The 72,089-nt window shown below is 36.6% G+C and overlaps 3 protein-coding genes and 1 long non-coding RNA gene across 4 annotated transcripts; 3 read left to right on the top strand and 1 right to left on the bottom strand.

The window, feature by feature from the left end:
- The first annotated feature begins 6,177 nt into the window (after window positions 1-6,177).
- On the top strand, window positions 6,178-13,814 carry LOC123721722. Its single transcript, XR_006756295.1, has 3 exons — window positions 6,178-6,212; window positions 13,308-13,527; window positions 13,776-13,814. It is a non-coding gene; the product is annotated as an uncharacterized LOC123721722 (long non-coding RNA).
- A 19-nt stretch (window positions 13,815-13,833) lies between these two features.
- On the top strand, window positions 13,834-20,005 carry LOC106720963 (monocarboxylate transporter 2). Its single transcript, XM_045681287.1, has 10 exons — window positions 13,834-13,966; window positions 14,185-14,335; window positions 15,437-15,555; window positions 17,623-17,790; window positions 17,963-18,122; window positions 18,343-18,484; window positions 18,693-18,824; window positions 18,892-19,066; window positions 19,142-19,294; window positions 19,367-20,005. Exons 1-10 carry the CDS (start codon window positions 13,834-13,836, stop codon window positions 19,891-19,893), a joined length of 1,860 nt encoding a protein of 619 aa, XP_045537243.1. The 3' UTR covers window positions 19,894-20,005.
- Window positions 20,006-52,953: 32,948 nt separating this feature from the next.
- LOC123721737 lies at window positions 52,954-58,096 on the top strand. The gene is made up of 2 exons (XM_045681370.1): window positions 52,954-54,339; window positions 54,452-58,096. Exons 1-2 carry the CDS (start codon window positions 52,954-52,956, stop codon window positions 58,094-58,096), a joined length of 5,031 nt encoding a protein of 1,676 aa, XP_045537326.1.
- A 2,581-nt stretch (window positions 58,097-60,677) lies between these two features.
- Window positions 60,678-62,173, bottom strand: LOC123721736. The gene is made up of 3 exons (XM_045681369.1): window positions 62,126-62,173; window positions 61,220-61,370; window positions 60,678-60,856 (listed from the first exon to the last, which is right to left on the bottom strand). The coding sequence occupies exons 1-3, from the start codon at window positions 62,171-62,173 to the stop codon at window positions 60,678-60,680; spliced, it is 378 nt and encodes a 125-aa protein (XP_045537325.1).
- Between the last annotated feature and the right edge of the window lie 9,916 nt (window positions 62,174-72,089).

Raw genomic sequence — 72,089 nt, 5'->3', positions numbered from 1 at the left:
TGTTATTACGTTGATTAAATGCAGTTAACTCAAATTTAAAAAGATATAAAAAAATTCTTATCTACATAAATATTTTCGCACATTAAGCTAACAACTGAATAAACGTTAAATCATCGTTAAATTTATAAATGAACGCTATTTCAGTTCCCTCCCATTGTATAATTCTAAGCGTGTTTTCATCACTCGAATCTTTTGTTACTGGATCACGTTCCACGACGTCCCTTTTGATTTGATTTGATAGAACGTGAGCAATTATATTTTTACATTTAGGTGTCAGGCAGTAGAAACTGATATCATTTATCATCGTACATTATTTGTACATTTTTTTCATTCATGTTTTATCTCCGGGTAGTGAAAGTTGGAACTGACAAGGTATATTTCTGTTGTGGATCTTTTTACCCTTTTTTCTAATACTTAATTGATTTTTGTCCTTGAGTTTAAATTAGTTACTTAGTTAAAATGTTTCATGTTATATATCACTATGTTAATGCTTTCAAAGTCGAGTTCACAGTTGAAATAACTTTTCGACGGTTCATACGCATCGGAAGATTACCTCTCTCATTGAAAAGCCTCGAAATATATTCATCAATGGCATTCGTTCAAAGCGTGTTCACGTTGCCTGTGCCGCAAATTCTAAATGTAATAACTTATTTTGTTGTAATTTAACTTTCATAGAATAGCCTTCTGCTCTTCCCAGTAAGTAAAATATCGAAAAATAAAACAATAATAAGCAAAAACAAAAATCGTCACAATTAAATGCGCGTTAAATAAAAAAACTTCCATTTCGTCTATGCTCTATTTATCTTAACAATTTTAACAAGCATTTTTGCACAAATATGTGTGATACAGGACCTTAAATTGTATGTTTAAATATAAATTTAAATGAATATAAAATTAGTGTATTCGCGTTATGATACATTAAAATAACCTCTAATAAATCTATGAAGTAAGTAGTTACTATTATTACACATAAAGCTGTTCATTGCAACTGTTCATCTAAATTATTCATTTCTTTTAATAAAATTGTCCTAACATTTGCCAAATAAAGATGGAAATTTTCAAGCCATCAGCTACATTTCATTAGCATTTTTACTCCCGGGGCTCGTTTTACCTCATCCAATTGAGGACTGGAATACTTTGAGTTATGCCATCTTTGAACATTTTCTTACTCACTGCTATCCTTGAAACTTTACCATCGAGAAAGGCCTTAAAAGAATTTTAATTAGTGACTGAAATCTTATTTGAATTTTTCTTACGTCATCGTTATATCGTTGTTCTGCTTATTATATATTAAAAAAAATCGTATACAAATAACATTATATTGTTCTTTTAAATACGTAATGCTATTTTTTCACATTACCAAACTCTGGATGAAGTTTCCAGTAAAATTAATTGAAATCTTAAAATAAGATTTGAAACTTCTATAAAGGCCGGGTCGCTTGCAGGAACTGTAATAGAAAGATAGCATCGCTACTGGCTTCTTATCGACCTTATTGCGTATAAAATGAGAATGGAAAACATACACTCGACTGTTATTGTACCAAGTAATTATTAAACGATAAGATTACATTATAATGGACTTATATATAAACACTCATTAAATATACATCAAATACGAAAGAGCACTTTGTACGGAGTCAGCAACAGTTAACTTTGATTGTATCCATGCACAGGCTTTGCTGTCGCTAGAAAAATGCTGCCATCGGCACGAAAACAGCTGCCGCTGCCGATTGTTTAAAGCTCTCCATGTACAGCTGTCCTTAAATATTCAGTGTTTGGTTTAGTGTCATATAACATTCCTTTGTTAGTTTCTACCTTGATTTAAATGTATAACATTACGTTTGTTTTGCTTCTGTTAATGTCTAATTGATATTAATGAGTCCTTTTTCTATGTTTTTGTTTATTTATAAATTAAAAGATAATTAAACCATCTCTTACTTTTTTAATTAAATGAGAATAATATAGATAACAAGGATATTCGAGATATCGATAAAAATAAGTGCCTTAATAAAATTCTATAAAAAAACCTTTGAATTTAATTCCACTCGACTTGGACAAAGCTTTGTCTTTGACATTTAATATAATTGGAATTTCAACGAGTCTTAACTGATGTTGATTCTTTTGTATTTTTCATTTTATTGTAACTAGAAGACAACGTGAATAAGAATCTTTATAAACCAACTGAGTCAAGAGGTTAATATTTTTCGCGCGTATGTAAGGTACATCTTACCAATATTGTAACTGCGAAATTTTGGATTCATGTATGGCAGTTTAGTGAAAGTATCTGTAGAACAAGTGAACGGATTTGAATGATGTTCTGTTCTGTTCTGTTCTCTGTCCTGTTCTCTGTCCTGTTCTCTGTCCTGTTCTCTGTTCTGTTCTCTGTTCTGTTCTCTGTTCTGTTCTCTGTTCTGTTCTCTGTTCTGTTCTCTGTTCTGTTCTGTGTTCTGTTCTCTGTTCTGTTCTCTGTTCTCTGTTCTCTGTTCTGTTCTCTGTTCTGTTCTGTTCTCTGTTCTGTTCTCTGTTCTGTTCTCTGTTCTGTTCTCTGTTCTGTTCTCTGTTCTGTTCTCTGTTCTGTTCTCTGTTCTGTTCTGTTCTGTTCTCTGTCCTGTTTTCTGTTCTGTTCTCTGTTCTGTTCTCTGTTCTGTTCTCTGTTCTGTTCTGTTCTCTGTTCTGTTCTGTTCTCTGTTCTGTTCTGTTCTCTGTTCTGTTCTCTGTTCTGTTCTGTTCTGTTCTCTGTCCTGTTCTCTGTTGTGTTCTCTGTTCTGTTCTCTGTTCTGTTCTCTGTTCTGTTCTCTGTTCTGTTCTCTGTTCTGTTCTCTGTTCTGTTCTCTGTTCTGTTCTCTGTTCTGTTCTCTGTTCTGTTCTCTGTTCTGTTCTCTGTTCTGTTCTCTGTTCTGTTCTCTGTTCTGTTCTGTTCTGTTCTCTGTTCTGTTCTCTGTTCTGTTCTCTGTTCTGTTCTCTGTTCTGTTCTCTGTTCTGTTCTCTGTTCTGTTCTCTGTTCTGTTCTCTGTTCTGTTCTCTGTTCTGTTCTGTTCTCTGTTCTGTTCTCCGTTCTGTTCTGTTTTGTTCTGTTCTGTTCTGTTTGTTTGAAGGTTTCTCAAGAACAGCTTAACGGATCTTGATGAAATTTGGCACAGACGTAGAACATAGTTTGGCAGAACACATATGCTACTACTTATAAATTTGTTTTTTTTTTTAATTCGCTGGCGACATCTAGTCTTTTATTAATGCAGGTTTTATGTATCTTCCACTGTGACATGCAGCAGCCTAAACGACTGAACCCATTTTGATGAGTTAGGTGTGATTCAATTAGTAAGTCAGTCATTCAGTTTGTCTTCACAACGAGCCTTACAGTTTGTCTTCACAACGAGTTTACAGTACAGACAAAAAAATGCGTTTTTCTCAAACCGTGTTAGAAAAACTTTGTTCGAAGATAATGTAATAAAACAACAGATTCACGTCACGAATTTCGTTTTTTTTACTTTAGGTGTTTACTCTCGCGAAAGAACATGTGTCTACATAGTAATCCATCAACTGGCCTCGAAGGCGATTTACACTGACAGATGATTGACTTAACAAGAAAAATCCCTTTTTATGTAACAGACTTGTGCAAATCTTCTTTGTAACCTGATTGGTGCTTACACCTGGTAATTAGTTTAATGAATTGGTTAACGAAAGTTTTAATAGCTTTATTTATGAATAGTTTTTCTTTATAAATAACGCAAATACATCATGTATATGATTTATTTTAATTTTCATATAGACACGGCAATTTTGTTAACAGTCCAGAGTCTTATGACACGGAACATATAAATTTATAAACAGTTTTTCTATAAGGCTTTTACACACAAAAAATATTAGCGCATTAAAGCTAATACTAGCTTCAATTTAATTAAGCTTTCACAGCTTTAACCAATTGTCAATACAACCTATAAATTATTTGAACAGTCGTCTTAATCTATTGTACCTATAATTATTCATGCTGCCGCAAACCTTGTATTGCACACATTTAGAGGTTTGCTTTACGGAAATAGAAAGACGATGGGAAATTGTTAATATAGTTTAATATAGTATAGATAAATAAAAATCAACGTAATAAATGCGAAATAGCAGTTTATGATCATATCAAAGATGATATTGATAATAGAACTGTTAATAAACAAATGATTAACACAATTATATTAATAACTTTCGATTCAACAACAACAACAGAGTGTAATGCATTTAAAGTGTTAATCTAAGTAGATTAAATGACAAAACATTTTTATAATTATAATAAAAAAAAAACAATATACTATCTGTGGAAATTTACCATTCTGTTCTCAATTTTCAACTTAATACGCATAATCACATTTATACCAATTTGCGCTGTTGTTGTAACTGATATTAATTCGGCATACATTATTCAGCAATACAGCATATTGTATTACCAAACGTGTCTTTTTTGACACATTTGAACTTTGCATAACTTCAGAACTATGCTTTTGTTACGAGTATGAGCACAGACCGAAAGTGCTATCAATATTACGAGGACGAATTGAAATTAAGTATGTAATTTTAGTAAATGGGGTAATTCCAATTTGAATGTCTTAACGTCGAAATTGTCACGGTGATATGTGGCAAATTACTGTCTTAAATCTGATAATAATATATCTTCTTCCATTTTCAATGTCATTTCTGTCTTTGTTTGCTTTGGTGCAGTGATCGTTAAAAAACAAATTGCAATTAAAAATGTTTTAAGGCGCGGTGGCCGGGAAAGCAATTTACAAATACGCTCAACGATGATCCTCGGTATAATATTGTTTAATGATATTAAGTAATTGAATTAGACTAAAATTTAAGAAACACACTGATAATTTTTAAAATTATTTGTATTTTTTACCTATAAAGTACAAAGCATAGGAATTGTGGATGCACTGCTAATGAGAGTGAAGTGTTGATAAGTATTGTAAGTGGTTAGCGTATGTTGGAGTCTTAAGTCTAGCGAAATTAAGTGACTTGGAATCTAACCAATAATTTAGTAAAGTACCATAAAGTTTTATATTTCTGTCTTAAATTCTAAAGGCTTTACCATAAAAAACAGACAGTGTTTCAAACACATTTTATGACTCTAGTGGTCTGGTGATTGTTGACAAATCATGGTTTATCATTTATAGAAATATTATTAGCATAGGCTTGCGAAATGCAATGTCCAACTAAATTTTTGGGGTAATACTTTTGATTTCTAAGTTGTAATCGTAAGCGTATCTTTTAAGACTTGAAGTGTAATAAACATTTTAATGTTACGGTAGCGATTTAGTGTATTCATAATTTTCCGACGCATAGAGCAAACTACAATAATTTATTTGTCTTGTTTATAGTGGGGTTGCCAAAAAGTACTGACTCAAACTGAATGTACGAGCTCAGCGTTTTCCTTAACGAGATTTAAATGTTCTATTGTTTCGACACATAAGAACTCCGAGGGATTTTCAACATTAAATTATCAATTATCAAGTTTAAAAGTTATAATTCAGATATTGAAATGATAAACTCTTCGATAGCGGAGCTTAAGATGGTCATTTGTCAAAGTAAATCGCTCAGGTAAGTACAGTTTTATCAACGAACGTGAGAAATAGTGTTCAAATGCTCCCAACGGACTGAATTTACACTGAACATAAAACATTACTACCTCCTCTACCAGTTTATACAAGTAGTTTTACGTTTATCTGAACAGAATTGTTAAATATCCAAATAATGTATTTTAAATATACTTTAGTATTAGGTATTTAATCTGTAGCTTGTTAGAAAAAAAAGAATTTCTAAACTAAGACTAAAGCTCAGAGAAATGAGAATGAATTTAAAGATTAAATGAAGAGGATGTGACACGGATTCGAGCTTCAAGCGAATGGTTTCACACTTCGTAGGCTGACAGGTTGCCAACGGGCGCGGCGCGGCCAGGGGCGACGCGTGCCCGGGTCGCACAGCGCGGCAGTATCGCGTCGGACGTCGCGCGGCTCCCTCACTATTTCCGACATGATAGCGAGGCAACTTTTCCGCTAGTACTCATACGTGTTGACCGCCCGCTACGCTTTTCAATTTCGACACCCCGGTGAAATCTGCTCGTAATTTTTTTTTGTATAAAATAGTCAAGTATATAGTGAACTCAGTGAATGTTTTTTTTTATTACTTTGTGATATTAATTTAATTTGTTAAAATTCGTGTTGGATTAAGTAAGTATTATAACATTTTTTTTAAACCGCAAATTTGAATATTTATAAATATGGTTATAATTGTTTTATATTTTATTTTAATGTTGTTATAAAAGAAGGAATAAAATAAAAGTGATCCGGAAGAAAAAAAATTCTTTCCAAATTCCGGCCTGAAGTTCAATGTCGCAGTTGGGTTATTGGGAAAATACTTCCTTTTATGATAGTTAATTTACCATAATATTACAGCAAATAACTACGTAATTTTTCACGAATTTGGTATATGTATGTATAGCACAATACGCAAAAATGCATTATTCAAAACGTACGTTTAATTAATATTCAATTTTATAATCAAAATAAGCTAATAATACTTGAATAAGGAGAATAAAAATATGTTTAATGTATCTCTTTAGACATTTTAATATAATTAATGAACTTAATTTAATTAATGAATAATTACATAGCTGTACGTTTACAAAGATTAAAATGACAACCAACAAAAATGTAAAATACTTGTAACGTAGGATTGTGGACTTAACACGCACAATTTAGACATCATAGCCATGAGTTTTCACTGCCCAAAAACTTGTACAAAAACATATTATCATCTCACGAATTTTTGTGGAAAGAAAAAAATAAAAACATATTTTGTACAGGTGTTATATTTCTACAAGTATTCACTCCAGCTCTATGTATCTTTTTCATTAAAATTACTATTAACTTAATTCCATTAGATATATATCGTAATATATTCTTCCAGTTGATTTCAATTCAAGTACAGTAATAAAGCTTCAAATCAGATATGAACTGCAGTTGAACGGCAGCCCAATAAAATTTATTATAGGCACCATAAATTAAGAAGAATATTCATAAAGCATAATGAACAGCGATATTAAGGCACAAGAATACTTGTAACTGAGCATGTATTCAAAGAAATGTTTAAAAGGGAAACTACAAGCATAGTGCGATCTGAGGTGTATTTTATCTTTAATACGCGAACCGAGTTAGCTCCAGTACAGTCAATATAACTTACTCTTACTAATATTATAAATACGAAAGTTTAGATAGATGTATGGATATTTGTTAGCAGGTAACTTCAACGCGGTTAAATAGATTTGGATAAAATTTGGCATAAAGATAGATTTCTGTTTATGATGGCTATGATATGATGGCTACTTATTGAGTTTGCTCTTTTAATTCCTCGCCGACAAAGTCTTGGTTAGAAACAAGTGATTGAAAAAATAATTATCACATTTTATAAGTTATGTGTGATTAAATTCAATAAACGCCTATGCAAAAAATTATTGTTATAACTGTTTTTTTTGACAGTGTACACAGTGTAGTTATGTCGTAACGTCGTCGACACATGACAGGCTTCACGTTGAATAACATTGACAATACGAAAATGGGCCAATGTTTTAGAAACGCAACAAACAAAAAGAGCACGAAGTCAGACCTTTTTAAGACAGCACTTGTTAAATGAGAACTTTAGAAATGAACTCTTCGTCAGTTGGCTATTCATAAAATACGTAGTCATCCTTAACACAAGGAACTCATCAACAATAGAAGTTTCAGAAACAATTTGTTACTTTTTCTGAAACAATCACTTTCAGTATTCAATAGGTATTGTTTAATTTTCAAAGAATAACAAATTATAACAATGCTTTTAATTTTCTATGCATTATTTATAAAACATTTTAAATAAATATAACATATAGATCGGTGTGAAGAATAACGGATGTTAATTCAGTACAGATAGATCCGTTTTTATATTTTTTTAAACGGTTGCGACTTAAACGTTTGGGCATATATATGTCGTATAACCAACAAATTGTTATTATATACGTGGTAAGGTTAAATGACAATGTCGTCTAAATCAAATGTAAGTGGCCTTTGTATCTATCGGATGCCCACGCAAACTTTATTTAGAGTTTACTTAATACAGGGGTTATGTATGTTGATTGAATAGAGGGAATAGGGATATCACCCGTTTTTTTAAATGTTATGTTAAACATAATCATGATCATAATAAGTCCGTTTTCTATTATTATTCAAAGAACCTTCTGTCCTTGGAAATAAATTACAATTTTCATAACCACCCCCAGGATCGGGAGGGTCAGTATCCATTTTGGACTAGTTTTAACTTAAACTAAAGGAACTTAGACAATGACAAAACCAATAACCAAACAAATAACACAAAAAGCAAATCAATAGATTGTCTGAGATAACGCAAATCTTAATAAAATAACCGCAGCTAAAAAAAAACCACTTGTACTACGCACTTAACCAGAAAGCAGTCCCGACTATACCTTAGACCTCCCTAAATTGGGTGGACCCCGAGCCCTTCGGTGGGGACTATTATTATTGCTGTTATTAATTTGAAACCCCAACGAGACTTATTAATGTTAAAATGCTTACAATTCCCTTCACTTTCAAAACTTGGAGTCATTAATTGTCATTAAGGACTAGTAGATGGAATTATTCGTATAAAATTATTAAAATCCTATTGGAAATTTGTTATAACTATGTAAATTCCTATTTATTAAACAACTAAATAGCAAAAAATGTATATGTAATATGTTTGACGATAAATAATTTTATTTTTGTATATTTTTTTTTACGTCAATGATTTTGTATTTCGGTTCATTGATTTTAATAATCAATTCGACTCTTTTGTTTTTTGTTTCAATACAATATGAAAATTGCGGTTTAAGTATAATCTTCTCAATGGTTATACTGACATTAACCAGATGGAGAAAATGGAACAGAGAAGAAAATAATTAGAAATAAAGTAACCTTTTTTCAATTCACTTTAATCTTTTTGTCCATTGATTGTTTCTAAAACGAAAATAAACGGCGTCGTTTTAATTTATGTATCGATTATAGATAAGAAGTTTCCGAATTCAATATGTACATAAATTAATTTTCAAAAGCTGCTTATTACGCTTGTAGATTGATAAATGATTTTAGACAATAGCGCGAATATATTTTACAATGAAAATTGACAACAATTACGACGAAGGCGATCACAAACATGGAGAAAGAAAGACTCGATCAATTCCATCAACACATTTGTGTCTTGCACTTTAAGTAGTGAACCTTTATTTTTCAAAGCATTAGTAAAGGACATCTCAATAAAATACTTTTTTAAGCTATCTAGCTCCGATGAAATTTTATTTTATTTAAAAAGTAATTTATTTGCAAGCACAGATCGCCACGTTGAAATAATAATGGAGATTGCTTGCATTGAATAAAGGCATTGTGTAAGTCTTTACTATGACCGGCTTCGCTATAAACTGTTGTATCTAAATACTGCCGCTGCAAATGAATATATGTACTGCATGTTCAATTTAATGCGAGATACAACGCAAATAGGTCGAGCTATTTCCTATTCATACCATTGTGCAATTTACTTTAAGAGTTACGATTAAATTATTGTATCTTACATTATAAAGAAGAAAAACTTTTAATAAAATACATGTACTTATTTATTAGTGACCCGCGTCTTCACGCTCGTGGAATAAAAAAAAACATTTATTCGTCTATGCGTTATTCCAGAGTGTTAATCTATCTCTGCCCCATAACAATGTTAATTTTGACTCTATTGAAGTTATAGATGGATTTGTTCTGACAAGCTTTGATAAAAGACACGGGTACGGATTTTCCATTTCTAAATCCAGTTTCTAGTTCAGGTAAAATAGACTTATGTAGCTCTTTGACTAGAAAAATACACGTTCCGGTTGGATGCGACGGATTTTTCTAGTCAAGAGTCACGGTCGCCGCTTCAACGTGAGCGTGCATTTATCTTCTTTTGCCTTTTATATCTATTTTTTAAATAAAATCTAGACTAGAATATTACAATGATGAAAATCACTACGTTCATGGATTATAGCAGTCGGAATTCGTCCATGCGGAATTAAAAAAAAAACTAGTAATAAACATAGCCTATATCATCCGAGAATATTGTAGCTTCCCAACATCGAAAGAATTTTTCAAATCGGTTCAAACAACAAACAATCAAATATTTCCTTTATAATATTACATACCAATGTTTATCGTATTGTTTATTGTGTTACAGCAATAAAATACGTAACAAAATAAAATGTTGTTCAAGGAGTAAATCTAAATTTAACTTCTAATTTTAACATGAACCTTACAGATACAATAAAATTACTATTTTATCATATAGCTTTGGATTCTTGCCCAATGTATACAATAAACATAATATTTAATCATAACTCTAATCACTTGCTGCTAGATTTATTATCTGGCAGTACGAATATACCTTTAACAATAATACCATTGCTACTATTACTTCTTTAATATCGTTGGCAGTAAGTTATGAATATACATAGTTCACTAAAAAAAATTATCTCCTCGACAGTGATATAAGAGTATATTCTAATTGAAACGGAAAATTATTGAATTAAATTTATTAAATTGTTTAAACTTTCGTGAGACATCATAATTAATTAATTAAGAAAGATAGATAGAAGATTTCGCGGTCGCGTCGCGTTTCGCACTCGCCGCGAAGTCTTCGGATTAAACACTCGCCCTGAAGATGGACCCCCGATGGGTCCGAAACTAGTCGGTGCCGTCACCGGACGATCAAACGTGAGTTAAGCCGTTTCTTAATTAATTAGTTAATGAATTAAATCTGTGATTAATAATCATGTATTAATGCATTTTAAATTTTTAATATCTGCAAAACCTCCTATTTACAGGTATGAGTGCCTATGTGAGTTATTTGTCTGTTTTTGGTGTATGTTAACTCATTAGTTAACGTAAACTGTTACAATCTGTCTTCTACGATTATAGTAAATATTCAAAAGTTTTTTCCAACATTTCCATTAATTTATTTCAGATGTTCGCAAAAATTTTTGTCGTTGAATTGTTCTGTTCGTGTTGTTATTGTTTTACTTACGGAGAGTTTTGTATAATTTTTCTTTGAGTTTGTAAAACTTTTTTTTACTTTTCGAATACACAATGATTTAATGTATTGTCTATAGAAGTTTTTCTTTTGTTTTTGTGACAATGATGAAAATATTTTTATAGCATAAGTTAGTCGGGATCAAAGAAATTTTGTTTCGTTTATTTCATCTCGCGTTAAAATATTATTGTTTTCAAAATTTTCGTTTTTATATACTTAACATTCTACAAAGTTATATGTTAAGATTTCAGAACAAATTTGTTTTTTATCCTCTAGATAATTTTTGATCTTAATCCTACAGTTTATTTGATTTTGAAGAATAAGTTGCTTTCCAGTTCGTATTATTCGCTGCACAAGTCAGTCGGTTGCATAATTTTTGGACACTTACTATGTCTACATGTTCCTTAATCTAGAATTAACGCTGTCTTATTTTAATTCGAATATGTTTTGAAATATGCCTTTGTTAGACAGGTGCGTGGGTTTGCATTGTAAAGCACCGCCATTGTTCAATCCGAGGCGGGCCTGACCACACCTACCATTCACACGCCTTTTGTAAACTCTCCGTTAGAATTAAATGTGGACTAATTTACGTTTTGATAGACGTGTACAAACCAGACAATTTGTAATGGCCAACGTGCAAACATACCTTTTGCAGGCTCTTTGATGATGCTTATTAAATATTTATACTTTGGAATTTTAAATATTTTTCTGTCTTTTTTTGTCACAAAGTGGTGTCACTTTGTGTATTTTCTAAAACAACTTCCTGAATTTATAACTTTGATCTTTTTAGGTGAATTTATTGTAAAATATAAAATTACAGGAATATCACTGATTAATAAAAATAATTTATACAGTCCCGAAATCGATGTAAGATCTAAATTACAGATACTGCTTGGAATCAGCATGTAAAAACCATTATTGGACTAAAGGTTTTCACTAAAGCGATTTTCGGTCTGATTAGAATCTTAAAAACGATTGATTAATAATCCCTTTTCATGAAAAAAGCTGTATATAAAAGTTAATTTATGCTGAAAATAAAACATGGTTTAAATATTCTATATTAAACCCTCTAGTTCGAATCCTCACCACCGTTACCATCCACAATCGTCAGCGCCAAAATGATGAAAATCAAATAGGTACAAAATACCACATTTTATGGCTTGTCCATGTATCAATGTTTCCGCGGCTATTTAACTTTCATTTTAAAATTACTTCCATGTTGTAATCAACGATTGTAGTAACTTTCCATTACATTCTTTTTCAAGACATAAAACGTTCTAGTGAAACTTTTTAAATTTTAAAGTTTAACATTATTTACTTTTTATACCTTTCCTTTCCATCGCTAACAACTTTTACCTTTTCAAAGTTCATCCTTACCTTCATTAAAACAGTAAAAGTCAATAGAATAAATTGTTGCTCATTTTATAACCATTTAGGATAGATAAAAATCGCAGCCTTTTGTTTGTGATGTTCTGTTTCCTATTGTAAACAAAACATACGTATTTATTCATACACAATTAACAATAATTAAGTAAATAAGTTAAACAAAAAGGAATCGCTGATGATGACTGGTTCTAGCTTCTGTTAATAAATTATCGAATTGATTTGTCACGTAGCATAATATATCAGGGAAGTGTGGTTTGAAGAATTTACCTTATAACTTACTTAATACTCTTAGCCTACTGATGATATCTTTGATCATATATCCAATAACCAGCCGACGATTTACAAATAAGTTGCGTTGCCTTTTCGTTTCTCCTCTGAGTTTTAAACGTACTTATTTTTTTATTCAGTTGTCTTTACTTCCTACCGCCCCTTAGTGTGTGGCAAAGAAATATTGTTTATTTTTTTAACAAAAAGTGCGCTGTCATCACGCAGTGCTAGCGAGAGAATGTCTCGTTTTCGCCGAACCGTCTTCCTGTCGCCGACCCGGATTTTTGTTGTCGAACTCTAGTTTTTTTTCTTGCTTGTTATTTAATATAACAAATATTTATTAAGCTATGAGAATATACAATAATAAAAATTGGATATATCGTGTTAAACGTTTCAAAAGAATTAATTTTCTTTTTATTCTAAAAACATTACTAAACAATTAAAATGCAACAACCAAACGAAAAAACCATGTATGTATTATTTTTAAAATTTAATAGCAATAACCTTTTACATAGAAAATTTTTCTTTAATAGAGTTCTGCGGCAAAATGCGAACACTGTTGGTGTTAAAGGAAAAACTTCTAAGCATGCAGTGTCAGGTACAGCGCGCATGAGACGAGGAGCAGGTAAATGAAGCAACGAATAGAAAGGATGTGGACGTCAGGAGTTTGACAAGTCGCAGGGAAGAGGCACGAATGAGACGCGGCAGTGTTTACAGTGTGAGCGAGGGCGTGGAGCGGTGCGGTTGTGCTAGGTAACACTTATTAAGATTATCACTCATTATACTTATCAGGCAATGTCTTTCCACAGGTGGTCCAAGGCACCACTGTCGGAACGACAGCGCGGGAATTTCAGAAAAGCGGCATCTAACTAAACTGTAACAAATTTATCTCTCATGCTCACAGTCCACGAGTAGTAGAGGGCGCAGTAACAAGACGCTGCCTAATTGACCATTGCGGTTTTTGTAATAGGTTATCACTAATGGTGTCAATGGTTGCGCAGGTAGCGCGGGTGGGGGCGCGGGTGCGAGTGCGAGTGCGGGTGCGGGCGGGCGCCGCTGATGGCCGGCTGGTGGTCGCCACCGCCGCCGCCGCGCTCGTCCTCGCCACCGCCCCGTGCCCCACCGCCGCCGCCCCGCGCCTGCCGCTGTCCCCACCTCCTTTCCAACAGCTACCACTGCCTACCGCACTATGGCAAGTATAGCATTACTCTCATTAAACGATAGGAGTGAATGCTCCTCATAGTCTTCTGATATCAAATGCATTATATCCTATGCGAGCATCGTATACACTGACATAGCTCCAGTCCTTTGCATAAATAGATTTGATTGCTACTAGTTCAATGTTGAAAAACATTCTTAACTTCTACACATTAATATTTATAATAAGAAAAATAATAGTTATTGCTTTAGAAGGTTACCACGAGGGTGAGGAGGAGTCTAGCGGTGGGGCACTACGTGAGAGGGAACTGCGGTCTTTGCATCGCACCGTGCCCGCGCTGCGCCGTCGCGAGCTCGACACCAGGCCCATCAAGCATCACTTTTACCCTGAAGGGGGTTGGGGGTAAATCTATAATTCATTTAGTTGCAAACAAGTAAGCTGTTTAAAACAAGTAAGATGTTTATTGACCATGGTTTCCGCGAAAGGTGAATTCCTTTCAAACCTTTTTCTTGTTTAAATTTCCTTTTGTAAAGAGTTGTCTTTATAAAGAATATACTGAAATCAAAACAAATATTATAAACATAATTATTAGAAAATGACATGAAAAATAAATCGGATTTAACAACTTCTTTACTCTTTTTTTTCTTTTTATTGTTGGTATCGGACAAAATTTTAAAGACATAGTTAAGTATAGTTCAAAAATTATCAGACCGCAAAAGTCTACATACCGGCAAAATCCTTTATATTCCTAGTTCCTGCGGCTGAGTATTTTATGGTCGGCTTCATTCGAATGCTAAAGATACATAGTATTTTTAAGATAAGAAATAGCAGGAATAAAATTCGTAGACGGATATATGTTGCTGACATAGTTCGTAGAATTAGCCAAGCGATTTGACATTAGATGGGTCAAAGTACCAATAACATTGTAGAGAGAAAGATCCTTGAGTAGAGACCGCCAAATGTACTCAACGCTCCAAACAGATCAAGCGGTGAAACCTTTTGGAGACGCACGGCATTGGATAATCGAGAATTAGAAAATCAAAGAAACAATCGTAACAATTTTGTTGCATTAAAATAAAATGTTAAATTCTAAGAAAACGATATTCAAAACTAAAATCTCTGAAATTATTACTCAATAAAAAAAAGAAAGATATTTAGAAATGTTATTTGTTTTTACATTTTTTTTTTATTTGAACTAGAAAAAAAAGCATTTATTGGAAAAGATCTTAGCATTTCCGATGGCCACTTACAATAGGTTGTGAGTTATCTTTGAAAACGCCCGTTGTAATTTCCCGTCCAAAAATATACACGAATACAAACTTCCGTAAAATTTCCTGTCGGGATTCTTACAAAATTTTAACATGATTTTATGAATTTTCTTTAATTCACTTCCAATATTTAAGTTAACTTGGTGATCTATGTTGATTTCTTCTTCTTCTTCTATTATTCTTAGTTTTCTGGTTTTGTGAATAACTTGAACTCAAATATAGTTTTTTTCCGCAGTTGGATAGTTTGTGGTGCAGCATTTTTAGCTCACTTGCTATCGACAGGATTACAGCTAGCTTACGGAGCTCTACATGTTTATGCGTTGAGACATCTTGGTCCGACAGCCGATCACGCTGGTAAGTAAATCTCCATGAAAATAATAACAAATATTATTAAGAAGTAGCTGCTTCATTCGCATTAAAAATTACCTTCTTAAGTCCAGTTCCCATCTTTTCCTTATAAGAATTTGAGGGACGTGGGAAAGTACTAGAATTTGACATCCAGCACACGCATCCATCAGACGAAATGAGGAATTACTTCCATTTCACGTCTATTTTATTTGTGATCGTGGTATGGCAGTGGTCGAGCCAGGTATTCGTGTAGCAGCTAATGCTGGTGCGGACACTACTACTAGCCTTATAGTATTAAAAATAATATAATAACACCTAGATATTATCATGACCAAACCGCAGTACGGTATTAGATAAAGTCTTTCTCGGAGATATACCTTGCATTTCGTTCAGTCACGTATTCAATTGATTTCCGTCTCGTATCTTATATAAAATCGAGTTTTCAATTGTATCTAAAGAAACAAAAATAACTGTCGATGAAATTTTATTTCTTAAATTTGTAATACTACTATTTCATCATTTTAACAATTTCTATATTTTAAAATGTTGCTTGTTTTAAAACACATATATCAATCGCAAAACTTATTAAAACATCACATTTTTGATTGAAAAGTGTGATATATTTCTATGTCCATAATAGTCGCAAAAGCCACAACAACAAACTCACGTGAAATTAATGATCCTATTAAGTACCAACTTTCGCTAAGAGAGGATAAGACATATACGGAAAGCGAACGGACAAATGTTCATTTCATTAAAACAACGTCATCTTACGTCTGCGTCCCTATGTTATCTTTTAATTCCAATACCAAATTCAATTACCTTAACATTTTAATTTTTGATCTGTTACTTTCGTGCTGTAACAAGTACATATATGTGCGACCGAACTTCGCTCAACGTTGTCTTTTGAAATAAGAAGTAGTTTTTTACGAAAAATACATTTGTATAACCGTTAAAAATCATGCAAAAAGCATCTCCATAGTGTTACAAAAATATCTAAATATATAGTTTCCGAAATAAGCGATATATCGTTTAAGAATTCATAAAAAGAATTCGATATTAGACGCTAAAAAAGAGATTATTAAATCTTAAACGTAGTGACAATCTTATTTTATTTCAATTGATTTTTCGTATAAATAATTTCACATTTTCTTACAAATTAAATTTATTAAATTAATGTTTGTGTACTTACTTGTAGCTCATGGTGAAATAGACAGTAAAAGTAATTTCAATTATTAACAAGGCCTTTGTTTGTTGTTAGGGCGGGGCATAAGACTATATTTCTGTCAGATCCGGTTTTCAAGTCATAATTCAGGCATGGCGTAGGAAAATTTAATTTTAGCGACAGAAACTGTACATAGATATAAGTTAGTTTTTAAACGTCTTTATTTTCCGTAATGGTAAATTCATCGTTTCAATTCGAATATGAAATATCTTTTACGTTGTTGCTATTTTTGTATCAAGTTTAAGTATAATAATGTTTTTACGCTTTCTTTGATTGTAAAATTGTTTCATTAGCCATTCCTTAATTATGTCCGCTAACGACGAAATATTTGGCGAACTGTTGAGACATAAAGTATTAATTTTTATTATTAGTTAGTAACGAGGTAGATTTAAATTAATGTTCATATATCAGGAACGTTGCAATTATCATTAAGAAAATTGGAATTCAGTTTCGATATGTGCACACACGCAATGTCCACAGACCTTGATTGCATTTCAATATTTATACATAAATGAATAAATTCAACCATGTAAAATAAAATTTATACGAGGATGTTTAATTTCTTCATATGTATTCTTACAATAAAAATTATTTCGTTTTAAATACTAGTTACGATAGTGTAATGTTAACCTCTTAAATTAGATATTTAAAAGTTATAACTCGGAAATTATCAACTGGATTTTTTTTTGTCAGCGTAGGGACAGCACCTTTTATAGCGGCAACTGCTAAGGTTATTCGTGTATGGCGGACGCCAACTGCTTATCTCTCATCGCCGAACCCTTAAAGCTTTCGATTCCTAGTGTTTGAAACACTTCACCCATGTTACCCTAAATGTTTTTATCTGACAGTTTGGGCTGGTGCTATTTGTGTGGGCGTGTCGCGGGCTGCCGGCGCTCTGGTGGCGGGTCGCAAACGATCACCAAGACTGGCTGCCTTACTGGGCGGTCTACTGTTACCACTAGCCTGTCTCTTCACATCTTTTGCTACACAACTTCATCAAACTTTACTCAGCTATGGTAACTTTTTTTAACATAGTCATTAAGAACTGGAGACAACACATTTTTTAAACTCAGTTTCTATTCAGGAGCATCATCGTCATTATCATTTAATTTTTGAGATTAAAGACAACGCTACTAAGTTACAAATAAGAATATTAGTATAATACAAGAAGAAAACACGACTATTCAGGAATCGTTCTGGGCGTGGGCTGCGGACTAGTGCGCGAGGCGGCAGGTCTGGTGCTGGGCGCGTACTTCCGCAGGCGTCGGCAGTTCGTGGAGCTGGTGGCTCACGCCGGAGGTGGCGTCGGCATCGCGCTCTTCAGCGTCGCGTATAAAGAGGCAGTAGGGTAAATCATTGCATGAATTTTACTGTATGTTAGTAATATTATTCAAATTGTTCGTTAATTGCGCAAAGGTGCCACTGCGAGGAATTGTGAATGTAAGTAATGAGTGAGTAAAAGGAAAGGAGTAATTTGTCAAAGAGTAGACGCCTAATGACGCAGAAAAAGATAGATGTGTAGATTTTATGTTAACTATGCTTAAATGATGTTGAATAAATTCTCACAGTAAACTGGGATGGCGCTTAGGTCTACAAGCGGTGACAGTTGTACTAGTCCTGGCTTTCTTTCTAAGCGCCGTGTACCGCAGCGCATCGCTATATCATCCGCAACGAAGGGCGATACAGCATTTAAAAAATCAACGAAGAAAGGTAAACTATAAATTAATTAAGAACGGCTTAAATCACGTATGATCGTCCGGTGACGGCGCCGACTAGTTTCGAACCCGTCGGGGGTCCATCTTCAGGACGCGTGTTTATTTTAGTTTGTCATTCAGAACATTTTTAGTAAACTTAAAAAATAATTAAATATGTCCACATATGCATATGCATATATAAATCACCAATTATTTCATTACAGGTTAAAGAAAAGAAGGGATTAAAAAGTTCGCCATTTATTGATTTAAGCTCGCTCCGCTCACGACCCGCAAAAGTTTTGTCGTTATCTACAGGCTTGGCAGCTTTCGGCCTTTACACTCCGGTCTTTTTTTTGGTAAGAGCGTCCTAACGTGTTCAGATTTATTTAATCAATAAACTATTAACATTCGTTACTTTTTCAGGCATTACAAGGCTTTCAGGAGGGCTTGGAGGAGAGTGCACTTGTGTTATTGCAAACATTTCTAGGCTTTGCCGCTGTGCTTGGTTGCGCCGGATTTGGACTGGTGCTCGTCCGCCCATCGGCTCAGTGTCTAGTATCAAAACAATATCTCTGCCAAACTGCTATGCTAGGTATAGGTACGTACTATGAGTATCAATTAAGTATTTACTGGTAAGCCGGTTAAATTATTGATTTTCTTTTTTTCCTTTTAGGAATTTCTATGCTTGCCTTAAGCAGCGTAGAAGGTTATCATGGCTACGTACTTTTCGCGTGGATGTATGGTTTATGCCTCGGGGGATTTCTCTATTCAATAAAAATGCTGACAATGGAACGCGTTCGAGGTCGTCACTTCACTAAAGTTTGGAGTACGTATTTCATTCGAAATTTTTAATATCTATTTCATAATCGTTGAAATTAATTTTAAATTTTTTATGTAGGTTTTGTGCAAGGAGCCGAAGCGTTGCCAGTTATCGTGGGAGTCCCAATGACGGGGTATATCAATCAGCAAGCACCGCGCGCCGGGTTTTACTTCTCGACAGCTGCTACCTTAGCCGGAGCGCTGATGCTTTTCTTCGTTGGCTTTTCCAAGCGTGAGCCGGAAGCTCCGCCGCCAGCGCCCGCGCCGACTATCGCCGACCCCTGTGCTTGTATGACGCCGCCTAGATGCGAGCCTGCGTGGTGCGCATGCAGTGCCGGCGGGGCGACCGCGTATTGTGCTTGGCCAACCACCACCTGCACAACTCGACTGCCCAAATCTTTGTCTTACGCCGCACCACTAAACCGCACGTGCTGTTCTGCTGCGAGTTACCCAGAATGCTGTCGTTCCGCACTTCTACGACCATCGCGCAGCGTCCCAGAGGGTCTTGGTAAATGTCCGAGCACGTGGAACCGCGCAAGCTCCTGCAGGACTTCCTGTAATCGTCGTGATGTTCATCTAATCGAGCAAATCACTACCTCCGTATGATATCAACTTGTGACAAATTTAACAGAACAATTGACTAAAAAATTAATCAAGTGTTTAATCCTTTTTTATTTATGTGAGGTAAATTGTGAAGTGATTGTGTAAATAATTTATGTAGCGAATTTTTTACTTAAGGTTTCTAACAAATAGCAAAAACTAATTAAATGAACTCTTTCTCTGAAATTAACTTCCATAAAAGACTTCAGAATGAAATAAACATGTTTAAAATCATTTGTTGAAACAAATCTTTTCAATCGCCTATAAAGACTTCATCGTCAAAATTTAAAATAGGAAATTTTTAGGACATTTTACTGTATTGTAATTAGAGTTGGATATCTTCTATCAAACTATACTATTGTTGTTACATTGAAATTAATAAATGTAGAATTTGTTAGTGTCTCAAATTAGAACCTCTTTTCTAATCCTTGAAATAAATACTACGGGACCTATATTAGGTTAGATAAGTAGCTAATACATCGTTGAAACATCCCATAAGACAATTTTTTATATGAATTTCTAAATGTTTTTTTTATTCCCATGTTATTATCTAAATAATTATGATTACTAATAAAGAGGATTGCTCATACTGACAAAGTTTATTAGGAATATTTGAAAATTTACATTAAAGACAAAGAACTAAAATGTATTTGTTTCTTACGGTGTAAACTAAATTTGCTTTACATTCTATTTAATGAATTTTAAGTAAATAAAACCTGACTTGTCAGTTGCTACTATTAGAGAATGTCAATTTAATCGGAATGTTATACTGTACAGATAGTGTACTTGTATATAATAAATATCATTATTATACAAATTTTTATGTATTTAAATTCTAACCTAGATTATCCAATACCTGTTTTCCTTTTACTTAGAAGCAAAAACAATATTTTAAAAAAAGCGAAGTGTTACGGTCTATTCAGACAGACACGACGGAGACCATAGCTGATTTATGTACACAAAAAAAATTGAGCATTGCACGATTGAAACAAGGTTTAAATTTACTTATCAAGGCAAGCATTAAAAAGACGTGAAAAGTAAAATTAAACCTTGTTTCATTCGTATAAAGCTCAGTTTCATATGCTATTAAAATCTGCTCTGCTCTCCGCCCCAGTCTGTGTGAACGGAATCTTACTGTTCATTTTCGTTGTCGAATCACCTGTACGAACTCATATGCTATGTTTTGTGCTTGCATTTTAAGGAAAATTGGGAAGTGGAAATCTACAGTCAGATAGCTCAAAAACAAATGTTATGAAAATAGTTTGAGTTTTACAGAATATTTTCTTCAACAAACAACCTTCCCTAATCATTAAAAACGCATCGCATTGTGAACATTAAAGTACTACATAATTATACTGTTATATTTTCTTATATCTGAAACGTATCATCTTTTATCATTTTCAATTTATAATTCCATTGTTTCTGTTTCGTAAATGCGTATTTACTGAGATATAATCCTGTAAAGAGGCTTTGAATACATCCCTTTGTGAGAACAAATCTAATATCATCTGATAATTTCCGCTTTATATCAGTATGTAATTTATATAAAATTTATGTACGTTCTAGCTATTGCCCGTGACTCCATCCACGCGGGATTAAAAAAAACATAACAAAACAAACAAACATTCGCATTTATAATATTAGTAAGATTGTTACTTCAAATCAAGCTTTATAAAATGTCAAATTTCAAAAAAATTGTACGTTCATAAATAGTTTCAATTTATAAATTACAATACAACTTGTGTAAAATTTAAATTGAGAGCATTTACACTGTATACAAAATTTCATTTGTATGCAGAGCGATTATGGATCGCTTTAGCTTTGTTTCCAAAAGAGTTACAAATATTGTGTGCATATAAAGTGAAAAGACCCAGTTCTATAACCGTTATATCTTTGCCTGCATAAAACTGCAATCTTTCGAAACCAACGATTCATTATTTACAATTTTTTATGCAATATTTTATATACTCCAGAAACTATTTTTTAGAATAATAGTTACATATTTTATTTACGGAGGCCTCAATGGCGTTTCTATACTATAATAATCACGGCCTACTCTTACGTCAATGGTATTTCAAGGTTAGAAATAACAACAATAAATTTGGTTGGTCTAGATCAAATTGATAGTAATGTCTGACTGAGTTATTTTAAATATTCGATACAAAGGTTAACCATCTTTAAATAAACTTTTGAATTTTCAAGAGCATCCCGTGTTCTCGATATTATGATTCATTTATCCGACAGAATATTTCAGTTGTTATTTTTTTTGTATCCTATACCAGCGTTAGTGTAGGGCACGATTAGGCTACCGGTCAGGGCACTAGACAGAGAGAGGCTTCATAGGTCTACGAATTTCACAGTCTGACGTTACCCTTTTACCCCACCATCCGAAGATATGGTTAAAAAAGGAGCAGGGTTATATCATTATTTTTATGGTCAAAAGCGTGAAATTTTAGATTCTCTATGATTAGGTTAAATTAGGCTGTGAAGGTACCAACATGTAAACTAAAAAATATCTAACCCTGGACAAAATATAACAATATCTTTTTTAAGTTTTTTAATCTTTTGTAAGACTGGCTGAAATAATCCTCGTGTCTTTTTAGTAAAAAAAAAACGTATAAGTCAAAATAATATTATATCATTAACCACAAAGGTTTCATACAGTAATGCGTTTCCAGATAATTATGAGGTATACTTATAATAACTGTAAGTGGACGAAGAAAATTGTTGCCAGATGGATTATTTCCCTGCCTTTTATTATCACCGAAAAAAAGAAAAAGATAATTCCACATATTATGTCGGCTACATATTATATTATCGTTGTCCAATTATTTTGCTGTTAGAATTCTTAACAAGATTATTACTTGTCCATTATTATATTTTTGTCCATCTTCAAAACAAAGGAAGAAAATATAATCAAATGTGTGCTAATCCAAAGTTATTGGTTGCGTTTTCATAATATAAATTAAAAAAATATTCATGTAAAAATGTAAAAATAACTAGAAAGTACATAAGACACGAAAAAAAAACAATAAACGCTAAATAACAATTATCAACAGTTTTTTTTTCTAGATACATTTTTGTCGCTCGCAGTATGTGTCTAAAATTAGGTCTATTGAGGAACATCGTGTCGACCCACAGTCTTTTTATACTTGACATTCAAAGACTCTATTCAGAGTAACTTCTATAGAATATCAAATTCTTAAAATAGCTGCTTTGAGGTCGTTGAGCGGTAAAAAACAAGAAAATCTTTAAGTTTTGTTAAAAACATTTTTTTATCTAGACACAGAACATAAATTAATTTTTTTTTTTTGTTTTTGTTTTTTTTTCTCATTGATATTTTTTTAAATTCAAATTACATTTAATTGACACAAATCACATATTTTTAAACCTCAAAACGCAACTGGTAACTCATAATACATTTCTTCCACATAGTTATTAGTAGATTATAAATATAACTCTATAGTAATATTATAATATTTTTTGGGATTGAGCTTTCGATAACTATGATAAAGTGTTCTGTTATAACTCGTGATATTAATCTTGGCAATTTACCAAATAATGATCCGGTGAAATCATAAGATAGTGTGTGAAGCTTGTTATTATTATGTATACACATATAAATATAATTAATAAAATTGGAATGTCTGTATGTAATATCGAAAAAAAAAACATATTTCGCGTAAATAATATATTTACTTAAAAATAAAACACAATTTTTCAAATTTTCGTCTCTGTTGTTTGTTCCGGGTAATCTCCGAATCTGCTGAACCAATTTTGACGGGACTTAGACTGGAAGGTAGCTGATGGATGCGGGAATAACTTAGGATATTTTTTTTAATCCGAAGTTAGTAGTAAATACTCAGAGATGGATAAAAATAGATATTAATAAATTAATTTTATGAAAATTATCATTATTTAATAAATGGGTGAATAAAATAGACTTAATGAAACGATGCAAGCAATAATAAATTTAGATTTTTATTTTTGCACATTTATAATTTGACAGTTACCAGAAACGGCAGAACGAGTGAAAAGACCTAATGAATACGTCCGCGAGAACCACTTGACCTCTTCACGCTGCTGGACAGTTTATCTAAATGCAGACAGTTAACTCGGTGGATGACTCTTGCATTAGTTTTTAAAAACTACGTATAAAATAGTTTAGATACAATTATGTGACTTTTACACCATTTAGCTTGTAAGGATTTTTGGATATATTTTCAATGTAATAATAGACATCTTGGACTATCGTGGTGTTTTAGTGGTTGCAGCACCAAATTAACTTGTCTATACCCTTATAAAGATGCCTATAGCATTTCCCAATGAAAATAAGACTAAATCAATCAGATTTTGCTACGAACTACACTTTTTGAAGAATCAACAATCACTAAAGAAATTTTCCATCTTATTCATTTGTTAAATATAAGTAAATTCTTATCTTTTGGATAACTCTATCTCTATTATTCAAAAAAAGCAGATCGTTTAACAATTTAGTCACGAAGTACTGGTTCTGTCTAAAACGATAACGAATTTCTGATCGTTTTGTGTCACAAATACCACTAAGATGTCCGGTAACGGAGTGCGCAATAGCTTTCCGATATTCCTAAAGACAGCACGTGATTGGATTTCAAAATAACTACACGTGAACGAAATTCTAAATATCGCAACAAAGAAAATCATTTGCATTTTAACAAATATTATAATTTAACATTCCGAACGTATATCGAGCAATCCGTTACAATACGGTCCATTACACATTTATTCAAATTATCGCCTTTATTTTTCTTTGTAATGGAATATATCCTTTATTTAAACCAGCTATAAGGACTATTTTATTGAAACAAATGAACTATAAAGACTAACTTCTAACTTCGTTTAAAGAGAACAAATAATTATAAAATACAACTAAAAATTGTTTGTAATGCTTACGGCATGATCATTCATATTAATTAGTCAACAAACTTTGCTCACAAGATACATCCATCCCATAATATTCTCATGTACTTCTGGGGCGAGCTGTACTTCGCTCTTGTTTAGAGTATAAACAATCTAATGTACAAACAATAACTTAGTTATCACGGATCTAAAGCAGATGCAAGCTTTACTTGTAGATGTTTAGCGAGTGATCAATATTGTCTTTGGCATTAGTCAATGGAATATTACCGTTAGTTTTCACTGTTTAAACACTTGTATAAAAATAAACTATTACCTCCATGTTTTTAATGGGAGTGGGAGAGGTCGCAGTATATTTGTTACTCGTATTTCGTAGTGTAAGATCACACTAATGCGTAAACGTTTGAAAAAATGTAGAGTAGTATACCTAACAACCTATTTTTACCTTCACTTCAACTTTTCAATGATCCCATCTCTTTAATATTTTCCCTGAAACGTTTCACATTTTATATAACGACATATGCCCCGAAGAAATACAAATTTATATTTAGCGAATATTGATTTTATGTTTATTATGTTTGGGAACGCTTCATGTGAAATCGGTTCATGTTTATCATAAACGTGCTTTTATTTATGTTACATAATATTTTGATTTGTTATTTATAATTAGTAACGAATGCGTGTATACCTATACATGAACTTGCATGTAGGCAATATGAAAGACGCTAAAAGGTAACTCACCGTGGGTTTCTGAGAACAAAATATCTGTTTAAAACATCCCTGTCATTATCTTTGACAAAACTGGGATAACAATATGTTATACAGAGATTTTGGTTTTAGAAACCCACGGTTAAAAGAGGTTTGATTTTAATGAAGACTTAACCTACACTTAACATTAATGATTCCGAAAGTGATTCAAAACCTACTGAGGTTCACAGAAGGCCGTGCTTGGGTGTTCGATTTTGGGAATTAAAGTGAATAGTTTACACGTTGAAAAAGAATTGTAGCAATAAGGGGTTCAATGAAACCAGTACAATTTTCAATGTGGAAATATTTAGGAATTTCCGCGCTACATCAAGTATAATATGCCTCAATAGAATTAAATTTCAAGAAACAAAATATTTTACAGAACTGTTAAAACCGCGAGACTGTAACTGCACAGTTTTAAAACTTTGATGAAATAAATTACAAAAAAGTTTCTTATACAAGTAATTAACTCTATACCATTTGTTGCGCTAAATAAGTTTTTTTTACTAATTCTTACACCAAGAAAATTATGTACTTTATGGTGAGTTTTCACCGCCAAAAATCACGTACAAAAACATATTTCTTTCCCTCTATATACATCAATTTCGGACGTAAAATTCAGAGTATATTGCACATTTATCTTAAAAGATGAACGAACCAAGGTTTAAAAAGATAATAAGGATAATCCTTTTCACCCTACACAAAAAAGGAAAAGGTAAATTAACAGAAACGGTTCAATAGAACATGTGCCAAAGGTATCATATATCTTATCGTTCAATGGCACACGTTTCCTAACATAATACAGGTTAACCGGCGATCGATGCCTACGAGTGATATTGTGGGTACCCTTTCCTTTGAGGTCTGTTTTCCATTGTTCGTGGTAGCTGGAATATATATCATTTAGATTCGTGTATAAAAAACCTATTTAAATCGTGTTCCATTTACCGCTTTTAATCCATTTACATCCACTCGTATCCATTTACAGCTTTTAAATAATACATTTACTATATTCTGCATTCTTCATAGAATTGATACAAGGTTGATTTAATTAAAAAAAACAACGATTTTTGGCTGCCTAATCCAGTGACTGACGAGAGATTTAACTTCTGCATTAAACATACATAAAGAGGATTTTAGAAAGCTTTTGCCGTGTGCTCTTTGTTTCTTATATTTGGTACATTATTAAATGTTATTTTAAATTGCTTTTAATCTTGTGTGTATAATAATGAAATTTGTATCAAATATACAGTTCATATGATATTTTAGTAGCCATTTGTTATAAAGAAAGCAATATTACAATCTCTGGAGATTACACTGTAATAAATACAAGCATATAACTTCCGATATATTAAACATTAATCCATTTGACATTTATGTTTATAGCTGTGCGGTCGTCTTTCAATATTAATGTAGTGTATGAGAGATAAATATTGTTACAATATTGTTGTACAATTATAGTTATATTAACTTACTAGCTGTCGCCAGCGACTCCATCCGCGCGCAGTTAAAAAAAAACTAAATGGGTGAGTTATGAAAAATAGATGTTGGCCGATTCTCAGACCTACTGAATATGCTCACAAAATTTCATGAGAATCGGACAAGCCGTTTCGGAGGTGTTCAAGTTCGAACCCCGTGACACGAGAATTTTATATATTAGATAATAATAGTTGAAAAAAATCAATAGTATGAATGTTTTTACAAGAATTATTTAAAATGACACAAATTAACCTTTAATAAAATACTTATAAATTTTAACAATTACGCCCTTAATAAAATCGCAAACTTAATGAACAGAAAACAACCATATTAAAATTAAACAAAGGACAATGCTAGCTTTTTTGTAATACCTTCTTTACGATCGTACTGATATGTTTGGAACTGCTTTAAAATAAAAAATGTAGAGTTACGCTTAAAATATTTGTTTGGCAAATGTCCGCAAGTTTAACATTCTATTATAATTTTAGTTGAGTCATCTTCTTGTCAATTCCAGAATCCCTACGTATGTTTTATTTTATGTAACTGCGAAAAAGATTATTTACACGTACATTTATCTTCCTAGAACTTTACCGGGCGAATGTTTAACACATTTCTCATTTCGATGACCGTGATAGATATTTTTCTTTCCCCTTTGTTTTTCCTTGTTGATATTTCATTCTGTTATATTTTTTCAGAAACCTTGATTTTATACGTTTGTGTATCAAATGTTTAAACAATTATCTCAAATTAAAACGTATGTATTTGCAAAAATTTACAGATAATATTTTGGTATAATATTTGTCGAAGTAACAAAAAAAAACAATAAAGTATTTCGACATTTACATATAAATCATTATTAAAAAAAATTACATCTAAATGAAAAAGCTACAAAACATTTTCGACTCCAGTCAATATTCAAAATTGTGAGAGTTTATTTCAGTACTATATAACAACGTAGTTTACATAGAATTTATATGAAAGAGAAACAAATAAAAATTTGCTCGAGCATCCTGCGAGCATAAAAACCGATAGAAGGGTTTACTACATATTTCTGCTCGTAAAACGTAGACAATTGATCCCAGTTTAATTATGCCCACTCACTGTATGGACTTTTAATAAATCTTAGTGCATCTACACAAAACATGAATTACTATTTTCATGATTACTATATACATATAACACCTCTAGTGTGTGTGTTTCGCACAAGTTTGATGTTTAACCGTAAGACGATTTTCGAAATGTCATCATTATGCATGAGGTAAAAGAGTATACCAAATAAGCAGAATTCGAAAAAATTAACTGTATAAAAATCATACTAATATTTTAAATGCTAAATTTAGATAGATGGATGGATGGATGGATGTTTGTTTGAAGGTATCTCCGGAACGGAATAACGGATCTTGATGAAATTCGGCACAGATATAGAACACAGTCTGGAAGAATACATTTGCTATTTATTACGTTTTTTTTTATTCCGCGCGGACGGAGTTACGGGCGACAGCTAGTTTTATATAAATTAAACCTTAATTATTTTTATTTTATTTTATCTAAAGCAAATTAAAATTACAACCTAAAAAACAAACTCAATATGCGTGTTTTATTGTTAAAAAGTATTAATGAGTGTTTTAAAAATAACACGACTAATTGTATTATTAAACTTTACTGACAACTAAGAAATAAACAATAAACAAAAGAGGTTATGAGAATTTATTAAAAAGAGGTCACGTGGTACTCGAGACTATATTCCATATCTGTGTCATATTTCAATAAGATGTGTTGAACCGTTGAAGAGCTATCAAGTAAATATGTAAATCAGTTTCCCAAGGGAACTGTACACTTTTCCGGTATCATAAGTAGCTTATTGTGTTTCTTTACTTCGATTTCTTTCCCAGTTATATTACCTGTTTGTTATCTTTATGTACAGTTCAAGAATCTGATATTATTAAAGGTAAGCACATTTATAAAAATATACCTTGTATATTTTGTTAGCGACGCACAACAAAAAGTAATAAAAATGGTAAAATCTCGTTTCATGGCCCATCCCTCTGTTTCGTGTCGCGTAAAATATTCAGTTATGATGATACCTCGCGGAAACATAACTCAATTTTAAGCAGCTATTACGAAAAACTGTAATAAAAAAATAACACAAGCATCTCCCTAATGGGTTGTTGAATTAAATTGCCAAAGGCTTTAATACCTATTCAAAGAATCTATTATCTCCACATACTAAAGACTGGTGAAAAAGCTTAGTTAAGTTTTTGATCTTTCACACCTAACTCGGGTATGATATTATGATACTTACTGCGATGATACAACTAATACATTTGATACAAACTCAATCAGGTCTATACCTATACTATAGTGGGAAACTAGGAAATACATACTCTATCAGTAACTGGCAAAAATCAACATTCCGTAATAATAGACCAAATACAAAAATGATTCAAATCTTTTTAGAGTTCATGAAAATAAACTATTATGCTACTACTTGGCGAAATTTTATTTACAGAAAATTTCTGACTTTAAAATTATAAGTTAAAATTTTAAGCTGGTAGAGAGCTTCGCCAAGCAATTGAAAATTAAACCCTCAGGAATACACATTGAAAAATAAATACACAATGTAAGCAGCTTATCATTTTTCTGGTTAGACTATGAACTTTTCAAACGCCCCACGTAGGTTTATTATATGTTTTCTACTTCGTTCTAACATCATTTAATAACTAAATATAATAAACCTTAATCATCCAGTACCAAGTTTGCACGTTTATCACAGCTTTCCAGGTCGTCTTTGTTGTCAGCTTCGTAACTTTCTAACTATTTATCCAATTAAAGTAATTATTAAGTAACATTTAAGTCATTACGAGTTTCCAGTTGAGATTCAAAATGTATTTTAAAGTTATTAGGAGATTTTTGTTATTTTTTTTATATTTATTACGACTATTCCGAATAAGCTCAATCTTTCATGGTTCACGATAATAGACAAACGGAACACTACCGGAACATCGGTAATCCGTACCCTCATTACCGTTCAAATAGTACCTTCAGAGCCGGCGTTAGGGTGAAGCAGTGTGACTGCGCATGGTGCTGGACAGTAAGGGGCGCCACAGGTCTGCGAATTGCAGTCTCACGTAACTCTGTTAACACCACTCCCCAAAGGCATGGTAAAAAAAGAGAGCGCCGTAGGAATCTCGCTCAGAGCAGTAGTAGAGTAAAACCGTTATGTTAACACTAGTGTAAGCTGGTAAAATGTTTATAGCATACAGAGCAGATAATATAAAACGTAACAAGCAATAAGACCTCAAAGGAGTACCCTCGAGGCTGTGTTACACGAGGACGTGCTCCAATAATATCCCGCACCAAATAAATGTAAAACGTAAAATATCAAACAGAATTCGCGGGTTTGCTTTGATATCTTTTCTTTACGACTTTCTTGTGTAAAGTGATAAGATGCAATACAGCTCGCTTTGACGACTTTACATTTTTTTAGTTTTACAAGCTGCTTACATTTAATAGCTTGGATAAGAAAATAAAAGAAATAAGAAAGAACACCGTTTTATGGTTAACTAGCTTTTACCCGCGACTCCGTCCGCGCGGAATGAAAAATGGAAAACGGGGTAAAAATTATCCTATGTCCTTTTCCTGGTTCTAAGCTACCTGCCCACCAATTTTCAGTCTAATCGATTCAGCCGTTCTTGAGTTATAAATAAATAGTGTAACCAACACGACCTTATTTTATATAAATAGATTATCAATTTTGCGGAATGTTGATCAAAAAGTGTTAAACTTATCTAGAAAATGACGTATACCACACGTACACCAGCTTCTTTACAATAATCACATGATTCTGAATTAAAGGATTAGAAATAGAATATTTAAAAATAATTCTTTCAAGCAAACCTATGCTTCATAGGTCATTCAAGTTCCTTAAAGTACAAGTTCATAAGTATATTAGAATCAAAAATCCATAAAGCGCAAGACAGAAAAGATCCATGCATAATAAATGTGGAAACTGTAATAACAATTCTAGTTTTATAGACGCAATGCTACTCCTTTCACGTTATATGTACAGTAATATTAGGTCCTTACATATGAAATTGGCGTTTTGTATGGGAGGAACAAAAAGTCGAATATTTTTTAATACAATATATTTAATTAATCAAAGTATGAACCATTATTTTCTATGCACTTTTGCCATCTCATAGGTAGTTCATTGATCCCTTTACTAAAAAAACCAGTCGGACGGGAATCAATAAAATCTTTGAAGGCGATTTGGACTGCCCTATCGGAGTTGAATTTTTTCCCTTGCAAGAAGTTATCCAAATTTCGAAAAAAATGGTAATCTGTTGGAGCAAGGTCCGGGGAGTATTGAGGATGTCTTAGACTTTCCAATTGAAGCTCTTCTAATTAAGTAGCTGTCTGTTGCGCAGTGTGTGGTCTAGCGTTGTCGTGAAGCAGCAGTGGCGTGGAGCGATTGACCAGCCTAGGTTGTTTAGCCGCTAGCTTTTCCATCATGGTTTGCAATTGCTGACAATAGACATCAGCCGTAATAGTCTGGGCAGATTTGAGAAAACTGTAATGAACAATACCGGCACTAGTCCACCAAACGCTTACAAGTAACTTTTTTGGGGTTAATTTTCGCTTGGGGCAGGATTTGGCTGGCTGGCCAGGATCCAACCATTGCGCTGAGCGCTTCCGATTATCGTAAAGAACCCATTTTCCATCACAGGTAATGATTCGGTTTAAAATACCTACATTATTGTGCCGGTTTAGTAATGTAACGCAACAGTCGACGCGCGTTTGCCGGTTTGCTTCAGTCAATTCGTGAGGTACCCACCTTTCAAGCTTTTTAATCTTCCCAATTTGCTTCAAGTGAATTAAAACAGTTTTATCACTAACATCGCAGCCTGCAGCTAACTCGGACGTGGTTTGCGATGGATCCGCTTCCACAATAGCCTTCAACTCTTCATTATCAACTTGAGTCTCAGGCCGTCCACGGGGCTTGTTCTGCAGATCGAAATTTCCAGAACGAAAACGTTGGAACCAAAAACGAACTGTGTTTTCTTTTGCAACACGACCGCCATACACATCATTCACCCTTCGAGTCGTTTCCGCAGCACTAGTGCCACGGCGGAACTCGTACTCGTAAATAATGCGATATTTTAAGTTTTCCATTTTGTAAAATTAGTGACGCAAACAGAAAAAAACAGAAGAAAAAAAAAACAAATGAATGACGGTCATCGAACCACAAATACATGAGTCTATAGCTGCACAAATTTGAATTTGGAATTCCTTACCAAAGAGGAGAAATTCGTGATTAAAGTGGCCAGTACGAAAAACGCCAATTTCATATGTAAGGACCTAATATAAAAAGTTACGATTAATACTGAAGGCTCCTCTATTCATTCCTGTTTAGTCAGCTTCTTAACTTTGTATAAAAGAAGCCTAAATTGATGACAGATATTCTATCAACGTCATCACTGTAAGTCCTCATAAATGCAGCTAAGAGCCTTAATTGGGATGACTAGGCTATAGTCAAATACACTAGCCCACTGCGTGTTATTTGACTTCACACACAGCTTTGAATTTCTTCTCCGATAATGTATGCCTTTCACTTATTTTGTGATAAGTGATAAATAAATCATCATAATGTAAAAACCTGTATAACTTAACCGTTGATTTCCATTGACCGCTTCCGCATTTTTTTATCCCGTTATTCCTGGTCACAAAACACAGATAACAAAATGTTTTCTACGTGTGTAGAAACCAAAGGTTATTAAGTAAGAATCTAAAGGTTATAGGATAGAAGGTTATAGGATTACCTTTGGTTTTTATTAAGTGTTATTGCACAGTAAAAAATACATCCATACGATTCTACTATAAATTTGTATTACTACAATTTGCATTTAGAATTAGGTAAACATATAACTTTATAGTGAAACTACTATGTTAGTATAACATAAATTGTTATTAATTTAAGCCAAGGTCCGGTCAGCACTTATGATGCGGTATAAGCATTCAAATGGTTCCATTTTTAATAGTAACTTTTAAGACATTTTTGATTTTTTACCAAAGCTTTATGTACTGAATAATACCATAATTCGATCCCATTGTATATCCGTCTGGGTAAAGTACTCTGGCGATTTTTAGAAACGACTACGCCGTTTTTAGAAGAAAGCATTATGATGGCGACTTCAATACGATTTTCGTGTGCCTTATTGATTTTTTATTATTGGAAGATCGTTTTAGAAATTGGCTACGAAATTAGGCCAAGGTACCAAAGTAAAAGTATTTTAAATGGCTTCAAATTTGAATAAAATCAATACCTTACCCTTGAAGTCAACTTTATTTCACAAGACATTGTTGCATTGTATAGGTCTGAGACCCACAGCTCATCATCATCGTTGACATAAATAACTCGCAAACTGACCTCTTTCCAAGCTTCTGGCTGTTTGCCAGGCCTAGGTAGGTTTTTGCTACAGCTTTCTTTCACTACCATTTAGTAAAAACATTAATTAACTCTATTCTATTTTGTATATCTCATAATTTTTGCATTTGAAATGTGGCCTTTCAGTACAAAGTTCTCTTAAGATTATTTCCTTGTACTTACATTACGTAATTTACAGTTTTGAAACTTAGTATTCTTATTTTTATATTTAAATAGTTTACTTTAAAAATTAGGGAGGTTATGTAATTTGCTTTCTATAACTGATGTTACAAGTGAAAGAATAAATTAAATAAAAAATTAACTAAATTGACTCCTTTTAAAGGTATGTTTTAGTTTTTATATTTTATATTTTTTAAGGTTTTTAGTTTTAGATCTTAAAACAATTCGCATTTGGCAACGAAGAAGACATATCATTGGTTAAGTGCTTATCCGTTGAAAGGATAAAATAACGATTTCGAGGCATTAGTGTGGAAATAAATCCTTTACTCTTTAATGGACTTTGAAAACTAAGTAGTACGAAACCGTCAGACCGTACACGGGATTTAGAAATAAAACTTTTTTTGGTTAACGTTCTGATACATGTATATACAAAAAAGTTTAAGTAACAAGAAAATTTTTACTGTTTTCATGAAAACATTTTAGAAAAAGCATTTTAAAAAAAAAATATTGGAAAGATATGATATACTTATATTAAATCGGTTTAAGTTATTACCTACTTAAATTCAATACCTTAATTATTTATGACAATAAAGGAGAACAAGTAATTATAAATTTCTTCCACACTGCTTCAGACTTTACAATAATCTAAACTAAAATCTCTGATTATTTTTAAATGTCTTCATTTATTTACTTCACTAACATATCCGAAGAAACAAAGTTATACTAAAAGAAATGTTTGTTTTTGTTTATTTTGTCTTAATTATAATTCGAGAGATAACTACGTTGCTTAAATTAATTATAACGTTATTTATACAGTAATTAATCTGAGGAGTAATGTCTACAGCCGGAAACTTTTGGCTCCTAATGAGTTTTGTGCAATAAAAACTTAGGTAGGGAACGAGATTATCTCACCCCGAAGTGCTTTGTGTGAATACTGATTCCTAGCTTTGTATTTACATTCAAATTTATACTAAGAGAAAGTAATTTAAATAAAATTTGAATTATGAATCAGTTTAAAGCTTTTAATACTAGACAACCATTTGCTATTGTAAAACGTTTTTATCTTTATGGACACTGTATTTGTCAATTGAACATATGATTATAATAGATATGTTAGGAAAAAAGAGGTAAAGGTGTCCGAGAAAGTCTCGCTAGCTGTCAAACCTGGAATCATTAAAGCGTAACAGACTACCCAAATGTAGATTTATTGAGAGAAACTACTATATGGCAATCTTTTTTACTCAAAGGCACTACATCAGTGTGGCAGTAAGACTCTCTTTCTCTGTCTTGTTTTCTCATTCATAGAGTCGTGACCTCTCTTCTTGACCAATCTCTCGTAAGGTGTTTCTTCACTCTGTTATCTCAACGATTAGACAGTAACACTACCACATTACATTTGGGCTGAAATATATATTTACTTTTACTTATACAATGAATTTAATCTATTTATTTTACGTAATGCAATTGAGGTCAAATAATTCCACAATATATTTTAATTTTTTTAATCCAATAACATACTACAAAGCATTGTTTTACTTTACAATACAATGTTGAAATAACAGCACAAAAATGCTGTTCACGACACAATGTAATCCTTTTAATTTTTTTCCATTCCCTTATCTGATGCTCGCGTATGTTCACGTTTTATAAAAAAGATTAACTATCGAATGTAGGTAACAAAGAAAATTAAAAAGTGCGGTACGAAAAGGATTTGCATTTTTTAGTATACTGTGAATTTAATTAGACTTGCTTACGTTGAATAATATACTGTTCAAAATGTTCGTAGAACAGATTGGAGGGAAAACGAATAGGTTGAAAAATGTTTTAGAATGGCGGCCAAGTACCGTAAAACGGAATGAATAGAAGGACGTGGTGAATAGAAAACTTGAAATAGTTTTTACACCATTATATTTACTACAATTATTTAATTACACAAATACAATCATTGATTTTTAATCTAAAATCATGATATATTTCTACTTTCGTTTCTATTTACTACGTTTTACAAGTTGTTTTATGTAGCAGGTCTACATAAAGCAACTCGGAAAGCTCCTTCGATTATTACTCATTAATATAGAAAAAAAAAAAATAATAATATCCCAAACTCTTCAATAACTACAATAATTTTACAGCAATAAACGTTTTTATGTACATTTTATAAACGAACGATGATTAAAGTTTTCAATTGTTTTTCTAACGATATTCGTTGAATTTTAAATACAAATATTGAAAGTTTGTTAAAGTCAAGGGCACTCCTGCAGTGCGAGTGGTTCCAAGGATCAGCAAAAGTGCTCAGTGTCCACTTGACTCTCAGTTGACGGGGATGTAAATTAAAAAAAAGTATAGTTTAGTATTTGATACTTTTTACCTTCAACTTTTTGAATATTTTAAAACCAATAGCAACTTTAACGTTACTTAACGGTGACTTCATATACATATTGTCATCCTTGTCATTTTCCATGAAAAACTGAGATAGCAATAATGTTTTAATATGGTTGTTCCCATGAAAACTGGTGATTTATAAGTATACATTATCTCCCTGGCCTTTTCCCACTCACGTGGGGTCGGCACACAAATTTTAAAGTTTTGGCTTTAGTTTTTACGGCCGGCCGCTTGCCTGTCGCCAACCCTACTTGGGTCTTGATTTTTAAGTATACATAAAATGAATAAATCCAACTTTCCGAAGTCGATACGAATACGTACCTTAAATCATGCGCGATTAATTAAAGTGATAAAAATTAAAGGATGTGTTTTCTATGTTTATGTACAATGTGATATCATTGTATAATGTGATGCTCGTTAAAATTTCATCTCGATAATGTGTGCGGAGCTCTTGTGACGCGTCACATGTCACATGACGCGTGTTTGCGCGATTCATTACCTACGTACGTGTTGCATGAACCGTAATGCAAAATAAACCTTTCATTTCTGTATACTTTAACATTAAAATTAATCAACATTTTAAATGAAATTATAATATGAGTGCAAAAAGATTAGAAATTTTTAAAATTGAATTTTTTTTTGTTCTTAGTATGTATTCTTTTTTTCTTTCATTACCTACACAAGCAAAATTTAAAAATATCATCGTTTATTCTGGTTATTGAGTACGTTTACGTGACAGATAGAATACATTATCACTAACAAAATAGTAACAAATTTTTTTTTTTGCTAATGTAAATTAAGTTAAAAGTTTTAAAAAAGCAATTAGCCGCGAGAAGGCATGTTGACAAGGTTCATGTCATGTTGCAATGGAACAGTTTTCAGGGAATTCAATTAGCATTGTAATGAAACGCCGTCTCGTATCTGTGTTTAATTAATTCGAATGACATTAATGTTGGTATTGTTTGAATAACTCAAAAGCTTATATTTAAAGATCACACTTACACGTATAAAGGATATAGTAATACATATTTAACACATTATTTGAGTTTAAGGACCGTTTATTGGCTATGAATATTTGATAATGTAACTACTAACTACAATTTTTTTAACCTCCGTTGTAGTTATATCGCGTAGTCATAACGCGTTCTCTTCGTTATAAATTATACAGCAAAAATTATATTTTTTGCAGCTTCAAGCAATATGTAAATCTGTTACTAATGTTTAGAAGAATTCAACTTACAAAATTACTAACTTTTTCAGAAATTAAAACATATTTGGAGAAAATAATGAGATACAGCTACTGAATTGTGTTAAATTAGGACTAGAAAAATTAAGAAACGAGTTTTAGTTTTGATAAAAACTTTAAAATATACTACTAAATAAGCAAATTCCGATATAAATCAGCATGAAACGAAATTCCATACAAAAGAAATTATTAAAGGTATAAAAAATACAGTACTTTATACGAGCACAATAAAACTTGTCTCCAAATGACCCACATTATCTTGCTTAAGACTGCTTATATTTTGTTGTCACTGCCTAATGGACACAGTTATAACTACCGAGTATGAAAAATGACGAGCTTAGTGAATACTCTGGGGATCCGCTGAATATAGCTCGCCACTTAACAAACAGAACATTAAATGAAAATTCGACTCTTAGGCAAAATAAAAGACCAAGATATAAATAAATTAAAATCATTTAAGGACATAGACTTTGAAGAGAAAATAGTTTGAAAACCATTTTTACAGTTATTTGTTCAATCTAATTTTCTATATATATAAAAGAAAGTCGTGTTTGTTACACTATTTATAACTCAAGATCGGTCGAACTGATTTAGCTGAAAATTGATGGGGAGGTAGCTTAGAACTAGGAGACGGACATAGGAACTTTTTTATCTTGTGTGCATTTTTTATATTCCGCGCGGACGGAGTCGCGGGTAAAAGCTAGTTTAGAATAATGACAAAGCAGCAAACCGCGTGATTATTGGAAAATTCAAACGTTATCCATTAGGTACACCTTTCACTGCATTGCAGAACGGTACGCCGATTCCAAAATGTTAAATAATTTATCACCTGTGCCACAGATTATAAATTATTTTCCCCAACAACTGCTGCAACATTTCAACTTAAATTAAAATAATAAGTAACAGATGCGTTCGTAATTATGAAACTAATTTCAAATGTTAGTTCCTGTTAAATTATATAATAATAAAACCATTTTCATTTAAATCACTATGAAAAAAATTGAAGAACGTAAATGAAAAAAATGAGAACGGCACGCAATTAATTCCCCACCACTTTCAAGCCTACTCGCCTTTCAAACAGCTTTTTAAATTCACAACTTCACTTCGCATTTAATTATAAACTTCTATATTAAGATCATTAAATGGACAATACTTTGTATTAATAAAAAAAATATTTAGAATTTTAAAACAAAACATTTATATTGTAACAACACGCCAATAGATGTCGCCAGTTGCAAGCCTAAGTGTAACAACACACCAATAGATGTCGCCAGTTGCAAGCCTACGTCATCCTCCCACCGCCAATGACACCTGCCATGCCTGGAGGGGGAAGCGTAGCCAGCCTATATAAGCCAATGCGCAGCTCATTTAGATTACACTCCGCTACAGACTGTTGAGGTGAACGGACGTGTTCGCTCGCCGCACATCTGTCGCTCCGCCCGACATTACGTTGAGCAATCCGCACCTGCGTGCGCCATAAAAGGTGCCGCCGTCCTTTGTTCGCGAGCCGATTGTGTCGGCGCAATTTTTATTGCGCCCGCATTCTGGTAAGCGCTAATCCTAGTTTCTAGGTAGAACGTCGAAACGTCTATTGTTCCACTAAGGAACTATTATTGCTCTGCCATCTGGCAAGCCATCTGGTTTCTTGGGATAGCGACGTCATTGTTTCCGACTTCGGGAACTGCGTGAAAGAAATTGTGAAGTGCAGTTTTCACTGCGCTGAGCAATATCTTAATAACCGCAATTTTGAGAAAGGCTAGCGGATACCTAACGGTGATAACGAAGCTAGTCAGGCAGCCCCGTTCGCCTGCGTTTCCCCTTCAGGGAACCGCGTAATTCGGAAGGGACCTCCATAATTGGCCTTGGGTAGTGCCCTAGTCAACGTTGATCCACGCTTGGCCCTTTAGAGCCCACGGGTAGCTTTAGTTAGACCTAAGTACACACCCGAGTGCACAATAAGATCGGCACTCGGACACACTAGGGCTACACGTAGTAGGCACACATCCTCCCTGCTAAACCCAGCAGGGAGGGAGCTAGGGATACACACCCCGGCATACCACCGGGAAACTACATATAAATTAGATTTGGTCCACCATAAGTCCAAATGGCGGACCAGAGTTTAGTAGGCGTTCTTGACTTCCTCAGGGCTAAGTTCCCTGATGCGTTCAAGGCTTTAACCGCCTCTTTATAGGAATCGGAATCCGGGGCCCCCGCAGTGCCTCCTAAATCGCTCGATTCGACGCCATCAACCACCGACACTGAGGAGATGGAGTTGGACTCCACCTTGTCCCCCGACAACCCCGAAAATGCAGGCGGCTTGTTCACGGAGGTGAGGAACAAGAAGAAGCGCAAGAAGCGCTCTTCCCCCGCTCCCTCGTCGGCGTCATCATCGTCCCCATATCCCGTGCCTCAGAAGGCGCCGCGCCCATGTCCCCAGCTCGAACCCGGATCTTCCCAGCCGGTTCAAATCCCATCACTCATGACCATCCCCGTCGCGCCGCCCAAAACTACGCCCGCTACTCAGCCACCGTCGGCTGTCCGTTCGGCTCCCCCAGCAGCCCGCGCGCTGCTAGACAAAAAACCTCCGCCCATTTATATACAAGCCCAGGACAAGTGGCCGATGATACAATCGGCCATGTCCAACAAGTTCAAGGTCGTCGCTTCAGCGACAGCCCAGGGGATCAGAATGCAGCTGGAGACCGCCGAGGCCTTCAGATTCGTAACCCGATTCCTCCAAGAAAAGGAGGTTTATTATCACACGTACACGCTCGCCGACGAGCGTATCCTTAGAGTGGTGATCAAACGCATCCCTAAGGAAATCCCCGTCGAAGATATCGTCAGGTCTCTTAAAGAACAAAAATTTCCGGTCATTAGCGTCTTCTGCATGACCAACAGGCGCACTAAATCGCCCATTGACCTGGTGCAGGTCCACTTAGACCTGTCGCCCGAAGGGAAGGCCATTTTTGACGTTAAGTCAATCTGTGGCCTAAGCGGGCTACTAGTTGAACCGCCACGTAAGAATGGCCTACCCGGTCAGTGTCATAAATGCCAGTTGTATGGGCATTCGGCCCGCAACTGTTTCGCCCGCCCTAGGTGCGTTAAGTGCTTAGGCGATCATGGAACGTCGGATTGTACAAGACCGAAAGATAAATCGTTATTAGAGGCTTTCGGGAAGCCTGCATGCGTCCTTTGCCGCGGTGATCATACCGCTAACTACCACGGGTGCCCCAAGGCACCTAAGCGAATTCAATCGCAACCCCAGCGACCGTCGCGACGTCAACCGCTTCTGCTTCCGCCGTCAATCAACGAATTCCCACCTCTCCAACCATCGTGGAAAACGAACGCACAAAACACGCCAATAGATGTCGCCAGTTGCAAGCCTAAGTGTAACAACACACCAATAGATGTCGCCAGTTGCAAGCCTACGTCATCCTCCCACCGCCAATGACACCTGCCATGCCTGGAGGGGGAAGCGTAGCCAGCCTATATAAGCCAATGCGCAGCTCATTTAGATTATCCTAATCCGCTAGTTGTAGGTGCCGCCACCTACAATCCAATCGCGCTCGGTAAGTTTCGTCGGGATTATCGTAGACCTAGGCACGTTCTTGACTTTCAAGACGATGCAATTACTATAGCCCAGGCTAAACTCAAAAATCACACACAGATTACACGCCGCAGTCGATGTCGGCTGCGGCAATCATTCTCGCGACACGGCCTCATAGCAGGCAGGTTTTCTCCTATTAATAGTAGAAGCGTTGCTGGAGTTTCTTCCGCCACTTCTTCTCCGAGCGCTAACGCTTTCCGAAGTGGTAGTAATGTTAATTGTATTAGTATTAATAATAGCAATCAGATAATAGCAACCGATCAAGCCGAGGTTCGGCCCTCTCGGGCACCCTTGAATCGGAATGCTAAACGCGTAATGAGTGACAGCCCAAGCCGAGGTCCCCTCTCGGGGGCTCTTGCGCCCAGTCACTCCATGGAGCGTCCACCGAAGCGACCTAAGAGCTCGGTGACCTCCCAATCCGGTAATAATAACGAAGTAACAGCCCGAGCCGAGGCTCCTGAGGGAGCCCTCGAGCCTAGTTACTCTTAAACGAGGTTTAGGCTAAGCGCCATCTGCGCCCGGCCACCTCAAGCCCGGTGAAACTGTAAATGCCTCCTCAAGGCAAACAGTGACTACTCAGTCACAAAAAAAAAATCATTTAGATTAGATTACGTTTACCGTAAAATTAATTAAGGCGAATTACTGCCCTCATTTACTGTTTTATAATATTGTTAGGACTGTTGAGGGTAGCCACACAAAAAAAAGGTTTTATAAGGAAGCGTGCGCTGCTGCTCGAGGCAGTCTCTTTCCATCTGTCATTGCGGAACGTCTGACATTTTTGTTTATTTACGTTCGGTTAGAGTTTATACTACAGCGAGGATTATTATGAAGTAGAGTTAAATTCATTATTTCGCTGTTAGTTTAATTCTTTTAAAATACTTTTGCATCAAATATCTTACATCAGAAGTGGGATAGGATCCACGTGATTCTATCCACTTTGCTCACTCTGTGTTTGTGTTTGCATTTTCGTGAAAATAAATGCAAAGAGAAAAATGTCAGATCGTTACCGTGTTAATTGTTATAGTCGTAGCAAGTTGAGTCGATATCAAAGTCGTACCAGTGTTCGCGAAACAAGGGTAGCGTGGACCAAGCCGTGTATTCTGCATGGGAATATGTGAGTAGTGAGGCTTACCCGCTGTCTGTGTATTTCACAGCAGAAAGGATTGTGGACGCGATCTATTCAATTTGTACTGCGGTAAGATCGAACCAATATTTTTATATTTCAAGTTTTGATGCCAAATAAGTCAACATCAGACTTTTCAATTAATTTAAAGATGTGTTCTTTACTAAATACTGAATTTGAATACCTCGATCAGTTTATTAATGAGGGTCAGGTAAAGCCGAGTCGTGGCAAGATTTAACACGTTACATGCCAACATGATTTTTTCATTTTAAAGTGAACTTGTAAGGCTAGTCGGTTGCGCTGAGCGTGTTAAGCCATTACCTGAGTCAGACGTATGTCATTATGTCGTAATAGTCATCGATGCCCTTTATTAGTTCAGTTTGCTTTGTCCATGTATTGTCGAGATGCTCTGCGTTGCGTAGACTGCGGGATACCCAACTGCAGATGTGCGATTGTGACGGAATATGAGACGCTCTGTATCAGGAGATGCTTCTAGGGTATCTTCACGACTGACAAACTGCCGTTTGCCATTAATATCATGTAGAGGACGGACTGCGGGACGCTCCTATCGGCAACGGACTGCGGGACGCTTGCCCTACATGGTCTTTTGAACTAAAGTATTGAACGGACTGCGGGACGTTCAGCATCTGGCATACTGCGGGCTGCCATTAATATCATGTAGAGGACGGACTGCGGGACGCTCCTATCGGCAACGGACTGCGGGACGCTTGCCCTACATGATCTTGTGAATAAAGGCATTGAACGGACTGCGGGACGTTCAGTATCTGGCATACTGCGGGCTGCCACTGATGTCATGTAGAGGACGTACTGCAGGACGCTTGCTGTACATGGTCATGTGTCGAATGTTTTAGAACCATAAAGAGATATGATCAAATTATCGAGGTCATCATTATTGATATAGATGCGGATTTGGTCGGATCTTGTGTCCTACTGTGTAGCTGTGTTGTGCACCGCGCCTGTCTGCAATCAGCGCGCCACAGCCGCGCGTGCCAACAAGCAGCGCGCCACAGCCGCGCCTGCCTACAAGCAGCGCGCCACAGCCGCGCCTGTCAACTATCAGCGCGCCACAGCCGCGCCTGTCAACTATCAGCGCGCCACAGCCGCGCCTGCCTACGAGCAGCGCGCCACAGCCGCGCCTGTCAACTATCAGCGCGCCACAGCCGCGCCTGTCAACTATCAGCGCGCCACAGCCGCGCCTGCCTACGAGCAGCGCGCCACAGCCGCGCCTGTCAACTATCAGCGCGCCACAGCCGCGCCTGTCAACTATCAGCGCGCCACAGCCGCGCCTGTCAACTATCAGCGCGCCACAGCCGCGCCTGTCAACTATCAGCGCGCCACAGCCGCGTCTGCCTACGAGCAGCGCGCCACAGCCGCGCCTGTCAACTATCAGCGCGCCACAGCCGCGCCTGTCAACTATCAGCGCGCCACAGCCGCGCCTGCCTACGAGCAGCGCGCCACAGCCGCGCCTGTCAACTATCAGCGCGCCACAGCCGCGCCTGTCAACTATCAGCGCGCCACAGCCGCGCCTGTCAACTATCAGCGCACCACAGCCGCGCCTGTCAACTATCAGCGCGCCACAGCCGCGCCTGCCTACGAGCAGCGCGCCACAGCCGCGCCTGTCAACTATCAGCGCGCCACAGCCGCGCCACAGCCGCGCCTGTCAACTATCAGCGCGCCACAGCCGCGCCTGTCAACTATCAGCGCGCCACAGCCGCGCCTGCCTACGAGCAGCGCGCCACAGCCGCGCCTGTCAACTATCAGCGCGCCACAGCCGCGCCTGTCAACTATCAGCGCGCCACAGCCGCGCCTGTCAACTATCAGCGCGCCACAGCCGCGCCTGCCTACGAGCAGCGCGCCACAGCCGCGCGTGCCAACGAGCAGCGCGCCACAGCCGCGCGTGCCAACGAGCAGCGCGCCACAGCCGCGCGTGCCAACGAGCAGCGCGCCACAGCCGCGCGTGCCAACGAGCAGCGCGCCACAGCCGCGCGTGCCAACGAGCAGCGCGCCACAGCCGCGCGTGCCAACGAGCAGCGCGCCACAGCCGCGCCTGCCTACGAGCAGCGCGCCACAGCCGCGCCTGCCTACGAGCAGCGCGCCACAGCCGCGCCTGTCAACTATCAGCGCGCCACAGCCGCGCCTGTCAACTATCAGCGCGCCACAGCCGCGCCTGTCAACTATCAGCGCGCCACAGCCGCGCCTGCCTACGAGCAGCGCGCCACAGCCGCGCCTGTCAACTATCAGCGCGCCACAGCCGCGCCTGTCAACTATCAGCGCGCCACAGCCGCGCCTGTCAACTATCAGCGCGCCACAGCCGCGCCTGTCAACTATCAGCGCGCCACAGCCGCGCCTGTCAACTATCAGCGCGCCACAGCCGCGCCTGCCTACGAGCAGCGCGCCACAGCCGCGCCTGCCTACGAGCAGCGCGCCACAGCCGCGCCTGCGTACGAGCAGCGCGCCACAGCCGCGCCTGCGTACGAGCAGCGCGCCACAGCCGCGCCTGCGTACGAGCAGCGCGCCACAGCCGCGCCTGCCTACGAGCAGCGCGCCACAGCCGCGCGTGCCAACGAGCAGCGCGCCACAGCCGCGCGTGCCAACGAGCAGCGCGCCACAGCCGCGCGTGCCAACGAGCAGCGCGCCACAGCCGCGCGTGCCAACGAGCAGCGCGCCACAGCCGCGCCTGCCTACAAGCAGCGCGCCACAGCCGCGCCTGCCTACAAGCAGCGCGCCACAGCCGCGCCTGTCAACCATCAGCGCGCCACAGCCGCGCCTGTCAACTATCAGCGCGCCACAGCCGCGCCTGCCTACGAGCAGCGCGCCACAGCCGCGCCTGCCTACGAGCAGCGCGCCACAGCCGCGCGTGCCAACGAGCAGCGCGCCACAGCCGCGCGTGCCAACGAGCAGCGCGCCACAGCCGCGCGTGCCAACGAGCAGCGCGCCACAGCCGCGCCTGTCAACTATCAGCGCGCCACAGCCGCGCCTGTCAACTATCAGCGCGCCACAGCCGCGCCTGCCTACGAGCAGCGCGCCACAGCCGCGCCTGTCAACTATCAGCGCGCCACAGCCGCGCCTGCCTACGAGCAGCGCGCCACAGCCGCGCGTGCCAACGAGCAGCGCGCCACAGCCGCGCGTGCCAACGAGCAGCGCGCCACAGCCGCGCGTGCCAACAAGCAGCGCGCCACAGCCGCGCCTGCCTACAAGCAGCGCGCCACAGCCGCGCGTGCCAACAAGCAGCGCGCCACAGCCGCGCCTGCCTACAAGCAGCGCGCCACAGCCGCGCCTGTCAACTATCAGCGCGCCACAGCCGCGCCTGCCTACGAGCAGCGCGCCACAGCCGCGCGTGCCAACGAGCAGCGCGCCACAGCCGCGCGTGCCAACGAGCAGCGCGCCACAGCCGCGCGTGCCAACGAGCAGCGCGCCACAGCCGCGCGTGCCAACAAGCAGCGCGCCACAGCCGCGCCTGCCTACAAGCAGCGCGCCACAGCCGCGCCTGCCTACAAGCAGCGCGCCACAGCCGCGCCTGTCAACCATCAGCGCGCCACAGCCGCGCCTGTCAACTATCAGCGCGCCACAGCCGCGCCTGCCTACGAGCAGCGCGCCACAGCCGCGCCTGCCTACGAGCAGCGCGCCACAGCCGCGCCTGCCTACGAGCAGCGCGCCACAGCCGCGCGTGCCAACGAGCAGCGCGCCACAGCCGCGCCTGTCAACTATCAGCGCGCCACAGCCGCGCCTGTCAACTATCAGCGCGCCACAGCCGCGCCTGTCAACTATCAGCGCGCCACAGCCGCGCCTGTCAACTATCAGCGCGCCACAGCCGCGCCTGCCTACAAGCAGCGCGCCACAGCCGCGCCTGTCAACTATCAGCGCGCCACAGCCGCGCCTGAGGACGAGTAGCGCGCCAGTGCAGCACCTATCGCGAGCAGCGCGCCAATGCAGCACCTGTTGCCGAGCAGCGCGCCCTCATCGCGCCTGCCAACGAGCTGGTATCGAAAGACTCTATGCCATTGTTTCAGACGAATTCCAGTGTTGAGGATGCTGGAAGAACGAGCCCGAGGACGGTCTCATGTCAGGAGAGGCCGTGTTAGGACTGTTGAGGGTAGCCACACAAAAAAAAAGGTTTTATAAGGAAGCGTGCGCTGCTGCTCGAGGCAGTCTCTTTCCATCTGTCATTGCGGAACGTCTGACATTTTTGTTTATTTACGTTCGGTTAGAGTTTATACTAAAGCGAGGATTATTATGAAGTAGAGTTAAATTCATTATTTCGCTGTTAGTTTAATTCTTTTAAAATACTTTTGCATCAAATATCTTACAATATAATATTCATCCGTGACTTCAGTTATAAAAGCTGAAACTTTTTATAGGTTTATATTAATAAATATTTTTCACAATCTCTTTCGTTATCATAAACATTATTATGAGTGGGACCCTCAAAAATATTATTAATTCGTCCTTAACAGATTTATTATGGACTACTTTAAATCTAAGTCATATTTTGTGATGTATAATAAGTGTTCGGTATAGTTGCGATGTGCTTACGTCGTGTTAATGCCGTTTTGAATTTCGCGGTTGACCAATACGGGTTTTATGTTGGTAGGTCGACTCATTTTTATTCTCCCGCACAAGCGGGTAGTTGGAAATCCCTCTCCGCTACGGACGGGCGCGGGGCCTGCGGGGGGCTTGTGCGGGGAAGGAGTGAGTCGACAGAGCGCATCGAGTCGGCAAAAAAAGTGGTCGGCAGGTGGATAGCTCATCGGACGTGTCTTATATTTAGCGTACAGGGTCGCTAAGTTTACGGTTCCGCGTTCGGTTCGGTAAAGGACGCGTCTATAGGGCGCTTACGGGAAGCGGTGCATCGGGTGCATCAGGAGTGCAGCATTGCTGGCGCCTTTAGACTGTATGACTGTGACTTTTTTGACTCGACTGACACCGACAGAGTGACCAGGCACCTGCAGGTGGTGAACGGGGCATCGAGTAGGTGAGTGCCAGTTCATATATTTACCATATTTACGCCAGGCCTTGTGATACGTAGTTTAAGGCAGGTTGTGCCGCGGGACCCGAACCCGTCGTGTACGGCACAATAAGAAAGTCCAGTTTATATATTTGTTAAGGTCCACCAGTTATTTTTGAAATTAATTTAGATTAGATAATTTTATGTTTCATATCTATACTAGCTGTCGCCCGCGACTCCGTCCGCGCGCAGTTAAAAAAACTTAATAGGGGTATGAAAAATAGATGTTGGCCTATTCTCAGACCTACTCAATATGCTCACAAAATTTCATTAAAATTTGAGTTTCTACTGTAATACGGTTCACTCACGACACATGTACTTCATACCAGGAAGGTAGAAATCTACGTCCCACATCGTCGACCCTAATGTATGTTCGTAATAATTCAACTCGGAAATGGGTCTTTGTTACAAAGCCTTTACCTTCGATGTTTACTAATGGATATTCAACGACAAGTATGTTGTAAGGTGACTGTTTTAACTTAATACCAAAAAATGAACCTTATTTTTACATCTTTTCTAAAAATGAAAAATGTCTGCCTGCTGAAGTACTGGTAAATTTTAATGTACATACATAATTTAATGGTACATTTTTTTTTCACATTTTATATATTAATCTTTATTCTTTAACAGTGGTCGACGCCAGCAATAACAACATCTGTTGTACGAATGTTCCGTCTCGCCCGGTGCAATACCACGACCACACATAAGACAGACGTGAATTGGAAGTAAATCCGCGTTTCGTCCGATGAGTGTGCATTTCGGAGGCCCAATTTTATTTCTCTTTCCTTTATCACCCTTTTCTTATAAGGAAAGAATGGGAAGGGGAAGAAGATTTGATTGAGGAAGGCACGCAGAGGAAGGGGAGATATTCTTATCGTGTGCGTATCCTCCTCCATTCAGATGTCTATGGGTAGCAGTCATTTCGCCATTTCGGCGAATTCCGTAGACGGAATTCTGGCTCGGTTGTCACCTTATAATTTAAACAAAGTTATTAAATATTTCATTCTTATTTTACGTAACAAAGTAATTATTATAGCATTATATTTCTTCGTTTTTTATTATTTGTAGAAAAACTATTTGGTTAAGCCTTCTTTGGTTTTCAAATACCCTTTCGTTGCCGAAATTGAATTCGTCACTTCATATTCATGCGCATATCAATAAGGGTAAATTTAGTAAGTTTGGGACAAAAACCAAGTGAAATTACGTTTGCAGGTTCAAAACAATATTCTTAATATAATATACTCTGTATTTAGCAACACTGAATTCGATAAAATAAAAAAAAATACATATGTATAGGTATAAATGTCAAAATTATAATATATTGAAATTGTTAAACGATCATAAGTTTACAGATTTATTAAGGGACAGAACCTTGAAGCACTCAATGATTAAAAAAAAACAATTTTCCGACGATTACCTTAATTAAGTTTACGGCGAAGGAACATTAATTACTTGGCTAATAAAAGTTAAATTGAAATGTTAAAAGTAGTTCCTAATACAAAATTCACAGGATATCGAAAGCCTTTCGTAATTCTCAACAAATGTTACATGAATCTCATTTTATTTATTCAGTAACGACTCCCAGATATAAGTTTGTCCTTTTTGTCCCTGCCATCAACGTTTTACGAGGCCTGTTGTTTAGTAATATTACTATGCAAGCTTAAATAGCGTATTTTTATTCAGAATTTTGAAATAATTTTAAATAGAACGTACATAGTTGAAGAATTTAATTACCTCCCCACATATGATCAAATATCGTACAACAAACGATAAAAGTTAATTTAGTTCGTATTTTCTAATGAAATGATTTCGATCAAATTGCATTACGAAGAATAAACCTACATCATTATTACTTTTGAAATTGATTGCGTTTTCTTTATATTACAAGGTGGCAAACGAGCAAGCGGCCACACAAATTCGCCGAAATGGCGAAGCGACCGCTGCCTATAGACATTTGCAATTGCAGATGCGTTGCCTACCCTCAATCGACGAAAGAGGAGACGCGCAAAAAGAGAATATTTAACCTTCCTATGCATCTCCTCCTCCATCAAATCCATCTCCCCTTCCCATCCTTTCCTTATAAGAAAAGGGGTGGGAAGGGAAAGAGGACTAAAATTAGGCCACTTCACGCCTGTCTTCTATGTGGTCGTGGTATTTCACCGGGCGAGCCGACCAACTCGTGCAATGGATGTTGTTGTTGCTGGCGCCTACCACTACGTATAGAAAAAAGAAAAAAAATTAAACGTGAAAAAAATTCTGGTCATGCCTACCGCAATTCTAGATAGAAAGAGTAACGCTACAATTTTAAAATTATAAATTAAAAACATAAACAGTTCGTCCTTTTTACATTACACGTAAAAGCATTTCCATTTAGTTGCAATTTATTTGTAAATACAAAATTAAAATTCCCTCGATCAATTTGTGGCTTTACCTGTAACATTTTAATGGAACTACACTTAAACATTTATACATGCTTTATGTAAATTATGTAAGTACACGCTAAAATACGGAATAATACAATGTAACGTAGGAAAGTTATTTTATACACAATTTTAATACTTTTATCTGCAAATTAAGTTACGTAAATAATTTTCAATATATCTATATATATAAAAGAAAGTTGTGTTAGTTACACTATTTATAACTCAAGAACGGCTGAATCGATTTGACTGAAAATTGGTGGGCAGGTAGCTTAGAACCAGGAAAAGGACATAGGATAATTTTTAACCCGTTTTATATTTTTTTATACCGCGCGGACGGAGTCGCAGGTAAAAGCTAGTTTAATATAAAAAAATATTTCATTAAAAACGTATGTATAACTTACTAACTTTTGCCCGCGACTTTATCCGCGTGGAATTAAAAAAAGATATAACTAATAGCCTATGTGATCTTCTAGTTTATGTTCTATATCCATGTCAAATTTCATGGAGATCCGTTGAACTGTACTTAGGGATACTTATTTAAAATACAAGATAACTAATGCCCAGAGTGGCAGAGATTACGGTCTGCCATTTCTAACAGTAGCTTTCCATTCTAAAACACGTTTTATTTTTATAATTATTAAGCTTAACAGTAATATCTGCAGACGAAAAACTTTTTGGCTTTAACGAGTTTTCTGTAATAAAAACTTGGGAAATTACTTTATCTTATACCGTGATGTTTTACCGAAGAAATTTAATTTGTTGCTTCATTCTGACTGTTTAAAGGAAATAATTTATTAATTGTTTTAATGTTCGGGAGAAATTACGTAACGTCTTATTTTAGTGTCGGACCTGGTTGTACATATCCAATATTGCTATCAAAGGTTTGGACCTTTCACTGTTTAATATTTCTACATACGTAAATAAAAGGATAAATGCCTGTCGGATTCATGTACTCTAAAACTTTAATAAGTTCAGTATTTAGTAAACATAGTCCAAAGTAATCCCAATATCTTAACTAGGAATAACAAACTTTGTTCAAACTAAAACCATTAAGATACTCAAATTAGGTTTCCCGTTCAAGCTAAATTGCCATACTAACTTTAAGTAGAGTTTTGTACGAGTAACTAAGCAAAGGACATATTTAACATTATTGTATTGAAGGTTTGTATGTGTGATAATATCAAAACAAAATAATATTTTACTTTATATCACTTATATCTAAAACTAACAATGCTTTTATTTGGTACCCCTAACACAAGTCATCATCTCCCTGGCATTATGCCACTCACATGGGTACGGCGCACAAAGTTTTATATGTAAACCTTAAAGTTTCGGCTTAATTTTTTACAGCCAGCCACATGACTATAGCTAACCTTACTTGGGAGAAATACAGTAAAATTATTATTATTTTTTAATTAAAATTATAAAATGAAACATTTTACCATAAACTATTTTTATATATCTACATTTAAAGCTAATTACTTTAACATTACTCCTAAGAATACACCAACAATAAACGTGAGTAATTAAACATTGGAAATAAACCCTTATTACTGAGTAGTGATCATTATATATGTACCTACTACAGTGGTACCTTAACTCTTTAACACCTCTATGTTCGTGATAATCTGCAATGTCATTGTCATGTTTTATTATAATTACTGTTTAGTTACAAAATGATAACTATCAAAAGATTTCTTTGTAAATAAATAAACCTACGTTTTGACACTTTCGTCTTCTATTCGAGTGAACTCGATTTGAGTACTTAATCATATTTTATTGCATACACGTTACGAAATCTATCATATTTCAGGTGTTTTTAACAATAGGCGTAATTTATTGAATTAATTTTCAACCATGGCTGAATTATAACAAGTAGTAAGAAAGACCTTTTCAAAGCGAGCGTTGTACCTGATTTGGTAAGTAAGGCGAGGGCTTATAATAACGTCAGATTTTCTTTGCTTTTGTAAAGATAATTAATGTTCTACAGTAACGAGTTTATATTGAACCTAAAAGTCGAAATAAATCATGTAATACGTGTGATTCTAAAATAAGATATATTTATGATAGGTTTTTAGGTTATAAAGATTATGCCAAACAGTATATTTACTATCGACTTCTTACAAATTACTAGTAAACGATCTATATAGGTACTTACGATTTTAAATCTTACTAATATTACAAATACGGCTCAAAGTTGTAAATAGTTGCTCCGCAAGTGAAAAACGTGCTAAAATACAAAGCTGTGGTAAAAGCTTCGCGGAAGTACAAGTGCAATACACCATAAGACGCGGAAAAATAAGACGAGTGTGACGGTGCCAATACTTCGATCATCAAGCGAGGAATTGAGAAGATACAGACAGAAAAACAAAGAAATTCAACTTTTCAAAACTTCAAAAATTCCCGCCTTCGAAAAACGATCGACGACCTATACTTTTTAAATTATCGTCGGATAGGTCTTGTCGAGGTTCAGGTCCTCGAGTGGTTTTTCGAATTCTTCAGACGCGAAAAACTAAAGAAAAACCTTACAATACAAAAACCACGTGGCCACGAGGTCCTGGATCCCGATACGCGGAAGAGACGTGACACACCTTGCTGGAAAGCCCTTGACGAGCCGAACAAGAGGCTACCCTTAGATTTTAAATTGGACAACTAGTCGAGGAGTAATAAGACTAGGAAGTTGGTGAAAAAATTAGGACAACTTCAAAAAATCATAACTCTGTCACAATATCTGTGACACATATTATTTATTATTTTAAATTAAAGAGGAAATCAAGACAAAAAGATTGACACCCTTGTCATATTTTTCGGCCAAATAATTTCGGTGCAGTTACGTTTTAAAAAAAAAAAGACAAAATATTAAGAAAACTTTAAGTGATCATTAGAGACACTAAGGCTAGATTAAGTGAAGAATTTATTGTATATAACTAAAAATCTTGGTGCTACAAATAATATCAGTGAAAAAACGAAGTAAATAAGTGACTATTTAAAGTGGACATTTTGAAAATCAAATTACGTAAAACTTAAGATAAAACGTAAACAAGTTGTGAATCACCGCACACCTGCACCGTTGCACGCCGGCGTCATTACTCCCACGGCGGCGCCAACATTTTCCCACGGGGTAATTAGCGTGTGAACCGGCGCACCTGTTCGAGGGAAAATAAACAATTAATTAATAGAACATTGACTTGACGTCATAGACATTGTATTGACATATTGTTTTTTATCGTTTTATGTTTATGATTAGTATTATTATTATTGGTATATTTTGTGTTTTTAGATTAAGATAAATAATATAAGATAAACAGGTTATTGCCCTAATTAATTAGTTGTAGTATATTGAAGGGGTTATTGCCCCTCAATATTAGACTAAGTTTTAAATTGTTATTGACAGGGTTATTGCCCAAATAGTTAGTAATAAGTTAAAGGTCTATTGACTACTAGATTATAAAGTCTATTGACACTGTAAATAATTAGTTATAAGGTTTATTGACCAAAATAGTAATAAGTTTAATTATTGACGCATACCCCTGGAAAAAATGTTCCGCACTCCAGCGAAAAGTCAACACGAGGCCCCCGCCCCGGCGACAGACAAGACCTTTAACATTGACACCTCACCTAAGAGAATCTCAAAGGTGAGGAAGAGTATTGGAGATTGGGAGGCCGGGAATACCGAAGAAAAAGACAAAGACAAAGATAAACGCGTTCGCTCACCTCAAAAAACAGCGGACACGGAGACAGCTGCAAAAAGGATGATACAAACAAAGATAACAAAAGTAGCGGAACAATCACAATCACAGCCGCTACCTGCCAAAAAATACTTAAGTAACCAAACAGAAGCAAAGGCATGCTTGATAAAAATTAAAGAATGCTTAAATAATTCGCGAAATACTAAGACAGAATTAAAGCAAGACATCAAGGACGCAGCAGATAGATTGTATCAACTATTTTTGGAAGCGGAACAGAAAAAGGAACAAGGAAGCAAAGTAAGGAAAGAACAAGTGGAAGAAAAGGGAGAAAAAGAAACGGAAATGGACCAAAGAAGAAGAGAAACAGATATAATTACGAAAATGGAAAAATACTCCGAGCTGCTAAAAGAAAATAACGCAAAAATGGAAGAACTAAATAACAATCTAAAAAAGCATGCAGAGTTAAAAGAAACGTATACTTACGCGAGCGTAGCAGCCGGAGGGACGCGACGACTGCCATCGAGCAACCAGGCCACACACTCGGTGGCAGTCACATCCAGCGATGAGATGGAGACCGGAGAGCAGGTCCTGGAAAAAATCAGAAAAGCCGTTAATGCCAAAGACGAAGGGTTGAAAGTCGACAGCATTCGTAAAGGGAAGGACAGGAAAGTCATAGTGGGCTGCAGCACGGAAGTAGAGTTAAACAAGATCAAGGATAGATTGCGGGGTGCTGGCAGCGATTTAAAGGTAGCGGACATTAAGAACAAAGATCCCCTCGTGGTTCTACAGGATATCCTGAAGGTCCACGAGGACAAGGATATAGTTCAGGCCATCCGCAGGCAGAACAGGGACCTCCTGTCTGGATTGAAGGAGGAAGACCTGCGGATGGAGGTCCGCTACCGAAAAAGGGCCAGGAACGAGCTCACATGCCATGTGGTCTTGCGGGTATCGCCGACGCTATGGCGTCGGATGACGGACGCAGAAGCCGTACATGTAGACCTCCAGCGCGTCAGAGTGGCCGACCAGTCCCCTCTAGTCCAGTGCTCCAAGTGCCTGGGGTACGGGCACACGAAGAGGCTATGCACGGAGTCGGTGGAGGTGTGTAGCCACTGCGCGGGCCCGCACCTCAGGACAGAGTGTTCCAGCTGGCTGTCCGGAGAGCCGCCTTCCTGTCGCAATTGCCACAAGGCAAGATCCGACAGGAAGGATCACAGCGCATTCAGTGTCGATTGCCCGGTGAGGAAAAGGTGGGAGGCACTCGCGAGATCAACCGTAGCGTATTGCTAAGGGCGTCCCGGGTGCCCCCAGCGGATCCTCAACCGGGGACCGTCGGTATCACGTTGTGCAGGCGAACCTGCAAAGGTCTGAATTGTGCACGGCAGAGTTGATAAACGAGGCGAGCAAGAGGAAACTCGCGCTCGCGCTGGTCCAGGAGCCATACATAGGCAGGATTGGCGAAATGAGGCAGCGTCCAGGTATTCGAATAGTGCAATGTGCAGGAAACCGGACCGCTCAGTCGGTGGTAAAATCAGCCATTGTACTGTTCGACGACACCATAGATGTCTCCCATTGTCCCGACCTCACCACCTGCAACATTGCTGTTGCAAAGGTGAGGACCGCGGCGTGGGAGATCGGGGTGGTGTCGGTATACCTGGAGCCAGATAAGCCCATTGAGCCGTACCTGGACCAGATCGGCTCTGTCGTGGACAGATTGGGGATGGACAACGTGATACTAGGCGGGGACCTGAATGCGTGGTGCACGGACTGGGGCAGCCAGAAGACCGACGCGAGGGGACTGGAAGTGGCAGGGAAACTCGACGAGCTGGGGCTACAGCTTCTAAACGAGGGGTCTGAGCCCACCTTTGATACCATCCGAGGTAGTAGACGCTTCTGTAGTTGCGTCGACATCACTGCTTGCACGACCTCTCTTCTGGGGAGAGTGGTGGACTGGCGCCTCGCGGACGTAACCAGTTCGGACCACAGGGCAATCCTGTTCAGTCTGAATCTTCGATTGTCTGTGGGCATGGACATACGCTCATCCACCCGGGAGTACAATACGCGGAAGGCAAACTGGAGCGAGTTTCGATCGAAACTCGCTTCCAGATGGCAAGAGAGAGGCATAACACCAGCCGAAATTGAAGGGACCGTAGACCGGGAAAACCTTGAGAGACAGGTGGACCGATACGTGGAAACCGTGGTGGATGTATGCGAGGAAACCATGCCCAAGATTGGGAAGAGGCGGCGAACAGGATTGCCTTGGTGGTCCGAAAAGCTCTCTGACCTCAAGGCGAAAGTCTTGAGGTACAAGAGACGGGTACGCTGCGCAGCCCAGGTCCGGAGGGAGTGGGTCGTGCAGCAGTATGTCGACGCCAAAGACGAATACCTACGTGAGGTGAGGAGGGCTCAGACCGAGAGTTGGAAGAGCTTCTGCGGACGTCAAACCCGTGAGTCCATGTGGGATGGGATCTACAGAGTGATTGGCAGAACGACGAAGAGGTCGGAGGATATCCCCCTCGTCCGGGGTGGTACAGCCCTGGGCGGGGAGGAATCGGCCAGGGTGCTGGCGGAAACATTCTTCCCCGAGGATTCACTCGGGGAAGATGACGCGGCCCACACAGAAATGAGAAGGATGGCCGAAACAGTAAATGGGGGGTCACATAGTGAAGTATGTGACCCGCCCTTCACTAGGCATGAGCTCATGTGGGCCGCGTCAAGTTTCAACCCCAAAAAAGCCCCTGGCCCCGACGGCCTCACGGCAGACATCTGCCTGGCTGCCATCACTTTGGATCCAGAGCTGTTCCTGGCGATAGCAAATCGCTGTCTGGCACTGGCGTGTTTCCCCAGGAGATGGAAAGAGGCAGTGGTTGCAGTGCTTAGGAAACCCAATAAGGAGGACTACACGCACCCCAGATCGTACCGGCCTATAGGACTCTTGCCCATTATGGGCAAGGTCCTAGAAAAGATGCTGGTACGGCGGGTCCGCTGGTATACTGCGCCAATGATCAGCCGCCACCAGTACGGCTTCATGCCGCAACGCGGTACCGAGGACTCCCTCTATGACATGATTCAGCACATTCGAGCCGAAGTTGAAAAACGGAGGCTCGTTGTGCTGATATCATTAGACATAGAGGGAGCCTTCGATAACGCCTGGTGGCCGGCTGTGAGGTGCAGCTTAGCCGAGACTCGGTGCCCCGTAAACCTGAGGCGCCTATTCGACCACTACTTTAGTGAAAGAATAGTGCGCGTCAGGTATGCGGGGTCCGAGTGGGCCCGAAAGCCGACCAAGGGGTGCGTGCAGGGCTCCATTGGGGGTCCTACGCTCTGGAACCTACTGCTGAATCCGCTCCTGGTGGAACTGGGGGAGATGGGCGTCCGCTGCCAAGCGTTTGCTGACGATGTGGTTCTGATGTTCTCGGGCAACAGCACCGCGGACATACAAGGTGCCGCCAATGTGGCCCTCGACCATGTTCAGGGGTGGGGAGTTCGTAATAAGCTAAAGTTTGCGGCCCACAAGACCCGGGCCATGGTATTTACCAGAAAGCGAAAATACGACTCCCCACGTCTGAGCATGGGAGGGGGACACATTGAGCTGGTCACCAGTCTGAAGATCTTGGGGTTGACGGTTGACGATAGGCTCACTTTTAACAAGCACATACAAAATGTAGCAATAAAAGTGCAAAAGCTCTACCGTCAACTGTCAACCGCCGCAAGGATATCGTGGGGGCTGAACCCCGAGGTCATCAGAACCATATACGTCGCAGTAGTGGAGCCCATCGTCCTCTACGCCGCCAGCGTGTGGGCGCCGGCGGCACGGAAGAAGACTACTCAGAAGTTGTTAGACCGGGTGCAGCGCGGGTTTGCTCAAAAAATCGTAAGGGCCTATAGGACGGTCTCTCTAAACGCTGCCGTAGCACTCGCTGGCCTGCTTCCTCTGGACCTACGGGTACAAGAAGCGGCCCTTCTTTACGAAGTAAAGAAGGGCCACAGCCAGCGAGTGCTGCGGGACCGAGATTTGGAGAGACCGACAAAGTACGAAGAGGCCGAGCACCCCGCCCACCTGGAAGGGCTGCAGTTCGACTGCCTGACGGACGGTGACGAAGTTGCCCAGCGAGCTACCGTCGATGTAAGAATTTACACCGACGGTAGCAAAATTGACGGCAGAGTCGGCGCGGCGTTATCCATATGGGATGGCGCCGCGGAGACCTCCTGCCGGAAATTAAAGCTGGGGAATTTCTGCACCGTATATCAGGCGGAACTGTATGCCCTATATGAGGCCGTGAAATTTGTTGTCAGGAGCCCCTCAAGGAGGTTTGGCATTTACTCCGACTCCAGGTCCGCCCTAGAGTCGTTGCGTAGTATCGACTCCCTCCACCCCCTCGTAGGGGAAATAAGGAGAATGGTGAAAGGTTGTGTGGAAGCGGGGAAGGAAGTAAGGTTGAATTGGATAAAAGCGCACGTGGGGGTGGAGGGAAACGAGAGGGCGGACCAACTCGCAAAACAAGCGGCAGTCGGAGTAAAAACCAAACCTCATTACGACAAAGTCCCTGTTTCATTCGTCAAGCGACAACTCCGATTGGACTCGCTTGACGAATGGAACAGGCGCTACAAAGAGGGAGTCACGGCCTCGACAACGAGAGTCTTCTTCCCTGACGCCATTAGCGCCTACCCAGTGCTCCGCAAGTTAGAGTTGGACCCCGTGCTGGTACAAGTTCTAACAGGTCACGGGGGGTTCGCAGAATACTTACACAGGTTCAAGTGTAAGACGAGCCCCTCGTGCATCTGCGATCCGGCACGGGGCGAATCCGTGCTGCATGCCATAGTAGAGTGTCCGGTGTTTGGTAGGAAGAGAGTAGAATTTGAAACTGCAACAAAAGAGAAAATATCATTAGAAAACATAAACAATTTAATAAGAAACAAGGAGAGTAGAACAAAATTTATAGAATATTGCAAGGAAATAGCAAATAAGATAATAGATAGAAACAGAACACAATAGGAATGCTGTCGACATTAGAAAATAAGTAAGCTAGTTGCCAAAATGTGATATTTATTCTAATTTTACCTTTTACATTTTTTAACCTCGACATAAGTTTTAGTAAAGTTTTAAATTGTAAATCATTTTATTATTGTAATTCTAGCAAATTTATATGTATTCTAAATGAAAATTTTATATGTATATAGATAATAATTTTATAATGTTAAATTATATGACATAGCATTAAGTTTTAAAGTAGTATTAAGAAATAATGTAATATAAATTAGTAACTAGCTTAAGAATTTTATGATTAATAAAAAAAAAGATAAATAACGTCTCTGGCCCAAAATACGCCAGGGGTAGAACGAGAGGGCGGCATAGCGCCGCCCAAAAAAAAAAAAAAAAAAAAAAAAAAAAAAAAAAAAAAAAAAAAAAAAAAAAAAAAAAATATTACAAATACGAATGTTTAGATGGATTGATGGATGGATGGATGTTTGTTTGAAGGTATCTCCGGAACGGCTGAATTTGGCAAAGATGTAGAACATAGACTGGAAGAAAACATTGGTACTCATTAGGTTTTTTTTAATCCCGTTCGGAAGAAGTCACAGGGGACAAATTTTTAAATATGTGTTTCTAAATACTAAAAACAAAATGTAGTCGACTCATAGCAACTTGTGTACACAAAACACTAATATTTTATACGAAAAAATTGATCTTGAATTACAATTATTTTTATTGTACAGATAAGCAAATGTACCCGGAATATTTCTTAAGAATCCTGATAACTCTACGGCTTGTGTTTTGCACGAATGACACGTAATGCGAGGAATTGTCAGACCTTACGCGACATGCCTATGTCACGTTTCCCTTAATTCAATATGGCCGACATTTTTGAAATTTTAGCGACTTTAGGGGTTTTTTTTCGTCACGGGAAATGTAATAAAACAACCCTGTTTTTGTATGCGTCAGTTTATTCCTTGTATTTTTCTAAACGTGTTTCTTTACTATTATCAAGTCGTATGGCTGTTATATTGTAATTTGATCACATATTTCTTTAAAAAAACACACTGTTAAGAGTTTACAAAGAAATATTAAATAAAATACTATATTATTTTCTAATAGAATTTCTAGAACTTCGAACACGCTAGCTGGCATCTCTGGAGAGCGTAAACGCCTTTGAAACTTGTAATTCCCTAATGTTGCCGCCAGCAATTCAAGTTTGTTTAAACAGTTTGAAGTTGCTATTTGTGTTAATAATGCATTGGTACTTCTGTATATACGAACAATAAAGTGTTTATAGCGAAATTAAAAAAGAATAAAAAATAAATTCTTTCCTCAAATGGCAGACTAGGAACAACTTTTTTGGGTACACTAATGTTTCCAAATAAAATATAAAAAAATATGTTTATGTATAGAACTAAGCAGAACGCCGCTCTTGTTTGAATAACCATGCTCTTTGTTGCGGTTACTTTGTCATGCGGTGACACGTCTGAATTTAACCTCAACAACGTAAAAGACGAAAATAAAATATGGAGTATTTATGAGTATCTAAAATTAAAACATTTTATACAACCTCTCTTTACCATGTTCGTACTTAAATGTTTAATTTAAAAATATTTTCAGCATGATAAATATAAAAAGAAATTCATAATGAATTAAAAAATATGTCGTATCAATAAGACTTTCAAATATCAACTAGAAATACTACGCATTGTGTGGATACGAAAGCGATGTAGCCCACGCTACAAATTTCGGTGAGAAACAAAAAACTTAAGCCCTTCTCAGTGGCATCGGACCCGATTCAATGCTAATTTTCGCGCTATGCGTTCTGCATCCACTCGATGCCAAGACAGGTATGAAAAATCAATGGCAAGCGTGCAATTGATGGCCACCTACACAATATTTTGGGCACGTCGTTGCTGACAAAAAATTCATTATGCACTACAAAAAATTATTTAAAAAATTATTTGATGGCATGTCTGTAACTTCATTAAACAATTCTTTACAAAAAAAATGGCACGTTGTTACTTAAAGGTTTGCGATTCCTGGCTTAGGAGATCCTATCTGTAGCGGTTTCGACTGTCAAAACTCTTGTAGTGATACATATTAGCACCCCTCACATTCTCTTTAAAAACAATTGAAATAACAATATTTAAAAACATAAGTACTGTAGTCAAAACCCGCAGTTGGACGAAGACAGCATATTTTTACATTTTTTCAATTATTCGACTGAAGAAGGTAATTCAGTGCTTTTCATTATTCTATATAATGCTGATGATAATTTATTCATTTAAAGCTGCTAATTACGTATTAAAAAGTAATTAAGTCTAAAGAAAAACTCTTTGGTTCAAGGAAAATTATTAATGAAATTGAAACGGTCCTCGTTAGAATCATTCAATTAAAGCTCAAAGTCAAAGCTAAGCAAACAATAGCTGGGGTGCAGAGGCGCTGTTTTTGATCGTCATTATCTCTCGTTCCTTAGTTTAACTCACAGTTAAATTAACCTATTAGGACGTAAATATTGATTTATTTTTTTCTATTCTGATTAAAACAAATAATCTTATTTCAAAGTTGTTTGTTTCTAGGTATTATTTAAACTTAACTATTTAAAATTAGTTACTTTCTTAAACTGAAGAAGTATTACAAGATAGGACGCTAGCAATCCGAAGAATTTGAATGGAAACGATATGTTCAAATCAAACATACGAAAAACTGAAAATGATAAACTTCGAACCTCTGTCAATTCTAACAGGGACCTGGCAATACTGCGATTTTTCTTGTCTGTAACAATTAACAAAGAATATTTAACTTGGCAACAAAAGATTAAAAAAAATTACAAACTATAGTACAAAATATAGCTCCGAATCGACACAATTTGTTTTCACCTTTGGTCGACCACCAAAGTTTTCTTCGTTTAAGATTCTTATCAAGTAGAATTCGCACTCAAAGAAATAATTACTTTAACTTTCTTCCAGATCTCTTTCGCAAAGTCACTTTTAATGGATTCTAATTATAATTAGTGATTTCATATAAAAATTTAATTCATCTAATTCTTTTGTTACAATTAGTGTATTTTTCATTGAATAAATCTAAATGTATTAACTTGTGCCTGAACTCAAGCCATATTATATCTAGTAGTCTTACCAAAATAGTTTTTATAAATTCTTGTATACAGCGCAGTTTGTAAGAGCATAACCTCATCGTGGATACCTTGTCCTTCTTTACATATCGTGAAAATTGGCCCGAATACTGCCAAAAACATAGCCACATCGAACAGTCCCTCCAGCCAAGTATACTGCAAATAATATTTACTATGGGATTGCATATTCGAAACACTTGAATTTTAAACACTAGCTACAACCTGTGACTCCGTCAGGACGGAATTAAAAAAAAAAACTTTATTAGTAGCCTATGTGGTGTTTCAGGCTGTAATCTCTCCTATTCTAATTTTCATTCAGATCTTCGCAGATGTTCTGAAGTTGCGTAATCACAAACATCCATCCATACAAACTTTAGCTTTTATACCTAATATAGTAGAATACTGGATAAGCGAGAGTTCGAGGGACCATGTCGTTTTCCTCACTTATAGAAGGTTCTCTAACCCGAATTTCTCGCTTATAGCTGTCGTCTGTCGGACCAGGCAATGTCTCGCTTATCCAGTTCTCGCTTGTTTAGTAGGTTCGACCTTGTTAATCAAATGATTGCTCTCATTCTATTTGAAATAAAAATGATTACAATATGTTTAGTGTAAGTGTTCAAATCACTGTTTGTACTTTTAATTCTTACATAAAATAATTGACTTATTGAAACTTTCGTTTGAAATAGTTTAATACAATAATTAAAATCACGTGTACTTCAGTGTACTAGTATGTACCACCAAGTATCTGACCCGTCGTGTGAGGCGTGACGCAACCACGAACCCAGCCCCCGGTAATCACTCGACCTGATCGATAGAGGATCTCAGTGAGTCTGACACTAGGCGGTAAATACACTGGACTACATGCGTGAGTTTAGTCGTGATTTTAATTCGTGTTAGAACAGATTACTTACTTCATTGTTAATAACATGCAACGCAGCTTCGTAAGCCCAAACTAACATCACCAGAAATGTAGTTGAAATAATCAGAAGTAACTGAAATAACAAAAGTATTAAGTATTGTCTATGTTTCTATAACTAAATCATTAATGTTTTATTATATAAATATTGAATTAGGTATTAAAAATATTTTTACCTGCCATTGTAACGCCGAATTTAATAAGTCGTATATGGTGATAATTTTCGAGTACAAATTAAGCAGTTTTCTCACACTAACATTCTTATTATTATTTACTAATTTTGCAATATATTTTTCTTTATAATTAATAAAGTCACTTTCGGAACAACGCATCATATCATTCGTCGGAAAAGAGGTCAGTAATAAAATTCTAACATACTTTAGCCGTAGTTTAATAAATCCAAATAAATGTCCATAGTAATGTAGTTCCCATACATGACTCAAATGCTCCGGTAACAACTCCAATGTCACATTATCCAAATGCTCTATACTTTTACGCCAAATGTTTAAAATTACAACAAGAATCAAATTAAACATGCCTTGTAAACAATTAATTACTGATTTAGAAGTCATAATCTTTTTAGACATAATTTCATTATCAAATTTAAATATACCTTCGTAAAATTGGAGAATAGTTCCGTTATAAATAATTGCGATTATAGCGCAAACCAAGTATTCTGTTACGTTAATTAACTTCAGATAAAATTGTGATGTATTCGATTTTAATACGGAGTAAAATATAAGCATATTAATAAAGAAAGAATACGCCAATACAATGATTTGATATTTGATTCCTAGTTTAAATAATATAGTTAACCTGTTAATTCCTAGGAGCCATGCGATCACGCCGTAAACCTTCGATATCAAGTCTATAGAATTTCTACTAAATTGTTCAACGTAAGTATTAACGCGTACATTTGGAAAAGCCATCGTGACTGACTGGATCACCACACCAAAACCAATAAACTAAACAGCGTCACTTAATGTAAATATAGTTTGGAAACAATGATTACAATATTATGTTAGTACCGAATTCATTACTATAAAAGCTTTTTGGAACACATTATTATAATGCTCGTTATTTTTGAAGTATATAAATATATATAATTCGCTTTATTTATTTCGTGACTATTATGAAAATTGAACTAATTTCTTATACAATTTCCTATTGCCATAAGTAAAATTATGTTTTATATCTTAATTCCTCTGTGAATTCATATTTGATCGATTCGATACATATCAATTTTGATATCGATTCAGAATTATTCTATTATTTTAGAAAACAAATATTCAAACATTTCCAATCTTAAGAAAGTAGTCTTACTTGCCTTATTCGGATTTACCTCTTTGTATTATTGTTGAATGGAAATTGCCCTTTGAAATAAGTAAATATTTCTTGTATTCATTATAAACTTCGAAAATGAAATACACAGAATACCTTTCAGCCAATTCGGTTTTCTCGAAACATTAGTACAACGCTTTCTCGGAAGTTTTCTATTGATGTTTCTCTCAACAGCCGGGCTCTTAGTAAGTCAACATCAAATTTCTAGGTAAGCAAAAGGAAACTCCTTTTGTTTACTTCCTTTCACTGCATATTATCGTTAATGAATCCTAAATAAATTTTATAACTTAACCTTGTATATAGTCAAACTTTAGCAAAACTTACAATTCTATCAATCACATTAGATAATTTTACAAAAACGAATCTAATACGTTTTTCATCTTAACCACTTTATCACAGAAAAAAATATAAGTTGAATAGCTAACAATTAATTATATAAAAATTTATGTTTATCCCTTATTCTATCCTCAACAAACCAAAATTGGAATTAACGAATTTTAGCGTTCATTTTAATTTGTATAATGTTTAGTATTTTAATTTGTATCCGGCACAGACATACAATATTCGTAATAGAAATGCTACAATCCAAGAAATCGCTTTCTTTAACCTAAAAAATGAAGTGAAAAAAGAATATGTATGCTATTGCAAATAGGTCAAGTATGTGCCACTTGCTTTTATCGTGTCAAATACACAAAGAGCTAATATCATTTTTCTTCACAAATAATCAAAGGAAAAAGCATTATTTCCCAATCTTTTTATTGAAATAATACAATTTAATATGATTCGTGATTTTTACATCAGATATACTATCCATGGGTTTCTGATTTTTTTTTTTGTGACTGAGTAGTCACTGTTTGCCTTGATGAGGCATTTACAGTTTCACCGGGCTTGAGGTGGCCGGGCGCATATGGCGCTTAGCCTAAACCTCGTTTAAGTGTAACTAGGCTCGAGGGCTCCCTCAGGAGCCTCGGCTCGGGCTGTTACTTCGTTATTATTACCGGATTGGGAGGTTTAGGTCACCGAGCTCTTAGGGGTTTCTGAGACTATAATCTCTGTATATATATATCCTTATTTCTGTCATCATCTTTGACAAAACAAATATAGCGATATGTTTTAAACGGGGATATTATTCTCAGAAATCCACGGTAAGTAAGATAAATCTACAGAAAGCGACCACTTACGAAAGCATTCAACCATCACCTACCATACATCTACTATAATAAGTATAATTGTGTATCCATATGTATTATAGTGTCTTATAGTAGTTAATAATTAGTGCATACAATAATTAATAAGAAGTTTAAGTTAAACAATTATTTTAATTAAGTTATCAAGCTGCTTCACTTATTTCATCCAGTGCCAGGAACTTTGAAAGAGACTAATGAATCAGTTCTCAGTTCTCGTCTACGATATCACAGCATTAACGAACTCTTGAGACTTTGTATAGAAGTCAAATAACTTAAAATTTTACTCTTATATAATTAACATCAAACTTAATGGACTTTGCTTAGTATAAAATGATTTATTCTATTGCTAACCTTTTGAGAAAATGCATTAAGCTTCATTATTTTCTGTTAATTCATTTGTAACTGTATTTTAACATGATTAACAAACTTACATCATACATTGGTTCTGATTAGTTTTAATTATTATTATTACAAATCTCTTTAACTTTGATACTATACTGAAACTGAAATTTAGTTAAGGAATACAGTGACGGACACACATGAAAAGATGCAAAAATGTGCTATAATTATAAAAATAAAAATGCTACACATCATATTTTGAAAATTCAATCTTATCTTATCTTACTTATATTATAAATTCGAATGTTTGGATGGATGGATGTTTGTTTGAAGATATCTCCGGAATAGCTCAACGGATAAAAAGTACTGGTATGTTAAAGACGAAAGTCAAACGACAGAATAGTGGTAGGCATTTAGTATTAGGCATTTAGAACGTCGGTGGCTCAGGGGTTTAAGCACTTGACTTGCAATCTGCAGGTCCTGGGTTCGAATCCCGCCATGTACCAATGTGTTTTTCGATTTTCGATTTACATATGTACATTTATCCGACGTTCTTACGGTGAAGGAAAACATCGTGATGCAACCTGCACATATCTGAGAAGAAATTCAATGATATGTGTGAAGTCAACCAACCCGCACTTGGCCAGCGTGGTTGACTATGGCCTAGTCACCCCTAACTTGGGGTAGGCTCCGAGCCCCTCGGTGGGGACGTATAGTGAGCTGATGATGATTTAGTATTGATCGCATAATATTACATTAAATTTCAATTTCTAAACTAACCCTATTTCGTACAGATGTTCAAGTCGTAAAACGTATATTTCCGTTTCATATTTTTATGAACATCGTTGAACATAATGTACAACATTTTGATGTATCTTCAGACTGGATATTGCCTATAAAATACCTACTTAAAACTTTTAAACATAACAGGTATATAAGTAAAAGACATGAAAAACTTAAACATAACTTAAAATGAAGACCTAAGACAATCAAGATTCAAAAATTTGGACGAACAGTTTTAATTTTCTAATAATCATGTGCTTTAAATAATTAACACATTACCAAGAAAAGAAAAATGATTCGTGTCAATATAGTTCAAAGAGTTTTTGTATTTGTTATTTGAATTTAGTTCCTTAAACCTACTGCACACAGCCGCGAAAACGAATCGGAATTGAATCGAAATGAAGTTTATTTTTAAACTATTGTGAATTTAGTTAATTCCGATAAACAGTTCAGTACAATATAATGTAAAGAATATTATGATTAGTTTTCTATGGGTTTCCACTGTTGAAGCACATTACTAAATACATATTGTCATCTCTCAATTTCTCTTTATAAAAACAAAGACTACCATCTATATCTTAATATAAGTGTTACAGCAGTGTACTTTCAAGGTCAGTGTCGCAGAGTTTGATGTCTTCCGTTCGCTTTTGCTTCAGTGTGTTACAGGCGTTACAGTGTCAAGTTTCCCTGCAACGAATTTCGGTTAGCAAACGTGCTCCAAGTCCATTAACTGAGTGACTTTAGTGGTAACACTACAGTACAATACGACCATCCGCAACTCTCACGTAAATTGAAATGATATGACATTACTAAAAAAATGTAGCATGCGATGTGGACGTGTGTTTTCTTTTATTTCATGAGCTATTAATGATTTTGATTGTTTTGCATGTTTTGAATAGTGATTTAAGATACAAAACTAGAAACTAAAAGTAAAACCAGTGAGGACTTCTATCTGCGTCGTTTATGTGCAAACATTTTGAAAAAGAATATTGAATTAAAATAAAATATTGGTATGAGTTTATTCCGCGGAAAATTGCATCTACATAAAGCTATATGCACAAGCGGCGGCACCTGTTAGCTTTAACGTCTGTTGTGGAACTTTCCACTATGCACTTTAATTCCGTATATTGAAATTGGGCCCAGCCGCATTGCGTTGGTAAATTAATTCGAACCCAAGGTTGTGTTTGAATTATTGTCAATATGTATTCAAATAAAATTTTAAGGTATAAATAATCTAGTTATAAACATCGTTAATTTTTTTGTTAAGAATGGCATTAAAACTTTTGTGCATCAACTTTTCTTTGCGTTTTTGAAAAATTAATTTCGAACCTTTATCTGTTATTGATAAAAAAGATACATACGAATTTAAGTTTTTTTAAGACTCAAAAAAGGTTATATATCGGTTTGAATTTGAAAATTTATTGCTGACAGAGTCATGTTAGTAATTATTCATAACTTTATACCATAATACTCCTACTTCGATATTAATTTCAATAAAATCCATTTTATACAATTTCCAATAGATAATAATTCAGTAATTTCTTATAGTTACGCTTTCAATCTAATGAATAAACAGAAATAGAGTGACATATGACAATGTTGCCACACATAATATATTAAACAAATGAGCATTACTTTACCACCATTTCAGTATCTAGTTTCAATCGTTCCCAATATGTCGACTCCAACAGTGCTAGTTAATAACTACGTTGAAAATAAATCTAAATTACCGTTTGATTTTTTATCTAAAGTATACATAGTTTCTGAGTGGTTTATAGGCATCAATAGACTACCAATAATTTACAAAACGAAACGTATTTGTAATATATTTATAACGGGATATCCTTTAATATTCAACTGTACGATTCTCGCCTCTGTATTTACATTACATCCGTGTAGTTTAAGTGAAATTATAGTTGTGATTAATTTAATACAATATTTCATTTGTTCATTCGTAGGTTATTTTTCGCGGGACCGATTAAAACATTATTACGTTATGTTGTTCAAATTTGATAAGAAAATTAGATCAAAATGGCTTGTATCAAATAGTTCAAAAAACAATTTTCTACAAATTTCCTTTATGGTGATCTGTTTTTTCGTATTCAATATATTATCCCGAAAAATAGAAAAGATGACGGATTTGTTGCCAGAATTATATCCAGTTGTTTTAAACCATATGATAGAATTGCATTATTATGGACATCTCCTCGGTCTCCTTGAACTAAGACTTCGGACAATCAGAATTTTATTATTATCATCATTTCCTATACCCGGTAAAGATATTAAAAATTTCTCTGAAAAACAATTTATTGACGACGAAGACGTAAATGTAATTAACCTACGTAAAGATAACTCTAATGTTGAAATAAAGAAATTGATGCAAATGTATAATCACATTATTGAAACATACGACTCTCTTTATGTTACCATAAAATGGCAGGTAAATATTTTTATTAATCAATTATATTAATATAAATATTCGTTTAATTATAAAGTATGACTTAACTTTTGTTACAGGTACTAACGATACTCGCAACATCTTTCTTGACAATATTACGCATGTCATATATTGCAGCATTTCAAATACTAAGCAATACAGTAAGTTAATTTAATTAACTTCAATAATTACATTCTTGTCTCGTTTATTTTAAACAGAATGTGACAGTTGTTAATAAAAGTCGAAATGTAGTTCATCATCATCATCATCATCATCATCAGCTCACTGTACGTCCCCACTGAGGGGCTCGGAGCCTACCCCAAGTTAGGGGTGACTAGGCCATAGTCAACCACGCTGGCCAAGTGCGGGTTGGTTGACTTCACACATATCATTGAATTTCTTCTCAGATATGTGCAGGTTGCATCACGATGTTTTCCTTCACCGTAAGAACGTCGGGTAAATGTACATATGTAAATCGAAAATCGAAAAACACATTGGTACATGGCGGGATTCGAACCCTGGACCTGCAGATTACAAGTCATGTGCTTAACCCCTGAGCCACTGACGCTCGCTCGAAATGTAGTTGATTTATTATAATTAATTATTATAATAAAATTATCGTAAATAAGCAACTAATAAACAACTAACAAATAATTTCATTGATTAATTATAAATTATTTTACAGTTAACATGGGAGAATGCTTTAGTTCACATTTTCGTATCAGCGTTCGAAATAATACCGCTGATAGTACCTTGTTTATATTGCGAGAAGATTCGTATTGAAGTTCAGTTACTGAGGGCTTCACTCCATATAAGAATATTCAACAACGTTTTTGGTAAAATACTTATAATATTACAATTTTAAGTATAAAATGTCACTTGCATTTTTAATAATTTTTACATGCCTCTCCTTGTGTTATAAAAAAAAACTTTGACTTGTTACAAGTAACAAGCCGTGTAATACAGTTTCGTTTTTTTTTTCGTTCGTTCGTTTTCCTTACGAAGGGTCAGTAAATTATGACTCTTCCATATGTCTTTATCTCAATCTCTTTACGCCATTCCGACTATTGATACATTTTGTTTAATGTCTTTTCAGATAAACCAAGCCGCAGCATTGCAAGTCACTTCGTTACGCTGACCGAAGTCCGAAGTCTGTCTGTCTCAGTGTTTCGTATGGTTGATATAAACGCATCTCTACCATTTAAATACGTTGGTCTGGTCACGTCCTATCTCGTTATATTGTTACAATTTGATAAAGTTATACATTTAAACAATTGAATTGCAAAATTGTTTTTTAAGAAGAATGGAAGGGTTTATGGAAATGGTACGGGGCAACGCAATTCTCGCAATGCAACCTTACAACATTAATTTCGACTAAAGTTATATTAATTGTGTGTTTTATTACTTAGTGTTATGCAAATTATTGTGACAATTTCTTGGGAAAGCACAGTTTATTTGTATCACTTTAGATTTTATCACAACATTTATCTATTCTAATAAAGTGTGAAGTAAAAATATTTGTTCTCTTTTATCACTACCATTAGATAACATGCCAAAATTCTTGTATAAAAACAACTGCTGTTATTAGCGAAAAATAACACCGCTACTTTACTTGCATTTCAATTATATTAGACAATTATATAAGACAATTTTACTGAATAATTATCATTGAAAATAGCTTTAACCAACGGTGTGTGAAATTAGAAGTTGGTACTAATAAATAATTCAAAATGTACATCAACAATAAAAGACAAGTTTCCGGTTAAATACATTACTTCAAATACGATATTTCCAACTTAAATTAATCTAACCATTAAATTGTACCTACTGCCGAAAAATGTACCTCAATTTTTCAAATTTAAAAAGATAATGACATAATGCTTTATACAAGTGTATTCACAATGTAAATCCGCAACAAGGATTACAACTCTTTCTTCAATCATCATTTCTACATATCCAATAAACTAAAGTGTTCCTTTCATCTAATTGTTCAAAATAACGTAATAAACAAAGTAACTAACGACCCGACAGACCGCCAAGTTCCATCCACACCACCTCGATGGCTGGCAATCCACAACCGTGCGGTTTTCGCGTAGCTTTCTACCGCGTACCGCCGCGTTGTGGAATGGTCTGTCCTCGGCGGTATTTCCAAACCGCTACGACTTAGGGTCCTTCAAGAAGCGAGCGAATCACCTTCTCAAAGACCGGCAACGCATTTGCGATTCCTCTGGTATTGCAGATGTCCATGGGCGTCGATGAAGACCTTGGTGTTCCCGCTGCTCGTTTGCCCCCTTCTCTTATAAAAAAAAAAAAAAAACTTCTAAGTAATACCATACCGTATACGTCTAATATAGTCCACGATATCTGTTTACACGTTGTTTGATAACAGAGTAACAAATTACAAACTTAGATTGATTAGCTGTGACGTCTCAGCACTGAAACCAACCCTGAAATGTGATTTTGTACCGATGCGTAAATGTTTGCATTTTGATAAATGAAATTTTAAACGGAAATAAAAAAAAGAACTCATCTCTGACAACTAAGTTAAAAAAATATTTCAACCTCTTCCAAATGAAACTTGTGGTAACCAATTTAAAAACCAAGAAGCTCGATTTTTATGCTCATATAATACGGAAAAAATTACGAATCGGATGACGTCTCATACTTTAAACGGTCATGTTCGGGCTACAGTCGGTCAAAATGGAATGAACATAGTACATACAAGACCACATAAATATTAACATATAGCAACTTTATCTCCGCCCTCCTGTTAATAGGGCAATAACGTGAAGAAGCAGCTAACCTAATGAAAAATAAATCGAATCTCTACATTGCACTGATGTTCACTAAAGCGATAATATAAAAATGACAGAATTTTTATTGTAATTAAAATTGCTAAACAGTATTGAATATAAAACGTTATTTAGCCAAGGTTTAATTTCACTTTGTCGATCAAAGTAATTCATTCATTAGAAGCAAGCTGAAACTCCTCGTGAGCTGAAGTGTTTAAGTAATTTTCATACGAATATCAGCAAGCTTATAAAATATCCTTGGGGTCATGAAATAAGCACAGTCTAAATGCAGAAACCGACCTAAAATATTATACGTGTATACATAAAATGTATTAATAAGAGCTACGAGTATATGTATATACATAAAACGTCAAAGTCATTTATTTAGTATTTTTGCTAAAATATAAGTGTCATCTACCGTTATTAAAACAAAAACTGTAAATGCGGTAGAAAGATTTGTTTAAATTAACTAGTTATAAAAATCGTTAATTTTACAAATTCAATTCAATAAGAATCGAAGTAGAACTTTTGCGCATCAATTGTTCGGTGTGTTTTGGAAAAATTAATTTCGAACGTTTACCTAATATTCATTAAAATACATACGAATTTAATTTGAAATTAAGACTCAAAAAAGTTATTGCTTTGAATTTGAAAACTTGTTGATGACAGAAACGTTATAGTAATTAATCATAACTTTATACCATACCACTCCTCGATACTTCGATATTAATTACAATCAAATTCATTTTATACATTTTTCAATAAATTATTTAGTAATTTCTTATAGTAATGCTTTCAATCTAATGAATAAACAGAAATAGAGTGACATATGACAATGTTGTCACACATAATATATTAAACAAATGAACATTACTTTTCCACCATTTCAGTATCTAGTTTCAATCGTTCCCAATATGTCGACTCCAACAGTGCTAGTTAATAACTACGTTGAAAATAAATCTAAATTACCGTTTGATTTTTTATCTAAAGTATACATAGTTTCTGAGTGGTTTATAGGCATCAATAGACTATCAATAATTTACAAGACGAAACGTATTTGTAATATATTTATAACGGGAT

Source organism: Papilio machaon, chromosome 15 (assembly GCF_912999745.1).
Source record: "Papilio machaon chromosome 15, ilPapMach1.1, whole genome shotgun sequence".
In the NCBI taxonomy this organism is placed as follows: Eukaryota; Metazoa; Arthropoda; class Insecta; order Lepidoptera; family Papilionidae; genus Papilio; species Papilio machaon.
This window is presented reverse-complemented; position numbering and strand designations above follow the sequence as displayed.

What these genes read in the sequence shown, in the direction of transcription:
- LOC123721737 (XM_045681370.1), top strand. Translation starts at nt 52,954, where the DNA reads ATGTTCCGCACTCCAGCGAAAAGTCAACACGAGGCCCCCGCCCCGGCG. An exon ending in CATTCAGTGTCGATTGCCCG is followed by an intron (nt 54,340 to 54,451) that starts GTGAGGAAAAGG and finishes CACGTTGTGCAG; the next exon opens with GCGAACCTGCAAAGGTCTGA.
- LOC123721736 (XM_045681369.1), bottom strand. Translation starts at nt 62,173, where the DNA reads ATGTTAGTTTGGGCTTACGAAGCTGCGTTGCATGTTATTAACAATGAA. An exon ending in TGCATGTTATTAACAATGAA is followed by an intron (nt 61,371 to 62,125) that starts GTAAGTAATCTG and finishes TATTATTTGCAG; the next exon opens with TATACTTGGCTGGAGGGACT. An exon ending in AATTTATAAAAACTATTTTG is followed by an intron (nt 60,857 to 61,219) that starts GTAAGACTACTA and finishes TAATTGTTACAG; the next exon opens with ACAAGAAAAATCGCAGTATT.
- LOC106720963 (XM_045681287.1), top strand. Translation starts at nt 13,834, where the DNA reads ATGGCCGGCTGGTGGTCGCCACCGCCGCCGCCGCGCTCGTCCTCGCCA. An exon ending in CCACTGCCTACCGCACTATG is followed by an intron (nt 13,967 to 14,184) that starts GCAAGTATAGCA and finishes TTATTGCTTTAG; the next exon opens with AAGGTTACCACGAGGGTGAG. An exon ending in TACCCTGAAGGGGGTTGGGG is followed by an intron (nt 14,336 to 15,436) that starts GTAAATCTATAA and finishes TTTTTTCCGCAG; the next exon opens with TTGGATAGTTTGTGGTGCAG.